The sequence below is a fragment of the Ambystoma mexicanum genome, chromosome 10 (genome assembly GCF_040938575.1).
Source record: "Ambystoma mexicanum isolate Mex_15411 chromosome 10, UKY_AmexF1_1, whole genome shotgun sequence".
Taxonomy (NCBI): Eukaryota; Metazoa; Chordata; class Amphibia; order Caudata; family Ambystomatidae; genus Ambystoma; species Ambystoma mexicanum.
Window position 1 is genome coordinate 584752416 of NC_090932.1, and position 72089 is coordinate 584824504.

Below are 72089 nucleotides of genomic sequence, written 5' to 3' on the forward strand. Positions count from 1 at the left end.
TTAGATATCACATCTCATGCTATAGGGAGGGTCTCAGTTTTGATATTAGAAGCATTGAGATATCACATCTCATGCTATCTGAAGGGTCTCAGGATTGGAATGGGAGGAGCTGGATATCACATCTCATGCTAAAGGAAGGGTCTCAGGTTTGGAAGGGGAAGGATTTGGATATCACATCTCATGTTATAGAATGGGTCTCAGGTTTGGTATTAGAAGCATTGTGATATCACATCTCATGCTATAGGAAGTGTCTCAGGATTGGAATGGGAAGGAGTTGTATATCACATCTCATGCTATAGGAAGGGTTTCAGGTTTGGTAGAAGCATTGAGATATCACATCTCATGCTATAGGAAGAGTCTCAGGTTTGGGAAGGGAAGGATTTGGATTTCACATCTCATGTTATAGGATGGTTCTCATGTTTGGTTTTTGAAGCATTGAGATATCACATCTCATGCTATCGGAAGGGTCTCAGGTTTGGTATTAGAAGCATTGAGATATCACATCTCATGCTATAGGATTGGTCTCTGGATTGGAATGTGAAGGATTTGGATATCACATCTCATGCTAAAGGAAGGGTCTCAGGTTTGGAATGGGAAGGAGTTGGATATGACATCTCTTGTTATAGGGAGGGTCTCAGGATTTGAATGGCAAGGAGTTGGATATCACATCTCATGCCATAGGAAGGGTCTCAGGTTTGGTATTAGAAGCCTTGAGATATCACATCTCATGGTATAATAAGGGTCTCAGGATTGGAATGGGAAGGAGTTGGATATCACATCTCAAGCTATTTCAGGATTGGAATGGGAAGGAGTTTGATATCACATCTCAAGCTATAGGAAGTGTCTCAGGTTTGGGAAGGGAAGGATTGGGATTTCACATCTCATGTTATAGGATGGTTCTCATGTTTGGTTTTAGAAGCATTGAGATATCACATCTCATGCTATCGGAAGGGTCTCAGGTTTGGAATGGGAAGGAGTTGGATATCACATCTCATGTTATAGGAAGCATCTCAGGTTTGGTATTAGAAGCATTGAGATATCACATCTCATGCTATAGGAAGGGTCTCAGGATTGGAATGTGAAGGATTTGGATATCAAATCTCATGCTAAAGGAAGGGTCTCAGGTTTGGTATAAGCATTGAGATATCACATCTCTGCTATCGGAAGGGTCTCAGGATTGGATTGGGAAGGAGTTGGACATCCCTTCTCATGCTATAGGAAGGGTCTCATGTTGGAATGGGAAGGAGTTGGATATCATATCTCATGTTATAGGAAGGGTCTCAAGATTGAAATGGGAAGTATTTGGATATCACATCTCTTGCTATATGAAGGGTCTCAGGTTTTTTATTAGAAACATTGAGATATCACATCTCATGCTATCGGAAGGGTTTCAGGATTGGAATGGGAAGGATTTGGATATCATATCTCATGTTATAGGACGGGTCCCAGGTTTGGTATTAGAAGCATTGAGATATCACATCTTATGGTATAGGAAGGGTCTCAGGTTTGGAATGGGAAGGAGTTGGATATCACATCTCATCCAATAGGAAGGGTCTCAGGTTTGGAATGGGAAGGAATTGGATATCACATCTCATGTTATAGGAAGGATCTCAGGATTACAATGGGAAGGAGTTGGATATCCCTTCTCATGCTATAGGAAGGGTCTCAGGTTGGAATGGGAAGGATTTGGATATCACATCTCTTGCTATAGGAAGGGTCTCAGGTTTTTTATTAGAAACATTGAGATATCACATCTCATGCTATAGGAAGGGTTTAAGCATTGGAATGGGAAGGAGTTGGATATCCCTTCTCATGCTATAGGAAGGGTCTCAGGTTGGAATGGGAAGGATTTGGATATCACATCTCTTGCTATAGGAAGGGTCTCAGGTTTTTTATTAGAAACATTGAGATATCACATCTCATGCTATAGGAAGGGTTTAAGGATTGGAATGGGAAGGATTTGGATATCACATCTCATGCTAAAGGAAGGGTCTCAGGTTTGGAACCGGAAGGATTTGGATATCACATCTCATGTTATTTGACCGGTCTCAGGTTTGGTATTAGAAGCATTGAGATATCAAGTCTCATGGTATAGGACGGGAGTTTGATATCACATCATGCCATGGTATGGGTCTCAGGTTTTGTAGAAGCATTGGGATATCACATCTCATGCTATCGGAAGGGTATCAGGATTGGATTTGGAAGGAGTTGTTGGATATCCCATCTCATGCTATAGGAAAGGTCTCAGGTTGGAATGGGAAAGAGTTGGATATCACATCTCATGTTATAGGAAGGGTCTCAAGATTGGAATGGGAAGGACTTGGATATCACATCTCATGCTGTAGGAAGGCTCTCAGGTTTGGAAAGGGAAGGAGTTGGATATCACATTTCATGTTAGAGGTAGGATCTCAGGTTTGGTATTAGAGGCATTGAGATATCACATCTCATGCTATCAGAAGGGTATCAGGATTGGAATGGGAAGGAGTTGGATATCACATCTCATGCTAAAGGGAGGGTCTCAGGTTTGGATGGGGAAGGATTTGGATATCACATCTCATGTTATAGGAAGGATCTCAGGTTTGGTATTAGAAGCATTGAGATATCACATCTCATGCTATCGGAAGGATCTCAGGTTTGGTATTAGAAGCATTGAGATATCACATCTCATGTTATAGGAAGGGTCTCAGGATTGGAATGGGAAGGACTTGGATATCACATCTCATGCTAAAGGAAGGGTCTCAGTTTTGGTAGAAGCATTGCGATATCACATCTCATGCTATAGGAAGGGTCTCAGGATTGGAATCGGAAGGAGTTGGATATCACATCTCATGCTATAGGAAGGGTCTCAGGTTTGGTATAAGCATTGAGATATCACATCTCTGCTATCGGAAGGGTCTCAGGATTGGATTGGGAAGGAGTTGGATATCACATCTCATGTTATAGGAAGGGTCTCCGGATTGGAATGTGAAGGATTTGGATATCACATCTCATGCTAAAGGAAGGGTCTCAGGTTTGGAATGGGAAGGAGTTGGATATGACATCTCTTGTTATAGGGAGGGTCTCGGGATTTGAATGGCAAGGTGTTGGATATCATATCTCATGCCATAGGAAGGGTCTCAGGTTTGGTATAAGCATTGAGATATCACATCTCTGCTATCGGAAGGGTCTCAGGATTGGATTGGGAAGGAGTTGGATATCCCTTCTCATGCTATAGGAAGGGTCTCAGGTTGGAATTGGAAGGAGTTGGATATCACATCTCATGCTATAGGGAGGGTTTCAGTTTTGATATTAGAAGCATTGAGATATCACATCTCATGCTATCGGAAGTGTCTCAGGATTGGAATGGGAAGGAGCTGAATATTACATCTCATGCTAAAGGAAGGGTCTCAGGTTTGGAACTGGAAGGAGTTGGATATCCGATCTCATGTTATAGGAAGGGTCTCAGGTTTGGTATAAGCATTGAGATATCACATCTCTGCTATCGGAAGTGTCTCAGGATTGGAATGGGAAGGAGTTGGATATCCCATCTCATGTTATAGGACGGGTCTCAGGATTGTTATTAGAATCATTGAGATATCATATTGCATGCTGTAGGAAGGGTCTAAGGATTGGAATGGGAAAGACTTGGATATCACATCTCATGCTATAGGAAGGGTCTCAGGTTTGGTATAAGCATTGAGATATCAAATCTCATGCTATAGGAAGGGTCTCAGGATTGGAATGGAAGGAGTTGGATATCACATCTCATGTTATAGGAAGGATCTCAGGTTTGGTATTAGAAGCATTGAGACATCACATCTCATGCTATAGGAAGGGTCGCAGGATTGGAATGGGAAGGAGTTGGATATCACATCTCATGCTATAGGAAGGGTCTCAGGTTTGGTATAAGCATTGAGATATCACATCTCATGCTATAGGAAGGGTCTCAGGATTGGAATGGGAAGGAGTTGTATATGACATCTCATGCCGTAGGAAGGGTCTCAGGTTTGGTATAAGCATTGAGATATCACATCTCTGCTATCAGAAGAGTCTCAGGATTGGAATGGGAAGGAGTTGGATATCCCATCTCATGTTATAGGAAGAGTCTCAGGTTTGGTATTAGAAGCATTGAGATATCACATCTCATGCTATAGGAAGTGTCTCAGGATTGGAATGGGAAGGACTTGGATATCACATCTCATGCTATAGGGAGGGTCTCAAGTTTGATATTAGAAGCATTGAGATATCACATCTCATGCTATAGGAAGAGTCTCAGGTTTGGGAAGGGAAGGATTTGGATTTCACATCTCATGTTATAGGACGGTTCTCATGTTTGGTTTTTGAAGCATTGAGATATCACATCTCATGCTATCGGAAGGGTCTCAGGTTTGGTATTATAAGCATTGAGATATCACATCTCATGCTATAGGATTGGTCTCTGGATTGGAATGTGAAGGATTTGGATATCACATCTCATGCTAAAGGAAGGGTCTCAGGTTTGGAATGGGAAGGAGTTGGATATGACATCTCTTGTTATAGGGAGGGTCTCAGGATTTGAATGGCAAGGAGTTGGATATCACATCTCATGCCATAGGAAGGGTCTCAGGTTTGGTATAAGCATTGAGATATCACATCTCTGCTATCGGAAGGGTCTCAGGATTGGATTGGGAAGGAGTTGGATATCACATCTCATGTTATAGGAAAGGTCTCCGGATTGGAATGTGAAGGATTTGGATATCACATCTCATGCTAAAGGAAGGGTCTCAGGTTTGGAATGGGAAGGAGTTGGATATGACATCTCTTGTTATAGGGAGGGTCTCAGGATTTGAATGGCAAGGAGTTGGATATCACATCTCATGCCATAGGAAGGGTCTAAGGTTTGGTATAAGCATTGAGATATCACATCTCTGCTATCGGAAGGGTCTCAGGATTGGATTGGGAAGGAGTTGGATATCCCTTCTCATGCTATAGGAAGGGTCTCAGTTTGGAATGGGAAGGAGTTGGATATCACATCTCATGCTAAAGGAAGGGTCTCAGGTTTGGTAGAAGCATTGAGATATCACATCTCATGCTATCGGAAGTGTCTCAGGATTGGAATGGGAAGGAGCTGGATATTACATCTCATGCTAAAGGAAGGGTCTCAGGTTTGGAACGGGAAGGAGTTGGATATCCGATCTCATGTTATAGGAAGGGTCTCAGGTTTGGTATAAGCATTGAGATATCACATCTCTGCTATCGGAAGTGTCTCAGGATTGGAATGGGAAGGAATTGGATATCCCATCTCATGTTATAGGACGGGTCTCAGGATTGTTATTAGAATCATTGAGATATCATATTGCATGCTGTATGAAGGGTCTAAGGATTGGAATGGGAAAGACTTGGATATCACATCTCATGCTATAGGAAGGGTCTCAGGTTTGGTATAAGCATTGAGATATCAAATCTCATGCTATAGGAAGGGTCTCAGGATTGGAATGGAAGGAGTTGGATATCACATCTCATGTTATAGGAAGGATCTCAGGTTTGGTATTAGAAGCATTGAGACATCACATCTCATGCTGTAGGAAGGGTCTCAGGATTGGAATGGGAAGGAGTTGGATATCACATCTCATGCTATAGGAAGGGTCTCAGGTTTGGTATAAGCATTGAGATATCACATCTCATGCTATAGGAAGGGTCTCAGGATTGGAATGGGAAGGAGTTGGATATCACATCTCATGTTATAGGAAGGGTCTCCGGATTGGAATGTGAAGGATTTGGATATCACATCTCATGCTAAAGGAAGGGTCTCAGGTTTGGAATGGGAAGGAGTTGGATATGACATCTCTTGTTATAGGGAGGGTCTCGGGATTTGAATGGCAAGGTGTTGGATATCATATCTCATGCCATAGGAAGGGTCTCAGGTTTGGTATAAGCATTGAGATATCACATCTCTGCTATCGGAAGGGTCTCAGGATTGGATTGGGAAGGAGTTGGATATCCCTTCTCATGCTATAGGAAGGGTCTCAGGTTGGAATTGGAAGGAGTTGGATATCACATCTCATGCTATAGGGAGGGTTTCAGTTTTGATATTAGAAGCATTGAGATATCACATCTCATGCTATCGGAAGTGTCTCAGGATTGGAATGGGAAGGAGCTGAATATTACATCTCATGCTAAAGGAAGGGTCTCAGGTTTGGAACTGGAAGGAGTTGGATATCCGATCTCATGTTATAGGAAGGGTCTCAGGTTTGGTATAAGCATTGAGATATCACATCTCTGCTATCGGAAGTGTCTCAGGATTGGAATGGGAAGGAGTTGGATATCCCATCTCATGTTATAGGACGGGTCTCAGGATTGTTATTAGAATCATTGAGATATCATATTGCATGCTGTAGGAAGGGTCTAAGGATTGGAATGGGAAAGACTTGGATATCACATCTCATGCTATAGGAAGGGTCTCAGGTTTGGTATAAGCATTGAGATATCAAATCTCATGCTATAGGAAGGGTCTCAGGATTGGAATGGAAGGAGTTGGATATCACATCTCATGTTATAGGAAGGATCTCAGGTTTGGTATTAGAAGCATTGAGACATCACATCTCATGCTATAGGAAGGGTCGCAGGATTGGAATGGGAAGGAGTTGGATATCACATCTCATGCTATAGGAAGGGTCTCAGGTTTGGTATAAGCATTGAGATATCACATCTCATGCTATAGGAAGGGTCTCAGGATTGGAATGGGAAGGAGTTGTATATGACATCTCATGCCGTAGGAAGGGTCTCAGGTTTGGTATAAGCATTGAGATATCACATCTCTGCTATCAGAAGAGTCTCAGGATTGGAATGGGAAGGAGTTGGATATCCCATCTCATGTTATAGGAAGAGTCTCAGGTTTGGTATTAGAAGCATTGAGATATCACATCTCATGCTATAGGAAGTGTCTCAGGATTGGAATGGGAAGGACTTGGATATCACATCTCATGCTATAGGGAGGGTCTCAAGTTTGATATTAGAAGCATTGAGATATCACATCTCATGCTATAGGAAGAGTCTCAGGTTTGGGAAGGGAAGGATTTGGATTTCACATCTCATGTTATAGGACGGTTCTCATGTTTGGTTTTTGAAGCATTGAGATATCACATCTCATGCTATCGGAAGGGTCTCAGGTTTGGTATTATAAGCATTGAGATATCACATCTCATGCTATAGGATTGGTCTCTGGATTGGAATGTGAAGGATTTGGATATCACATCTCATGCTAAAGGAAGGGTCTCAGGTTTGGAATGGGAAGGAGTTGGATATGACATCTCTTGTTATAGGGAGGGTCTCAGGATTTGAATGGCAAGGAGTTGGATATCACATCTCATGCCATAGGAAGGGTCTCAGGTTTGGTATAAGCATTGAGATATCACATCTCTGCTATCGGAAGGGTCTCAGGATTTGATTGGGAAGGAGTTGGATATCACATCTCATGTTATAGGAAAGGTCTCCGGATTGGAATGTGAAGGATTTGGATATCACATCTCATGCTAAAGGAAGGGTCTCAGGTTTGGAATGGGAAGGAGTTGGATATGACATCTCTTGTTATAGGGAGGGTCTCAGGATTTGAATGGCAAGGAGTTGGATATCACATCTCATGCCATAGGAAGGGTCTAAGGTTTGGTATAAGCATTGAGATATCACATCTCTGCTATCGGAAGGGTCTCAGGATTGGATTGGGAAGGAGTTGGATATCCCTTCTCATGCTATAGGAAGGGTCTCAGTTTGGAATGGGAAGGAGTTGGATATCACATCTCATGCTAAAGGAAGGGTCTCAGGTTTGGTAGAAGCATTGAGATATCACATCTCATGCTATCGGAAGTGTCTCAGGATTGGAATGGGAAGGAGCTGGATATTACATCTCATGCTAAAGGAAGGGTCTCAGGTTTGGAACGGGAAGGAGTTGGATATCCGATCTCATGTTATAGGAAGGGTCTCAGGTTTGGTATAAGCATTGAGATATCACATCTCTGCTATCGGAAGTGTCTCAGGATTGGAATGGGAAGGAATTGGATATCCCATCTCATGTTATAGGACGGGTCTCAGGATTGTTATTAGAATCATTGAGATATCATATTGCATGCTGTATGAAGGGTCTAAGGATTGGAATGGGAAAGACTTGGATATCACATCTCATGCTATAGGAAGGGTCTCAGGTTTGGTATAAGCATTGAGATATCAAATCTCATGCTATAGGAAGGGTCTCAGGATTGGAATGGAAGGAGTTGGATATCACATCTCATGTTATAGGAAGGATCTCAGGTTTGGTATTAGAAGCATTGAGACATCACATCTCATGCTGTAGGAAGGGTCTCAGGATTGGAATGGGAAGGAGTTGGATATCACATCTCATGCTATAGGAAGGGTCTCAGGTTTGGTATAAGCATTGAGATATCACATCTCATGCTATAGGAAGGGTCTCAGGATTGGAATGGGAAGGAGTTGTATATGACATCTCCTGCCGTAGGAAGGGTCTCAGGTTTGGTATAAGCATTGAGATATCACATCTCTGCTATCAGACGAGTCTCAGGATTGGAATGGGAAGGAGTTGGATATCCCATCTCATGTTATAGGAAGAGTCTCAGGTTTGTTATTAGAAGCATTGAGATATCACATCTCATGCTATAGGAAGTGTCTCAGGATTGGAATGGGAAGGACTTGGATATCACATCTCATGCTATAGGGAGGGTCTCAAGTTTGATATTAGAAGCATTGAGATATCACATCTCATGCTATAGGAAGAGTCTCAGGTTTGCGAAGGGAAGGATTTGAATTTCACATCTCATGTTATAGGATGGTTCTCATGTTTGGTTTTTGAAGCATTGAGATATCACATCTCATGCTATCGGAAGGGTCTCAGGTTTGGTATTAGAAACATTGAGATATCACATCTCATGCTATAGGATTGGTCTCCGGATTGGAATGTGAAGGATTTGGATATCACATCTCATGCTAAAGGAAGGGTCTCAGGTTTGGAATGGGAAGGAGTTGGATATGACATCTCTTGTTATAGGGAGGGTCTCAGGATTTGAATGGCAAGGAGTTGGATATCACATCTCATGCCATAGGAAGGGTCTCAGGTTTGGTATAAGCATTGAGATATCACATCTCTGCTATCGGAAGGGTCTCAGGATTGGAATGGGAAGGACTTAGATATCACATCTCATGCTATAGGGAGGGTCTCAGTTTTGATATTAGAAGCATTGAGATATCACATCTCATGCTATCGGAAGGGTCTCAGGATTGGAATGGGAGGAGCTGGATATCACATCTCATGCTAAAGGAAGGGTCTCAGGTTTGGAAGGGGAAGGATTTGGATATCACATCTCATGTTATAGGATGGGTCTCAGGTTTGGTATTAGAAGCATTGTGATATCACATCTCATGCTATAGGAAGTGTCTCAGGATTGGAATGGGAAGGAGTTGGATATCACATCTCATGCTATAGGAAGGGTTTCAGGTTTGGTAGAAGCATTGAGATATCACATCTCATGCTATAGGAAGAGTCTCAGGTTTGGGAAGGGAAGGATTTGGATTTCACATCTCATGGTATAGGATGGTTCTCATGTTTGGTTTTTGAAGCATTGAGATATCACATCTCATGCTATCGGAAGGGTCTCAGGTTTGGTATTAGAAGCATTGAGATATCACATCTCTGCTATCGGAAGGGTCTCAGGATTGGATTGGGAAGGAGTTGGATATCACATCTCATGTTATAGGAAGGGTCTCCGGATTGGAATGTGAAGGATTTGGATATCACATCTCATGCTAAAGGAAGGGTCTCAGGTTTGGAATGGGAAGGAGTTGGATATGACATCTCTTGTTATAGGGAGGGTCTCAGGATTTGAATGGCAAGGAGTTGGATATCACATCTCATGCCATAGGAAGGGTCTCAGGTTTGGTATAAGCATTGAGATATCACATCTCTGCTATCGGAAGGGTCTCAGGATTGGATTGGGAAGGAGTTGGATATCCCTTCTCATGCTATAGGAAGGGTCTCAGGTTGGAATGGGAAGGAGTTGGATATCACATCTCATGCTAAAGGAAGGGTCTCAGGTTTGGTAGAAGCATTGAGATATCACATCTCATGCTATAGGAAGGGTCTCAGGATTGGAATGGGAAGGACTTAGATATCACATATCATGCTATAGGGAGGGTTTCAGTTTTGATATTAGAAGCATTGAGATATCACATCTCATGCTATCGGAAGTGTCTCAGGATTGGAATGGGAAGGAGCTGGATATTACATCTCATGCTAAAGGAAGGGTCTCAGGTTTGGAACGGGAAGGAGTTGGATATCCGATCTCATGTTATAGGAAGGGTCTCAGGTTTGGTATAAGCATTGAGATATCACATCTCTGCTATCGGAAGTGTCTCAGGATTGGAATGGGAAGGAATTGGATATCCCATCTCATGTTATAGGACGGGTCTCAGGATTGTTATTAGAATCATTGAGATATCATATTGCATGCTGTAGGAAGGGTCTAAGGATTGGAATGGGAAAGACTTGGATATCACATCTCATGCTATAGGAAGGGTCTCAGGTTTGGTATAAGCATTGAGATATCAAATCTCATGCTATAGGAAGGGTCTCAGGATTGGAATGGAAGGAGTTGGATATCACATCTCATGTTATAGGAAGGATCTCAGGTTTGGTATTGGAAGCATTGATACATCAAATCTCATGCTATAGGAAGGGTCTCAGGATTGGAATGGGAAGGAGTTGGATATCACATCTCATGCTATAGGAAGGGTCTCAGGTTTGGTATAAGCATTGAGATATCACATCTCATACTATAGGAAGGGTCTCAGGATTGGAATGGGAAGGAGTTGTATATGACATCTCATGCCGTAGGAAGGGTCTCAGGTTTGGTATAAGCATTGAGATATCACATCTCTGCTATCAGAAGAGTCTCAGGATTGGAATGGGAAGGAGTTGGATATCCCATCTCATGTTATAGGAAGAGTCTCAGGTTTGGTATTAGAAGCATTGAGATATCACATCTCATGCTATAGGAAGTGTCTCAGGATTGGAATGGGAAGGACTTGGATATCACATCTCATGCTATAGGGAGGGTCTCAAGTTTGATATTAGAAGCATTGAGATATCACATCTCATGCTATAGGAAGAGTCTCAGGTTTGGGAAGGGAAGGATTTGGATTTCACATCTCATGTTATAGGATGGTTCTCATGTTTGATTTTTGAAGCATTGAGATATCACATCTCATGCTATCGGAAGGGTCTCAGGTTTGGTATTAGAAGCATTGAGATATCACATCTCATGCTATAGGATTGGTCTCCGGATTGGAATGTGAAGGATTTGGATATCACATCTCATGCTAAAGGAAGGGTCTCAGGTTTGGAATGGGAAGGAGTTGGATATGACATCTCTTGTTATAGGGAGGGTCTCAGGATTTGAATGGCAAGGAGTTGGATATCACATCTCATGCCATAGGAAGGGTCTCAGGTTTGGTATAAGCATTGAGATATCACATCTCTGCTATCGGAAGGGTCTCAGGATTGGAATGGGAAGGACTTAGATATCACATCTCATGCTATAGGGAGGGTCTCAGTTTTGATATTAGAAGCATTGAGATATCACATCTCATGCTATCGGAAGGGTCTCAGGATTGGAATGGGAGGAGCTGGATATCACATCTCATGCTAAAGGAAGGGTCTCAGGTTTGGAAGGGGAAGGATTTGGATATCACATCTCATGTTATAGGATGGGTTTCAGGTTTGGTATTAGAAGCATTGTGATATCACATCTCATGCTATAGGAAGTGTCTCAGGATTGGAATGGGAAGGAGTTGGATATCACATCTCATGCTATAGGAAGGGTTTCAGGTTTGGTCGAAGCATTGAGATATCACATCTCATGCTATAGGAAGAGTCTCAGGTTTGGGAAGGGAAGGATTTGGATTTCACATCTCATGTTATAGGATGGTTCTCATGTTTGGTTTTTGAAGCATTGAGATATCACATCTCATGCTATCGGAAGGGTCTCAGGTTTGGTATTAGAAGCATTGAGATATCACATCAAATGCTATAGGATTGGTCTCTGGATTGGAATGTGAAGGATTTGGATATCACATCTCATGCTAAAGGAAGGGTCTCAGGTTTGGAATGGGAAGGAGTTGGATATGACATCTCTTGTTATAGGGAGGGTCTCAGGATTTGAATGGCAAGGAGTTGGATATCACATCTCATGCCATAGGAAGGGTCTCAGGTTTGGTATAAGCATTGAGATACACATCTCTGCTATCGGAAGGGTCTCAGGATTGGATTGGGAAGGAGTTGGATATCACATCTCATGTTATAGGAAGGGTCTCCGGATTGGAATGTGAAGGATTTGGATATCACATCTCATGCTAAAGGAAGGGTCTCAGGTTTGGAATGGGAAGGAGTTGGATATGACATCTCTTGTTATAGGGAGGGTCTCAGGATTTGAATGGCAAGGAGTTGGATATCACATCTCATGCCATAGGAAGGGTCTCAGGTTTGGTATTAGAAGCCTTGAGATATCACATCTCATGGTATAATAAGGGTCTCAGGATTGGAATGGGAAGGAGTTGGATATCACATCTCAAGCTATTTCAGGATTGGAATGGAAAGGAGTTTGATATCACATCTCAAGCTATAGGAAGGGTCTCAGGTTTGGGATAAGCATTGAGATATCACATCTCATGCTATAGGAAGGGTCTCAGGATTGGAATGGGAAGGAGTTGTATATGACATCTCATGCCGTAGGAAGGGTCTCAGGTTTGGTATAAGCATTGAGATATCACATCTCTGCTATCAGAAGAGTCTCAGGATTGGAATGGGAAGGAGTTGGATATCCCATCTCATGTTATAGGAAGAGTCTCAGGTTTGGTATTAGAAGCATTGAGATATCACATCTCATGCTATAGGAAGTGTCTCAGGATTGGAATGGGAAGGACTTGGATATCACATCTCATGCTATAGGGAGGGTCTCAAGTTTGATATTAGAAGCATTGAGATATCACATCTCATGCTATAGGAAGAGTCTCAGGTTTGGGAAGGGAAGGATTTGGATTTCACATCTCATGTTATAGGATGGTTCTCATGTTTGGTTTTTGAAGCATTGAGATATTACATCTCATGCTATCGGAAGGGTCTCAGGTTTGGTATTAGAAGCATTGAGATATCACATCTCATGCTATAGGATTAGTCTCCGGATTGGAATGTGAAGGATTTGGATATCACATCTCATGCTAAAGGAAGGGTCTCAGGTTTGGAATGGGAAGGAGTTGGATATGACATCTCTTGTTATAGGGAGGGTCTCAGGATTTGAATGGCAAGGAGTTGGATATCACATCTCATGCCATAGGAAGGGTCTCAGGTTTGGTATAAGCATTGAGATATCACATCTCTGCTATCGGAAGGGTCTCAGGATTGGAATGGGAAGGACTTAAATATCACATCTCATGCTATAGGGAGGGTCTCAGTTTTGATATTAGAAGCATTGAGATATCACATCTCATGCTATCGGAAGGGTCTCAGGATTGGAATGGGAGGAGCTGGATATCACATCTCATGCTAAAGGAAGGGTCTCAGGTTTGGAAGGGGAAGGATTTGGATATCACATCTCATGTTATAGAATGGGTCTCAGGTTTGGTATTAGAAGCATTGTGATATCACATCTCATGCTATAGGAAGGGTTTCAGGTTTGGTAAAAGCATTGAGATATCACATCTCATGCTATAGGAAGAGTCTCAGGTTTGGGAAGGGAAGGATTTGGATTTCACATCTCATGTTATAGGATGGTTCTCATGTTTGGTTTTTGAAGCATTGAGATATCACATCTCATGCTATCGGAAGGGTCTCAGGTTTGGTATTAGAAGCATTGAGATATCACATCTCATGCTATAGGATTGGTCTCTGGATTGGAATGTGAAGGATTTGGATATCACATCTCATGCTAAAGGAAGCGTCTCAGGTTTGGAATGGGAAGGAGTTGGATATGACATCTCTTGTTATAGGGAGAGTCTCAGGATTTGAATGGCAAGGAGTTGGATATCACATCTTATGCCATAGGAAGGGTCTCAGGTTTGGTATTAGAAGCCTTGAGATATCACATCTCATGGTATAATAAGGGTCTCAGGATTGGAATGGGAAGGAGTTGGATATCACATCTCAAGCTATTTCAGGATTGGAATGGGAAGGAGTTTGATATCACATCTCAAGCTATAGGAAGGGTCTCAGGTTTGGGAAGGGAAGGATTGGGATTTCACATCTCATGTTATAGGGTGGTTCTCATGTTTGGTTTTAGAAGCATTGAGATATCACATCTCATGCTATCGGAAGGGTCTCAGGTTTGGAATGGGAAGGAGTTGGATATCACATCTCATGTTATAGGAAGCATCTCAGGTTTGGTATTAGAAGCATTGAGATATCACATCTCATGCTATAGGAAGGGTCTCAGGATTGGAATGTGAAGGATTTGGATATCAAATCTCATGCTAAAGGAAGGGTCTCAGGTTTGGTGTAAGCATTGAGATATCACATCTCTGCTATCGGAAGGGTCTCAGGATTGGAATGGGAAGGAGTTGGATATCATATCTCATGTTATAGGAAGGGTCTCAAGATTGAAATGGGAAGGATTGGATATCACATCTCTTGCTATATGAAGGGTCTCAGGTTTTTTATTAGAAACATTGAGATATCACATCTCATGCTATCGGAAGGGTTTCAGGATTGGAATGGGAAGGATTTGGATATCATATCTCATGTTATAGGACGGGTCCCAGGTTTGGTATTAGAAGCATTGAGATATCACATTTTATGGTATAGGAAGGGTCTCAGGTTTGGAATGGGAAGGAGTTGGATATCACATCTCATCCAATAGGAAGGGTCTCAGGTTTGGAATGGGAAGGAATTGGATATCACATCTCATGTTATAGGAAGGATCTCAGGATTGGAATGGGAAGGAGTTGGATATCCCTTCTCATGCTATAGGAAGGGTCTCAGGTTGGAATGGGAAGGATTTGGATATCACATCACTTGCTATAGGAAGGGTCTCAGGTTTTTTATTAGAAACATTGAGATATCACATCTCATGCTATAGGATGGGTTTAAGGATTGGAATGGGAAGGAGTTGGATATCCCTTCTCATGCTATAGGAAGGGTCTCAGGTTGGAATGGGAAGTTTTTGGATATCACATCTCATGCTAAAGGAAGGGTCTCAGGTTTGGAAGGGGAAGGATTTGGATATTACATCTCATGTTATTTGACCGGTCTCAGGTTTGAGATATCAAGTCTCATGGTATAGGACGGGAGTTTGATATCACATCATGCCATGGTATGGGTCTCAGGTTTTGTAGAAGCATTAGGATATCACATCTCATGCTATCGGAAGGGTATCAGGATTGGATTTGGAAGGAGTTGTTGGATATCCCATCTCATGCTATAGGAAAGGTCTCAGGTTGGAATGGGAAAGAGTTGGATATCACATCTCATGTTATAGGAAGGGTCTCAAGATTGGAATGGGAAGGACTTGGATATCACATCTCATGCTGTAGGAAGGCTTTCAGGTTTGGAAAGGGAAGGAGTTGGATATCACATTTCATGTTAGAGGTAGGATCTCAGGTTTGGTATTAGAGGCATTGAGATATCACATCTCATGCTATCAGAAGGGTATCAGGATTGGAATGGGAAGGAGTTGGATATCACATCTCATGCTAAAGGGAGGGTCTCAGGTTTGGATGGGGAAGGATTTGGATATCACATCTCATGTTATAGGAAGGATCTCAGGTTTGGTATTAGAAGCATTGAGATATCACATCTCATGCTATCGGAAGGATCTCAGGTTTGGTATTAGAAGCATTGAGATATCACATCTCATGCTATAGGAAGGGTCTCAGGATTGGAATGGGAAGGACTTGGATATCACATCTCATGCTAAAGGAAGGGTCTCAGTTTTGGTAGAAGCATTGCGATATCACATCTCATGCTATAGGAAGGGTCTCAGGATTGGAATCGGAAGGAGTTGGATATCACATCTCATGCTATAGGAAGGGTCTCAGGTTTGGTATAAGCATTGAGATATCACATCTCTGCTATCGGAAGGGTCTCAGGATTGGATTGGGAAGGAGTTGGATATCACATCTCATGTTATAGGAAGGGTCTCCGGATTGGAATGTGAAGGATTTGGATATCACATCTCATGCTAAAGGAAGGGTCTCAGGTTTGGAATGGGAAGGAGTTGGATATGACATCTCTTGTTATAGGGAGGGTCTCAGGATTTGAATGGCAAGGTGTTGGATATTACATCTCATGCCATAGGAAGGGTCTCAGGTTTGGTATAAGCATTGAGATATCACATCTCTGCTATCGGAAGGGTCTCAGAATTGGATTGGGAAGGAGTTGGATATCCCTTCTCATGCTATAGGAAGGGTCTCAGGTTGGAATGGGAAGGAGTTGGATATCACATCTCATGCTATAGGGAGGGTTTCAGTTTTGATATTAGAAGCATTGAGATATCACATCTCATGCTATCGGAAGTGTCTCAGGATTGGAATGGGAAGTAGTTGGATATCACATATGCTAAAGGAAAGGTCTCAGGTTTGGAAGGGGAAGGATTTGGATCTCACATCTCATGTTTTAGGACGGGTCTCAGGTTTGGTATTAGAAGCCTTGAGATATCACATCTCATGGTATAATAAGGGTCTCAGGATTGGAATGGGAAGGAGTTGGATATCACATCTCAAGCTATTTCAGGATTGGAATGGGAAGGAGTTTGATATCACATCTCAAGCTATAGGAAGGGTCTCAGGTTTGGGAAGGGAAGGATTGGGATTTCACATCTCATGTTATAGGATGGTTCTCATGTTTGGTTTTAGAAGCATTGAGATATCACATCTCATGCTATCGGAAGGGTCTCAGGTTTGGAATGGGAAGGAGTTGGATATCACATCTCATGTTATAGGAAGCATCTCAGGTTTGGTATTAGAAGCATTGAGATATCACATCTCATGCTATAGGAAGGGTCTCAGGATTGGAATGTGAAGGATTTGGATATCAAATCTCATGCTAAAGGAAGGGTCTCAGGTTTGGTATAAGCATTGAGATATCACATCTCTGCTATCGGAAGGGTCTCAGGATTGGATTGGGAAGGAGTTGGACATCCCTTCTCATGCTATAAGAAGGGTCTCATGTTGGAATGGGAAGGAGTTGGATATCATATCTCATGTTATAGGAAGGGTCTCAAGATTGAAATGGGAAGTATTTGGATATCACATCTCTTGCTATATGAAGGGTCTCAGGTTTTTTATTAGAAACATTGAGATATCACATCTCATGCTATCGGAAGGGTTTCAGGATTGGAATGGGAAGGACTTGGATATCACATCTCATGCTAAAGGAAGGGTCTCAGTTTTGGTAGAAGCATTGCGATATCACATCTCATGCTATAGGAAGGGTCTCAGGATTGGAATCGGAAGGAGTTGGATATCACATCTCATGCTATAGGAAGGGTCTCAGGTTTGGTATAAGCATTGAGATATCACATCTCTGCTATCGGAAGGGTCTCAGGATTGGATTGGGAAGGAGTTGGATATCACATCTCATGTTATAGGAAGGGTCTCCGGATTGGAATGTGAAGGATTTGGATATCACATCTCATGCTAAAGGAAGGGTCTCAGGTTTGGAATGGGATGGAGTTGGATATGACATCTCTTGTTATAGGGAGGGTCTCAGGATTTGAATGGCAAGGTGTTGGATATCACATCTCATGCCATAGGAAGGGTCTCAGGTTTGGTATAAGCATTGAGATATCACATCTCTGCTATCGGAAGGGTCTCAGGATTGGATTGGGAAGGAGTTGGATATCCCTTCTCATGCTATAGGAAGGGTCTCAGGTTGGAATGGGAAGGAGTTGGATATCACATCTCATGCTATAGGGAGGGTTTCAGTTTAGATATTAGAAGCATTGAGATATCACATCTCATGCTATCGGAAGTGTCTCAGGATTGGAATGGGAAGTAGTTGGATATCACATATGCTAAAGGAAAGGTCTCAGGTTTGGAAGGGGAAGGATTTGGATCTCACATCTCATGTTTTAGGACGGGTCTCAGGTTTGGTATTAGAAGCCTTGAGATATCACATCTCATGGTATAATAAGGGTCTCAGGATTGGAATGGGAAGGAGTTGGATATCACATCTCAAGCTATTTCAGGATTGGAATGGGAAGGAGTTTGATATCACATCTCAAGCTATAGGAAGGGTCTCAGGTTTGGGAAGGGAAGGATTGGGATTTCACATCTCATGTTATAGGATGGTTCTCATGTTTGGTTTTAGAAGCATTGAGATATCACATCTCATGCTATCGGAAGGGTCTCAGGTTTGGAATGGGAAGGAGTTGGATATCACATCTCATGTTATAGGAAGCATCTCAGGTTTGGTATTAGAAGCATTGAGATATCACATCTCATGCTATAGGAAGGGTCTCAGGATTGGAATGTGAAGGATTTGGATATCAAATCTCATGCTAAAGGAAGGGTCTCAGGTTTGGTATAAGCATTGAGATATCACATCTCTGCTATCGGAAGGGTCTCAGGATTGGATTGGGAAGGAGTTGGACATCCCTTCTCATGCTATAGGAAGGGTCTCATGTTGGAATGGGAAGGAGTTGGATATCATATCTCATGTTATAGGAAGGGTCTCAAGATTGAAATGGGAAGTATTTGGATATCACATCTCTTGCTATATGAAGGGTCTCAGGTTTTTTATTAGAAACATTGAGATATCACATCTCATGCTATCGGAAGGGTTTCAGGATTGGAATGGGAAGTATTTGGATATCATATCTCATGTTATAGGACGGGTCCCAGGTTTGGTATTAGAAGCATTGAGATATCACATCTTATGGTATAGGAGGGGTCTCAGGTTTGGAATGGGAAGGAGTTGGATATCACATCTCATCCAATAGGAAGGGTCTCAGGTTTGGAATGGGAAGGAATTGGATATCACATCTCATGTTATAGGAAGGATCTCAGGATTGGAATGGGAAGGAGTTGGATATCCCTTTTCATGCTATAGGAAGGGTCTCAGGTTGGAATGGGAAGGATTAGGATATCACATCTCTTGCTATAGGAAGGGTCTCAGGTTTTTTATTAGAAACATTGAGATATCACATCTCATGCTATAGGAAGGGTTTAAGGATTGGAATGGGAAGGAGTTGGATATCCCTTCTCATGCTATAGGAAGGGTCTCAGGTTGGAATGGGAAGGATTTGGATATCACATCTCTTGCTATAGGAAGGGTCTCAGGTTTTTTATTAGAAACATTGAGATATCACATCTCATGCTATAGGAAGGGTTTAAGGATTGGAATGGGAAGGATTTGGATATCACATCTCATGCTAAAGGAAGGGTCTCAGGTTTGGAAGGGGAAGGATTTGGATATCACATCTCATGTTATTTGACCGGTCTCAGGTTTGGTATTAGAAGCATTGAGATATCAAGTCTCATGGTATAGGACGGGAGTTTGATATCACATCATGCCATGGTATGGGTCTCAGGTTTTGTAGAAGCATTGGGATATCACATCTCATGCTATCGGAAGGGTATCAGGATTGGATTTGGAAGGAGTTGTTGGATATCCCATCTCATGCTATAGGAAAGGTCTCAGGTTGGAATGGGAAACAGTTGGATATCACATCTCATGTTATAGGAAGGGTCTCAAGATTGGAATGGGAAGGACTTGGATATCACATCTCATGCTGTAGGAAGGCTCTCAGGTTTGGAAAGGGAAGGAGTTGGATATCACATTTCATGTTAGAGGTAGGATCTCAGGTTTGGTATTAGAGGCATTGAGATATCACATCTCATGCTATCGGAAGGATCTCAGGTTTGGTATTAGAAGCATTGAGATATCACATCTCATGCTATAGGAAGGCTCTCAGGATTGGAATGGGAAGGACTTGGATATCACATCTCATGCTATCGGAAGGATCTCAGGTTTGGTATTAGAAGCATTGAGATATCACATCTCATGCTATAGGAAGTGTCTCAGGATTGGAATGGGAAGGAGTTGGATATCACATCTCATGTTATAGGAAGGATCTCAGGTTTGGTATAAGAATTGAGATATCACATCTCATGCTATAGGAAGGGTCTCAGGATTGGAATCGGAAGGAGTTGGATATCACATCTCATGCTATAGGAAGGGTCTCAGGTTTGGTATAAGCATTGAGATATCACATCTCTGCTATCGGAAGGGTCTCAGGATTGGATTGGGAAGGAGTTGGATATCACATCTCATTTTATAGGAAGAGTCTCCGGATTGGAATGTGAAGGATTTGGATATCACATCTCATGCTAAAGGAAGGGTCTCAGGTTTGGAATGGGAAGGAGTTGGATATGACATCTCTTGCTATAGGGAGGGTCTCAGGATTTGAATGGCAAGGTGTTGGATATCACATCTCATGCCATAGGAAGGGTCTCAGGTTTGGTATAAGCATTGAGATATCACATCTTTGCTATCGGAAGGGTCTCAGGTTTGGTATAAGCACTGAGATATCACATCTCTGCTATCGGAAGGGTCTCAGGATTGGATTGGGAAGGAGTTGGATATCACATCTCATGTTATAGGAAGGGTCTCCGGATTGGAATGTGAAGGATTTGGATATCACATCTCATGCTAAAGGAAGGGTCTCAGGTTTGGAATGGGAAGGAGTTGGATATGACATCTCTTGTTATAGGGAGGGTCTCAGGATTTGAATGGCAAGGTGTTGGATATCACATCTCATGCCATAGGAAGGGTCTCAGGTTTGGTATAAGCATTGAGATATCACATCTCTGCTATCGGAAGGGTCTCAGGATTGGATTGGGAAGGAGTTGGATATCCCTTCTCATGCTATAGGAAGGGTCTCAGGTTGGAATGGGAAGGAGTTGGATATCACATCTCATGCTATAGGGAGGGTTTCAGTTTTGATATTAGAAGCATTGAGATATCACATCTCATGCTATCGGAAGTGTCTCAGGATTGGAATGGGAAGGAGCTGGATATTACATCTCATGCTAAAGGAAGGGTCTCAGGTTTGGAACGGGAAGGAGTTGGATATCCGATCTCATGTTATAGGAAGGGTCTCAGGTTTGGTATAAGCATTGAGATATCACATCTCTGCTATCGGAAGTGTCTCAGGATTGGAATGGGAAGGAGTTGGATATCCCATCTCATGTTATAGGACGGGTCTCAGGATTGTTATTAGAATCATTGAGATATCATATTGCATGCTGTAGGAAGGGTCTAAGGATTGGAATGGGAAAGACTTGGATATCACATCTCATGCTATAGGAAGGGTCTGAGGTTTGGTATAAGCATTGAGATATCAAATCTCATGCTATAGGAAGGGTCTCAGGATTGGAATGGGAGGAGCTGGATATCACATCTCATGCTAAAGGAAGGGTCTCAGGATTGGAATGGGAAGGATTTGGATATCCCATCTCATGTTATAGGAAGAGTCTCAGGTTTGGTATTAGAAGCATTGAGATATCACATCTCATGCTATAGGAAGTGTCTCAGGATTGGAATGGGAAGGACTTGGATATCACATCTCATGCTATAGGGAGGGTCTCAAGTTTGATATTAGAAGCATTGAGATATCACATCTCATGCTATAGGAAGAGTCTCAGGTTTGGGAAGGGAAGGATTTGGATTTCACATCTCATGTTATAGGACGGTTCTCATGTTTGGTTTTTGAAGCATTGAGATATCACATCTCATGCTATCGGAAGGGTCTCAGGTTTGGTATTAGAAGCATTGAGATATCACATCTCATGCTATAGGATTGGTCTCTGGATTGGAATGTGAAGGATTTGGATATCACATCTCATGCTAAAGGAAGGGTCTCAGGTTTGGAATGGGAAGGAGTTGGATATGACATCTCTTGTTATAGGGAGGGTCTCAGGATTTGAATGGCAAGGAGTTGGATATCACATCTCATGCCATAGGAAGAGTCTCAGGTTTGGTATAAGCATTGAGATATCACATCTCTGCTATCAGAAGGGTCTCAGGATTGGATTGGGAAGGAGTTGGATATCCCTTCTCATGCTATAGGAAGGGTCTCAGGTTGGAATGGGAAGGAGTTGGATATCACATCTCATGCTAAAGGAAGGGTCTCAGGTTTGGTAGAAGCATTGAGATATCACATCTCATGCTATCGGAAGTGTCTCAGGATTGGAATGGGAAGGAGCTGGATATTACATCTCATGCTAAAGGAAGGGTCTCAGGTTTGGAACGGGAAGGAGTTGGATATCCGATCTCATGTTATAGGAAGGGTCTCAGGTTTGGTATAAGCATTGAGATATCACATCTCTGCTATCGGAAGTGTCTCAGGATTGGAATGGGAAGGAATTGGATATCCCATCTCATGTTATAGGACGGGTCTCAGGATTGTTATTAGAATCATTGAGATATCATATTGCATGCTGTATGAAGGGTCTAAGGATTGGAATGGGAAAGACTTGGATATCACATCTCATGCTATAGGAAGGGTCTCAGGTTTGGTATAAGCATTGAGATATCAAATCTCATGCTATAGGAAGGGTCTCAGGATTGGAATGGAAGGAGTTGGATATCACATCTCATGTTATAGGAAGGATCTCAGGTTTGGTATTAGAAGCATTGAGACATCACATCTCATGCTATAGGAAGGGTCTCAGGATTGGAATGGGAAGGAGTTGGATATCACATCTCATGCTATAGGAAGGGTCTCAGGTTTGGTATAAGCATTGAGATATCACATCTCATGCTTTAGGAAGGGTCTCAGGATTGGAATGGGAAGGAGTTGTATATGACATCTCATGCCGTAGGAAGGGTCTCAGGTTTGGTATAAGCATTGAGATATCACATCTCTGCTACCAAAAGAGTCTCAGGATTGGAATGGGAAGGAGTTGGATATCCCATCTCATGTTATAGGAAGAGTCTCAGGTTTGGTATTAGAAGCATTGAGATATCACATCTCATGCTATAGGAAGTGTCTCAGGATTGGAATGGGAAGGACTTGGATATCACATCTCATGCTATAGGGAGGGTCTCAAGTTTGATATTAGAAGCATTGAGATATCACATCTCATGCTATAGGAAGAGTCTCAGGTTTGGGAAGGGAAGGATTTGGATTTCACATCTCATGTTATAGGATGGTTCTCATGTTTGGTTTTTGAAGCATTGAGATATCACATCTCATGCTATCGGAAGGGTCTCAGGTTTGGTATTAGAAGCATTGAGATATCACATCTCATGCTATAGGATTGGTCTACGGATTGGAATGTAAAGGATTTGGATATCACATCTCATGCTAAAGGAAGGGTCTCAGGTTTGGAATGGGAAGGAGTTGGATATGACATCTCTTGTTATAGGGAGGGTCTCAGGATTTGAACGGCAAGGAGTTGGATATCACATCTCATGCCATAGGAAGGGTCTCAGGTTTGGTATAAGCATTGAGATATCACATCTCTGCTATCGGAAGGGTCTCAGGATTGGAATGGGAAGGACTTAGATATCACATCTCATGCTATAGGGAGGGTCTCAGTTTTGATATTAGAAGCATTGAGATATCACATCTCATGCTATCGGAAGGGTCTCAGGATTGGAATGGGAGGAGCTGGATATCACATCTCATGCTAAAGGAAGGGTCTCAGGTTTGGAAGGGGAAGGATTTGGATATCACATCTCATGTTATAGGATGGGTCTCAGGTTTGGTATTAGAAGCATTGTGATATCACATCTCATGCTATAGGAAGTGTCTCAGGATTGGAATGGGAAGGAGTTGGATATCACATCTCATGCTATAGGAAGGGTTTCAGGTTTGGTAGAAGCATTGAGATATCACATCTCATGCTATAGGAAGAGTCTCAGGTTTGGGAAGGGAAGGATTTGGATTTCACATCTCATGTTATAGGATGGTTCTCATGTTTGGTTTTTGAAGCATTGAGATATCACATCTCATGCTATCGGAAGGGTCTCAGGTTTGGTATTAGAAGCATTGAGATATCACATCTCATGCTATAGGATTGGTCTCCGGATTGGAATGTGAAGGATTTGGATATCACATCTCATGCTAAAGGAAGGGTCTCAGGTTTGGAATGGGAAGGAGTTGGATATGACATCTCTTGTTATAGGGAGGGTCTCAGGATTTGAATGGCAAGGAGTTGGATATCACATCTCATGCCATAGGAAGGATCTCAGGTTTGGTATAAGCATTGAGATATCACATCTCTGCTATCGGAAGGGTCTCAGGATTGGATTGGGAAGGAGTTGGATATCACATCTCATGTTATAGGAAGGGTCTCCGGATTGGAATGTGAAGGATTTGGATATCACATCTCATGCTAAAGGAAGGGTCTCAGGTTTGGTAGAAGCATTGAGATATCACATCTCATGCTATAGGAAGAGTCTCAGGATTGGAATGGGAAGGACTTAGATATCACATATCATGCTATAGGGAGGGTTTCAGTTTTGATATTAGAAGCATTGAGATATCACATCTCATGCTATCGGAAGTGTCTCAGGATTGGAATGGGAAGGAGCTGGATATTACATCTCATGCTAAAGGAAGGGTCTCAGGTTTGGAACGGGAAGGAGTTGGATATCCGATCTCATGTTATAGGAAGGGTCTCAGGTTTGGTATAAGCATTGAGATATCACATCTCTGCTATCGGAAGTGTCTCAGGATTGGAATGGGAAGGAATTGGATATCCCATCTCATGTTATAGGACGGGTCTCAGGATTGTTATTAGAATCATTGAGATATCATATTGCATGCTGTAGGAAGGGTCTAAGGATTGGACTGGGAAAGACTTGGATATCACATCTCATGCTATAGGAAGGGTCTCAGGTTTGGTATAAGCATTGAGATATCAAATCTCATGCTATAGGAAGGGTCTCAGGATTGGAATGGAAGGAGTTGGATATCACATCTCATGTTATAGGAAGGATCTCAGGTTTGGTATTAGAAGCATTGAGACATCAAATCTCATGCTATAGGAAGGGTCTCAGGATTGGAATGGGAAGGAGTTGGATATCACATCTCATGCTATAGGAAGGGTCTCAGGTTTGGTATAAGCATTGAGATATCACATCTCATGCTATAGGAAGGGTCTCAGGATTGGAATGGGAAGGAGTTGTATATGACATCTCATGCCGTAGGAAGGGTCTCAGGTTTGGTATAAGCATTGAGATATCACATCTCTGCTATCAGAAGAGTCTCAGGATTGGAATGGGAAGGAGTTGGATATCCCATCTCATGTTATAGGAAGAGTCTCAGGTTTGGTATTAGAAGCATTGAGATATCACATCTCATGCTATAGGAAGTGTCTCAGGATTGGAATGGGAAGGACTTGGATATCACATCTCATGCTATAGGGAGGGTCTCAAGTTTGATATTAGAAGCATTGAGATATCACATCTCATGCTATAGGAAGAGTCTCAGGTTTGGTATTAGAAGCATTGAGATATCACATCTCATGCTATAGGATTGGTCTCCGGATTGGAATGTGAAGGATTTGGATATCACATCTCATGCTAAAGGAAGGGTCTCAGGTTTGGAATGGGAAGGAGTTGGATATGACATCTCTTGTTATAGGGAGGGTCTCAGGATTTGAATGGCAAGGAGTTGGATATCACATCTCATGCCATAGGAAGGGTCTCAGGTTTGGTATAAGCATTGAGATATCACATCTCTGCTATCGGAAGGGTCTCAGGATTGGAATGGGAAGGACTTAGATATCACATCTCATGCTATAGGGAGGGTCTCAGTTTTGATATTAGAAGCATTGAGATATCACATCTCATGCTATCGGAAGGGTCTCAGGATTGGAATGGGAGGAGCTGGATATCACATCTCATGCTAAAGGAAGGGTCTCAGGTTTGGAAGGGGAAGGATTTGGATATCACATCTCATGTTATAGGATGGGTTTCAGGTTTGGTATTAGAAGCATTGTGATATCACATCTCATGCTATAGGAAGTGTCTCAGGATTGGAATGGGAAGGAGTTGGATATCACATCTCATGCTATAGGAAGGGTTTCAGGTTTGGTAGAAGCATTGAGATATCACATCTCATGCTATAGGAAGAGTCTCAGGTTTGGGAAGGGAAGGATTTGGATTTCACATCTCATGTTATAGGATGGTTCTCATGTTTGGTTTTTGAAGCATTGAGATATCACATCTCATGCTATCGGAAGGATCTCAGGTTTGGTATTAGAAGCATTGAGATATCACATCTCATGCTATAGGATTGGTCTCTGGATTGGAATGTGAAGGATTTGGATATCACATCTCATGCTAAAGGAAGGGTCTCAGGTTTGGAATGGGAAGGAGTTGGATATGACATCTCTTGTTATAGGGAGGGTCTCAGGATTTGAATGGCAAGGAGTTGGATATCACATCTCATGCCATAGGAAGGGTCTCAGGTTTGGTATAAGCATTGAGATATCACATCTCTGCTATCGGAAGGGTCACAGGATTGGATTGGGAAGGAGTTGGATATCACATCTCATGTTATAGGAAGGGTCTCCGGATTGGAATGTGAAGGATTTGGATATCACATCTCATGCTAAAGGAAGGGTCTCAGGTTTGGAATGGGAAGGAGTTGGATATGACATCTCTTGTTATAGGGAGGGTCTCAGGATTTGAATGGCAAGGAGTTGGATATCACATCTCATGCCATAGGAAGGGTCTCAGGTTTGGTATAAGCATTGAGATATCACATCTCTGCTATCGGAAGGGTCTCAGGATTGGATTGGGAAGGAGTTGGATATCCCTTCTCATGCTATAGGAAGGGTCTCAGGTTGGAATGGGAAGGAGTTGGATATCACATCTCATGCTAAAGGAAGGGTCTCAGGTTTGGTAGAAGCATTGAGATATCACATCTCATGCTATAGGAAGGGTCTCAGGATTGGAATGGGAAGGACTTAGATATCACATATCATGCTATAGGGAGGGTTTCAGTTTTGATATTAGAAGCATTGAGATATCACATCTCATGCTATCGGAAGTGTCTCAGGATTGGAATGGGAAGGAGCTGGATATTACATCTCATGCTAAAGGAAGGGTCTCAGGTTTGGAACGCGAAGGAGTTGGATATCCGATCTCATGTTATAGGAAGGGTCTCAGGTTTGGTATAAGCATTGAGATATCACATCTCTGCTATCGGAAGTGTCTCAGGATTGGAATGGGAAGGAATTGGATATCCCATCTCATGTTATAGGACGGGTCTCAGGATTGTTATTAGAATCATTGAGATATCATATTGCATGCTGTAGGAAGGGTCTAAGGATTGGAATGGGAAAGACTTGGATATCACATCTCATGCTATAGGAAGGGTCTCAGGTTTGGTATAAGCATTGAGACATCACATCTCATGCTATAGGAAGGGTCTCAGGATTGGAATGGGAAGGAGTTGGATATCACATCTCATGCTATAGGAAGGGTCTCAGGTTTGGTATAAGCATTGAGATATCACATCTCATGCTATAGGAAGGGTCTCAGGATTGGAATGGGAAGGAGTTGTATATGACATCTCATGCCGTAGGAAGGGTCTCAGGTTTGGTATAAGCATTGAGATATCACATCTCTGCTATCAGAAGAGTCTCAGGATTGGAATGGGAAGGAGTTGGATATCCCATCTCATGTTATAGGAAGAGTCTCAGGTTTGGTATTAGAAGCATTGAGATATCACATCTCATGCTATAGGAAGTGTCTCAGGATTGGAATGGGAAGGACTTGGATATCACATCTCATGCTATAGGGAGGGTCTCAAGTTTGATATTAGAAGCATTGAGATATCACATCTCATGCTATAGGAAGAGTCTCAGGTTTGGGAAGGGAAGGATTTGGATTTCACATCTCATGTTATAGGATGGTTCTCATGTTTGGTTTTTGAAGCATTGAGATATTACATCTCATGCTATCGGAAGGGTCTCAGGTTTGGTATTAGAAGCATTGAGATATCACATCTCATGCTATAGGATTGGTCTCTGGATTGGAATGTGAAGGATTTGGATATCACATCTCATGCTAAAGGAAGGGTTTCAGGTTTGGTAGAAGCATTGAGATATCACATCTCATGCTATAGGAAGAGTCTCAGGTTTGGGAAGGGAAGGATTTGGATTTCACATCTCATGTTATAGGATGGTTCTCATGTTTGGTTTTTGAAGCATTGAGATATCACATCTCATGCTATCGGAAGGATCTCAGGTTTGGTATTAGAAGCATTGAGATATCACATCTCATGCTATAGGATTGGTCTCTGGATTGGAATGTGAAGGATTTGGATATCACATCTCATGCTAAAGGAAGGGTCTCAGGTTTGGAATGGGAAGGAGTTGGATATGACATCTCTTGTTATAGGGAGGGTCTCAGGATTTGAATGGCAAGGAGTTGGATATCACATCTCATGCCATAGGAAGGGTCTCAGGTTTGGTATAAGCATTGAGATATCACATCTCTGCTATCGGAAGGGTCACAGGATTGGATTGGGAAGGAGTTGGATATCACATCTCATGTTATAGGAAGGGTCTCCGGATTGGAATGTGAAGGATTTGGATATCACATCTCATGCTAAAGGAAGGGTCTCAGGTTTGGAATGGGAAGGAGTTGGATATGACATCTCTTGTTATAGGGAGGGTCTCAGGATTTGAATGGCAAGGAGTTGGATATCACATCTCATGCCATAGGAAGGGTCTCAGGTTTGGTATAAGCATTGAGATATCACATCTCTGCTATCGGAAGGGTCTCAGGATTGGATTGGGAAGGAGTTGGATATCCCTTCTCATGCTATAGGAAGGGTCTCAGGTTGGAATGGGAAGGAGTTGGATATCACATCTCATGCTAAAGGAAGGGTCTCAGGTTTGGTAGAAGCATTGAGATATCACATCTCATGCTATAGGAAGGGTCTCAGGATTGGAATGGGAAGGACTTAGATATCACATATCATGCTATAGGGAGGGTTTCAGTTTTGATATTAGAAGCATTGAGATATCACATCTCATGCTATCGGAAGTGTCTCAGGATTGGAATGGGAAGGAGCTGGATATTACATCTCATGCTAAAGGAAGGGTCTCAGGTTTGGAACGCGAAGGAGTTGGATATCCGATCTCATGTTATAGGAAGGGTCTCAGGTTTGGTATAAGCATTGAGATATCACATCTCTGCTATCGGAAGTGTCTCAGGATTGGAATGGGAAGGAATTGGATATCCCATCTCATGTTATAGGAAGAGTCTCAGGTTTGGTATTAGAAGCATTGAGATATCACATCTCATGCTATAGGAAGTGTCTCAGGATTGGAATGGGAAGGACTTGGATATCACATCTCATGCTATAGGGAGGGTCTCAAGTTTGATATTAGAAGCATTGAGATATCACATCTCATGCTATAGGAAGAGTCTCAGGTTTGGTATTAGAAGCATTGAGATATCACATCTCATGCTATAGGAAGTGTCTCAGGATTGGAATGGGAAGGACTTGGATATCACATCTCATGCTATAGGGAGGGTCTCAAGTTTGATATTAGAAGCATTGAGATATCACATCTCATGCTATAGGAAGAGTCTCAGGTTTGGTATTAGAAGCATTGAGATATCACACCTCATGCTATAGGATTGGTCTCCGGATTGGAATGTGAAGGATTTGGATATCACATCTCATGCTAAAGGAAGGGTCTCAGGTTTGGAATGGGAAGGAGTTGGATATGACATCTCTTGTTATAGGGAGGGTCTCAGGATTTGAATGGCAAGGAGTTGGATATCACATCTCATGCCATAGGAAGGGTCTCAGGTTTGGTATAAGCATTGAGATATCACATCTCTGCTATCGGAAGGGTCTCAGGATTGGAATGGGAAGGACTTAGATATCACATCTCATGCTATAGGGAGGGTCTCAGTTTTGATATTAGAAGCATTGAGATATCACATCTCATGCTATCGGAAGGGTCTCAGGATTGGAATGGGAGGAGCTGGATATCACATCTCATGCTAAAGGAAGGGTCTCAGGTTTGGAAGGGGAAGGATTTGGATATCACATCTCATGTTATAGGATGGGTTTCAGGTTTGGTATTAGAAGCATTGTGATATCACATCTCATGCTATAGGAAGTGTCTCAGGATTGGAATGGGAAGGAGTTGGATATCACATCTCATGCTATAGGAAGGGTTTCAGGTTTGGTAGAAGCATTGAGATATCACATCTCATGCTATAGGAAGAGTCTCAGGTTTGGGAAGGGAAGGATTTGGATTTCACATCTCATGTTATAGGATGGTTCTCATGTTTGGTTTTTGAAGCATTGAGATATCACATCTCATGCTATCGGAAGGATCTCAGGTTTGGTATTAGAAGCATTGAGATATCACATCTCATGCTATAGGATTGGTCTCTGGATTGGAATGTGAAGGATTTGGATATCACATCTCATGCTAAAGGAAGGGTCTCAGGTTTGGAATGGGAAGGAGTTGGATATGACATCTCTTGTTATAGGGAGGGTCTCAGGATTTGAATGGCAAGGAGTTGGATATCACATCTCATGCCATAGGAAGGGTCTCAGGTTTGGTATAAGCATTGAGATATCACATCTCTGCTATCAGAAGAGTCTCAGGATTGGAATGGGAAGGAGTTGGATATCCCATCTCATGTTATAGGAAGAGTCTCAGGTTTGGTATTAGAAGCATTGAGATATCACATCTCATGCTATCGGAAGTGTCTCAGGATTGGAATGGGAAGGAGCTGGATATTACATCTCATGCTAAAGGAAGGGTCTCAGGTTTGGAACGCGAAGGAGTTGGATATCCGATCTCATGTTATAGGAAGGGTCTCAGGTTTGGTATAAGCATTGAGATATCACATCTCTGCTATCGGAAGTGTCTCAGGATTGGAATGGGAAGGAATTGGATATCCCATCTCATGTTATAGGACGGGTCTCAGGATTGTTATTAGAATCATTGAGATATCATATTGCATGCTGTAGGAAGGGTCTAAGGATTGGAATGGGAAAGACTTGGATATCACATCTCATGCTATAGGAAGGGTCTCAGGTTTGGTATAAGCATTGAGACATCACATCTCATGCTATAGGAAGGGTCTCAGGATTGGAATGGGAAGGAGTTGGATATCACATCTCATGCTATAGGAAGGGTCTCAGGTTTGGTATAAGCATTGAGATATCACATCTCATGCTATAGGAAGGGTCTCAGGATTGGAATGGGAAGGAGTTGTATATGACATCTCATGCCGTAGGAAGGGTCTCAGGTTTGGTATAAGCATTGAGATATCACATCTCTGCTATCAGAAGAGTCTCAGGATTGGAATGGGAAGGAGTTGGATATCCCATCTCATGTTATAGGAAGAGTCTCAGGTTTGGTATTAGAAGCATTGAGATATCACATCTCATGCTATAGGAAGTGTCTCAGGATTGGAATGGGAAGGACTTGGATATCACATCTCATGCTATAGGGAGGGTCTCAAGTTTGATATTAGAAGCATTGAGATATCACATCTCATGCTATAGGAAGAGTCTCAGGTTTGGGAAGGGAAGGATTTGGATTTCACATCTCATGTTATAGGATGGTTCTCATGTTTGGTTTTTGAAGCATTGAGATATTACATCTCATGCTATCGGAAGGGTCTCAGGTTTGGTATTAGAAGCATTGAGATATCACATCTCATGCTATAGGATTGGTCTCTGGATTGGAATGTGAAGGATTTGGATATCACATCTCATGCTAAAGGAAGGGTCTCAGGTTTGGAATGGGAAGGAGTTGGATATGACATCTCTTGTTATAGGGAGGGTCTCAGGTTTTGAATGGCAAGGAGTTGGATATCACATCTCATGCCATAGGAAGGGTCTCAGGTTTGGTATAAGCATTGAGATATCACATCTCTGCTATCGGAAGGGTCTCAGGATTGGAATGGGAAGGACTTAGATATCACATCTCATGCTATAGGGAGGGTCTCAGTTTTGATATTAGAAGCATTGAGATATCACATCTCATGCTATCGGAAGGGTCTCAGGATTGGAATGGGAGGAGCTGGATATCACATCTCATGCTAAAGGAAGGGTCTCAGGTTTGGAAGGGGAAGGATTTGGATATCACATCTCATGTTATAGAATGGGTCTCAGGTTTGGTATTAGAAGCATTGTGATATCACATCTCATGCTATAGGAAGTGTCTCAGGATTGGAATGGGAAGGAGTTGTATATCACATCTCATGCTATAGGAAGGGTTTCAGGTTTGGTAGAAGCATTGAGATATCACATCTCATGCTATAGGAAGAGTCTCAGGTTTGGGAAGGGAAGGATTTGGATTTCACATCTCATGTTATAGGATGGTTCTCATGTTTGGTTTTTGAAGCATTGAGATATCACATCTCATGCTATCGGAAGGGTCTCACGTTTGGTATTAGAAGCATTGAGATATCACATCTCATGCTATAGGAATGGTCTCTGGATTGGAATGTGAAGGATTTGGATATCACATCTCATGCTAAAGGAAGGGTCTCAGGTTTGGAATGGGAAGGAGTTGGATATGACATCTCTTGTTATAGGGAGGGTCTCAGGATTTGAATGGCAAGGAGTTGGATATCACATCTCATGCCATAGGAAGGGTCTCAGGTTTGGTATAAGCATTGAGATATCACATCTCTGCTATCGGAAGGGTCTCAGGATTGGATTGGGAAGGAGTTGGATATCACATCTCATGTTATAAGAAGGGTCTCCGGATTGGAATGTGAAGGATTTGGATATCACATCTCATGCTAAAGGAAGGGTCTCAGGTTTGGAATGGGAAGGAGTTGGATATGACATCTCTTGTTATAGGGAGGGTCTCAGGATTTGAATGGCAAGGAGTTGGATATCACATCTCATGCCATAGGAAGGGTCTCAGGTTTGGTATAAGCATAGAGATATCACATCTCTGCTATCGGAAGGGTCTCAGGATTGGATTGGGAAGGAGTTGGATATCCCTTCTCATGCTATAGGAAGGGTCTCAGGTTGGAATGGGAAGGAGTTGGATATCACATCTCATGCTAAAGGAAGGGTCTCAGGTTTGGTAGAAGCATTGAGATATCACATCTCATGCTATAGGAAGGGTCTCAGGATTGGAATGGGAAGGACTTAGATATCACATATCATGCTATAGGGAGGGTTTCAGTTTTGATATTAGAAGCATTGAGATATCACATCTCATGCTATCGGAAGTGTCTCAGGATTGGAATGGGAAGGAGCTGGATATTATATCTCATGCTAAAGGAAGGGTCTCAGGTTTGGAACGGGAAGGAGTTGGATATCCGATCTCATGTTATAGGAAGGGTCTCAGGTTTGGTATAAGCATTGAGATATCACATCTCTGCTATCGGAAGTGTCTCAGGATTGGAATGGGAAGGAATTGGATATCCCATCTCATGTTATAGGACGGGTCTCAGGATTGTTATTAGAATCATTGAGATATCATATTGCATGCTGTAGGAAGGGTCTCAGGATTGGAATGGAAGGAGTTGGATATCACATCTCATGTTATAGGAAGGATCTCAGGTTTGGTATAAGCATTGAGATATCAAATCTCATGCTATAGGAAGGGTCTCAGGATTGGAATGGAAGGAGTTGGATATTACATCTCATGTTATAGGAAGGATCTCAGGTTTGGTATTAGAAGCATTGATACATCGCATCTCATGCTATAGGAAGGGTCTCAGGATTGGAATGGGAAGGAGTTGGATATCACATCTCATGCTATAGGAAGGGTCTCAGGTTTGGTATAAGCATTGAGATATCACATCTCATGCTATAGGATTGGTCTCCGGATTGGAATGTGAAGGATTTGGATATCACATCTCATGCTAAAGGAAGGGTCTCAGGTTTGGAATGGGAAGGAGTTGGATATGACATCTCTTGTTATAGGGAGGGTCTCAGGATTTGAATGGCAAGGAGTTGGATATCACATCTCATGCCATAGGAAGGGTCTCAGGTTTGGTATAAGCATTGAGATATCACATCTCTGCTATCGGAAGGGTCTCAGGATTGGAATGGGAAGGACTTAGATATCACATCTCATGCTATAGGGAGGGTCTCAGTTTTGATATTAGAAGCATTGAGATATCACATCTCATGCTATCGGAAGGGTCTCAGGATTGGAATGGGAGGAGCTGGATATCACATCTCATGCTAAAGGAAGGGTCTCAGGTTTGGAAGGGGAAGGATTTGGATATCACATCTCATGTTATAGAATGGGTCTCAGGTTTGGTATTAGAAGCATTGTGATATCACATCTCATGCTATAGGAAGTGTCTCAGGATTGGAATGGGAAGGAGTTGTATATCACATCTCATGCTATAGGAAGGGTTTCAGGTTTGGTAGAAGCATTGAGATATCACATCTCATGCTATAGGAAGAGTCTCAGGTTTGGGAAGGGAAGGATTTGGATTTCACATCTCATGTTATAGGATGGTTCTCATGTTTGGTTTTTGAAGCATTGAGATATCACATCTCATGCTATCGGAAGGGTCTCAGGTTTGGTATTAGAAGCATTGAGATATCACATCTCATGCTATAGGATTGGTCTCAGGATTGGAATGTGAAGGATTTGGATATCACATCTCATGCTAAAGGAAGGGTCTCAGGTTTGGAATGGGAAGGAGTTGGATATGACATCTCTTGTTATAGGGAGGGTCTCAGGATTTGAATGGCAAGGAGTTGGATATCACATCTCATGCCATAGGAAGGGTCTCAGGTTTGGTATAAGCATAGAGATATCACATCTCTGCTATCGGAAGGGTCTCAGGATTGGATTGGGAAGGAGTTGGATATCCCTTCTCATGCTATAGGAAGGGTCTCAGGTTGGAATGGGAAGGAGTTGGATATCACATCTCATGCTAAAGGAAGGGTCTCAGGTTTGGTAGAAGCATTGAGATATCACATCTCATGCTATAGGAAGGGTCTCAGGATTGGAATGGGAAGGACTTAGATATCACATATCATGCTAAAGGGAGGGTTTCAGTTTTGATATTAGAAGCATTGAGATATCACATCTCATGCTATCGGAAGTGTCTCAGGATTGGAATGGGAAGGAGCTGGATATTACATCTCATGCTAAAGGAAGGGTCTCAGGTTTGGAACGGGAAGGAGTTGGATATCCGATCTCATGTTATAGGAAGGGTCTCAGGTTTGGTATAAGCATTGAGATATCACATCTCTGCTATCGGAAGTGTCTCAGGATTGGAATGGGAAGGAATTGGATATCCCATCTCATGTTATAGGACGGGTCTCAGGATTGTTATTAGAATCATTGAGATATCATATTGCATGCTGTAGGAAGGGTCTCAGGATTGGAATGGAAGGAGTTGGATATCACATCTCATGTTATAGGAAGGATCTCAGGTTTGGTATAAGCATTGAGATATCAAATCTCATGCTATAGGAAGGGTCTCAGGATTGGAATGGAAGGAGTTGGATATTACATCTCATGTTATAGGAAGGATCTCAGGTTTGGTATTAGAAGCATTGATACATCGCATCTCATGCTATAGGAAGGGTCTCAGGATTGGAATGGGAAGGAGTTGGATATCACATCTCAAGCTATAGGAAGGGTCTCAGGTTTGGTATAAGCATTGAGATATCACATCTCATGCTATAGGAAGGGTCTCAGGATTGGAATGGGAAGGAGTTGTATATGACATCTCATGCCGTAGGAAGGGTCTCAGGTTTGGTATAAGCATTGAGATATCACATCTCTGCTATCAGAAGAGTCTCAGGATTGGAATGGGAAGGAGTTGGATATCCCATCTCATGTTATAGGAAGAGTCTCAGGTTTGGTATTAGAAGCATTGAGATATCACATCTCATGCTATAGGAAGTGTCTCAGGATTGGAATGGGAAGGACTTGGATATCACATCTCATGCTATAGGGAGGGTCTCAAGTTTGATATTAGAAGCATTGAGATATCACATCTCATGCTATAGGAAGAGTCTCAGGTTTGGAAGGGAAGGATTTGGATTTCACATCTCATGTTATAGGATGGTTCTCATGTTTGGTTTTTGAAGCATTGAGATATCACATCTCATGCTATCGGAAGGGTCTCAGGTTTGGTGTTAGAAGCATTGAGATATCACATCTCATGCTATAGGATTGGTCTCCGGATTGGAATGTGAAGGATTTGGATATCACATCTCATGCTAAAGGAAGGGTCTCAGGTTTGGAATGGGAAGGAGTTGGATATGACATCTCTTGTTATAGGGAGGGTCTCAGGATTTGAATGGCAAGGAGTTGGATATCACATCTCATGCCATTCGAAGGGTCTCAGGTTTGGTATAAGCATTGAGATATCACATCTCTGCTATCGGAAGGGTCTCAGGATTGGATTGGGAAGGAGTTGGATATCACATCTCATGTTATAGGAAGGGTCTCCGGATTGGAATGTGAAGGATTTGGATATCACATCTCATGCTAAAGGAAGGGTCTCAGGTTTGGAATGGGAAGGAGTTGGATATGACATCTCTTGTTATAGGGAGGGTCTCAGGATTTGAATGGCAAGGAGTTGGATATCACATCTCATGCCATAGGAAGGGTCTCAGGTTTGGTATAAGCATTGAGATATCACATCTCTGCTATCGGAAGGGTCTCAGGATTGGAATGGGAAGGACTTAGATATCACATCTCATGCTATAGGGAGGGTCTCAGTTTTGATATTAGAAGCATTGAGATATCACATCTCATGCTATCGGAAGGGTCTCAGGATTGGAATGGGAGGAGCTGGATATCACATCTCATGCTAAAGGAAGGGTCTCAGGTTTGGAAGGGGAAGGATTTGGATATCACATCTCATGTTATAGAATGGGTCTCAGGTTTGGTATTAGAAGCATTGTGATATCACATCTCATGCTATAGGAAGTGTCTCAGGATTGGAATGGGAAGGAGTTGTATATCACATCTCATGCTATAGGAAGGGTTTCAGGTTTGGTAGAAGCATTGAGATATCACATCTCATGCTATAGGAAGAGTCTCAGGTTTGGGAAGGGAAGGATTTGGATTTCACATCTCATGTTATAGGATGGTTCTCATGTTTGGTTTTTGAAGCATTGAGATATCACATCTCATGCTATCGGAAGGGTCTCAGGTTTGGTATTAGAAGCATTGAGATATCACATCTCATGCTATAGGATTGGTCTCTGGATTGGAATGTGAAGGATTTGGATATCACATCTCATGCTAAAGGAAGGGTCTCAGGTTTGGAATGGGAAGGAGTTGGATATGACATCTCTTGTTATAGGGAGGGTCTCAGGATTTGAATGGCAAGGAGTTGGATATCACATCTCATGCCATAGGAAGGGTCTCAGGTTTGGTATAAGCATTGAGATATCACATCTCTGCTATCGGAAGGGTCTCAGGATTGGATTGGGAAGGAGTTGGATATCACATCTCATGTTATAAGAAGGGTCTCCGGATTGGAATGTGAAGGATTTGGATATCACATCTCATGCTAAAGGAAGGGTCTCAGGTTTGGAATGGGAAGGAGTTGGATATGACATCTCTTGTTATAGGGAGGGTCTCAGGATTTGAATGGCAAGGAGTTGGATATCACATCTCATGCCATAGGAAGGGTCTCAGGTTTGGTATAAGCATAGAGATATCACATCTCTGCTATCGGAAGGGTCTCAGGATTGGATTGGGAAGGAGTTGGATATCCCTTCTCATGCTATAGGAAGGGTCTCAGGTTGGAATGGGAAGGAGTTGGATATCACATCTCATGCTAAAGGAAGGGTCTCAGGTTTGGTAGAAGCATTGAGATATCACATCTCATGCTATAGGAAGGGTCTCAGGATTGGAATGGGAAGGACTTAGATATCACATATCATGCTAAAGGGAGGGTTTCAGTTTTGATATTAGAAGCATTGAGATATCACATCTCATGCTATCGGAAGTGTCTCAGGATTGGAATGGGAAGGAGCTGGATATTACATCTCATGCTAAAGGAAGGGTCTCAGGTTTGGAACGGGAAGGAGTTGGATATCCGATCTCATGTTATAGGAAGGGTCTCAGGTTTGGTATAAGCATTGAGATATCACATCTCTGCTATCGGAAGTGTCTCAGGATTGGAATGGGAAGGAATTGGATATCCCATCTCATGTTATAGGACGGGTCTCAGGATTGTTATTAGAATCATTGAGATATCATATTGCATGCTGTAGGAAGGGTCTCAGGATTGGAATGGAAGGAGTTGGATATCACATCTCATGTTATAGGAAGGATCTCAGGTTTGGTATAAGCATTGAGATATCAAATCTCATGCTATAGGAAGGGTCTCAGGATTGGAATGGAAGGAGTTGGATATTACATCTCATGTTATAGGAAGGATCTCAGGTTTGGTATTAGAAGCATTGATACATCGCATCTCATGCTATAGGAAGGGTCTCAGGATTGGAATGGGAAGGAGTTGGATATCACATCTCATGCTATAGGAAGGGTCTCAGGTTTGGTATAAGCATTGAGATATCACATCTCATGCTATAGGAAGGGTCTCAGGATTGGAATGGGAAGGAGTTGTATATGACATCTCATGCCGTAGGAAGGGTCTCAGGTTTGGTATAAGCATTGAGATATCACATCTCTGCTATCAGAAGAGTCTCAGGATTGGAATGGGAAGGAGTTGGATATCCCATCTCATGTTATAGGAAGAGTCTCAGGTTTGGTATTAGAAGCATTGAGATATCACATCTCATGCTATAGGAAGTGTCTCAGGATTGGAATGGGAAGGACTTGGATATCACATCTCATGCTATAGGGAGGGTCTCAAGTTTGATATTAGAAGCATTGAGATATCACATCTCATGCTATAGGAAGAGTCTCAGGTTTGGAAGGGAAGGATTTGGATTTCACATCTCATGTTATAGGATGGTTCTCATGTTTGGTTTTTGAAGCATTGAGATATCACATCTCATGCTATCGGAAGGGTCTCAGGTTTGGTATTAGAAGCATTGAGATATCACATCTCATGCTATAGGATTGGTCTCCGGATTGGAATGTGAAGGATTTGGATATCACATCTCATGCTAAAGGAAGGGTCTCAGGTTTGGAATGGGAAGGAGTTGGATATGACATCTCTTGTTATAGGGAGGGTCTCAGGATTTGAATGGCAAGGAGTTGGATATCACATCTCATGCCATTCGAAGGGTCTCAGGTTTGGTATAAGCATTGAGATATCACATCTCTGCTATCGGAAGGGTCTCAGGATTGGATTGGGAAGGAGTTGGATATCACATCTCATGTTATAGGAAGGGTCTCCGGATTGGAATGTGAAGGATTTGGATATCACATCTCATGCTAAAGGAAGGGTCTCAGGTTTGGAATGGGAAGGAGTTGGATATGACATCTCTTGTTATAGGGAGGGTCTCAGGATTTGAATGGCAAGGAGTTGGATATCACATCTCATGCCATAGGAAGGGTCTCAGGTTTGGTATAAGCATTGAGATATCACATCTCTGCTATCGGAAGGGTCTCAGGATTGGATTGGGAAGGAGTTGGATATCCCTTCTCATGCTATAGGAAGGGTCTCAGGTTGGAATGGGAAGGAGTTGGATATCACATCTCATGCTAAAGGAAGGGTCTCAGGTTTGGTAGAAGCATTGAGATATCACATCTCATGCTATAGGAAGGGTCTCAGGATTGGAATGGGAAGGACTTAGATATCACATATCATGCTATAGGGAGGGTTTCAGTTTTGATATTAGAAGCATTGAGATATCACATCTCATGCTATCGGAAGTGTCTCAGGATTGGAATGGGAAGGAGCTGGATATTACATCTCATGCTAAAGGAAGGGTCTCAGGTTTGGAACGGGAAGGAGTTGGATATCCGATCTCATGTTATATGAAGGGTCTCAGGTTTGGTATAAGCATTGAGATATCACATCTCTGCTATCGGAAGTGTCTCAGGATTGGAATGGGAAGGAATTGGATATCCCATCTCATGTTATAGGACGGGTCTCAGGATTGTTATTAGAATCATTGAGATATCATATTGCATGCTGTAGGAAGGGTCTAAGGATTGGAATGGGAAAGACTTGGATATCACAACTCATGCTATAGGAAGGGTCTCAGGTTTGGTATAAGCATTGAGATATCAAATCTCATGCTATAGGAAGGGTCTCAGGATTGGAATGGAAGGAGTTGGATATCACATCTCATGTTATAGGAAGGATCTCAGGTTTGGTATTAGAAGCATTGAGACATAACATCTCATGCTATAGGAAGGGTCTCAGGATTGGAATGGGAAGGAGTTGGATATCACATCTCATGCTATAGGAAGGGTCTCATGTTTGGTATAAGCATTGAGATATCACATCTCATGCTATAGGAAGGGTCTCAGGATTGGAATGGGAAGGAGTTGTATATGACATCTCATGCCGTAGGAAGGGTCTCAGGTTTGGTATAAGCATTGAGATATCACATCTCTGCTATCAGAAGAGTCTCAGGATTGGAATGGGAAGGAGTTGGATATCCCATCTCATGTTATAGGAAGAGTCTCAGGTTTGGTATTAGAAGCATTGAGATATCACATCTCATGCTATAGGAAGTGTCTCAGGATTGGAATGGGAAGGACTTGGATATCACATCTCATGCTATAGGGAGGGTCTCAAGTTTGATATTAGAAGCATTGAGATATCACATCTCATGCTATAGGAAGAGTCTCAGGTTTGGGAAGGGAAGGATTTGGATTTCACATCTCATGTTATAGGATGGTTCTCATGTTTGGTTTTTGAAGCATTGAGATATCACATCTCATGCTATCGGAAGGGTCTCAGGTTTGGTATTAGAAGCATTGAGATATCACATCTCATGCTATAGGATTGGTCTCCGGATTGGAATGTGAAGGATTTGGATATCACATCTCATGCTAAAGGAAGGGTCTCAGGTTTGGAATGGGAAGGAGTTGGATATGTCATTTCTTGTTATAGGGAGGGTCTCAGGATTTGAATGGCAAGGAGTTGGATATCACATCTCATGCCATAGGAAGGGTCTCAGGTTTGGTATAAGCATTGAGATATCACATCTCTGCTATCGGAAGGGTCTCAGGATTGGAATGGGAAGGACTTAGATATCACATCTCATGCTATAGGGAAGGTCTCAGTTTTGATATTAGAAGCATTGAGATACCACATCTCATGCTATCGGAAGGGTCTCAGGATTGGAATGGGAGGAGCTGGATATCACATCTCATGCTAAAGGAAGGGTCTCAGGTTTGGAAGGGGAAGGATTTGGATATCACATCTCATGTTATAGGATGGGTCTCAGGTTTGGTATTAGAAGCATTGTGATATCACATCTCATGCTATAGGAAGTGTCTCAGGATTGGAATGGGAAGGAGTTGGATATCACATCTCATGCTATAGGAAGGGTTTCAGGTTTGGTAGAAGCATTGAGATATCACATCTCATGCTATAGGAAGAGTCTCAGGTTTGGGAAGGGAAGGATTTGGATTTCACATCTCATGTTATAGGATGGTTCTCATGTTTGGTTTTTGAAGCATTGAGATATCACATCTCATGCTATCGGAAGGTTCTCAGGTTTGGTATTAGAAGCATTGAGATATCACATCTCATGCTATAGGATTGGTTTCCGGATTGGAATGTGAAGGATTTGGATATCACATCTCATGCTAAAGGAAGGGTCTCAGGTTTGGAATGGGAAGGAGTTGGATATGACATCTCTTGTTATAGGGAGGGTCTCAGGATTTGAATGGCAAGGAGTTGGATATCACATCTCATGCCATAGGAAGGGTCTCAGGTTTGGTATAAGCATTGAGATATCACATCTCTGCTATCGGAAGGGTCTCAGGATTGGATTGGGAAGGAGTTGGATATCACATCTCATGTTATAGGAAGGGTCTCCGGATTGGAATGTGAAGGATTTGGATATCACATCTCATGCTAAAGGAAGGGTCTCAGGTTTGGAATGGGAAGGAGTTGGATATGACATCTCTTGTTATAGGGAGGGTCTCAGGATTTGAATGGCAAGGAGTTGGATATCACATCTCATGCTATAGGAAGGGTCTCAGGTTTGGTATAAGCATTGAGATATCACATCTCTGCTATCGGAGGGGTCTCAGGTTTGGATTGGGAAGGAGTTGGATATCCCTTCTCATGCTATAGGAAGGGTCTCAGGTTGGAATGGGAAGGAGTTGGATATCACATCTCATGCTAAAGGAAGGGTCTCAGGTTTGGTAGAAGCATTGAGATATCACATCTCATGCTATAGGAAGGGTCTCAGGATTGGAATGGGAAGGACTTAGATATCACATATCATGCTATAGGGAGGGTTTCAGTTTTGATATTAGAAGCATTGAGATATCACATCTCATGCTATCGGAAGTGTCTCAGGATTGGAATGGGAAGGAGCTGGATATCACATCTCATGCTAAAGGAAGGGTCTCAGGTTTGGAACGGGAAGGAGTTGGATATCCGATCTCATGTTGTAGGAAGGGTCTCAGGTTTGGTATAAGCATTGAGATATCACATCTCTGCTATCGGAAGTGTCTCAGGATTGGAATGGGAAGGAATTGGATATCCCATCTCATGTTATAGGACGGGTCTCAGGATTGTTATTAGAATCATTGAGATATCATATTGCATGCTGTAGGAAGGGTCTAAGGATTGGAATGGGAAAGACTTGGATATCACATCTCATGCTATAGGAAGGGTCTCAGGTTTGGTATAAGCATTGAGATATCAAATCTCATGCTATAGGAAGGGTCTCAGGATTGGAATGGAAGGAGTTGGATATCACATCTCATGTTATAGGAAGGATCTCAGGTTTGGTATTAGAAGCATTGAGACATCACATCTCATGCTATAGGAAGGGTCTCAGGATTGGAATGGGAAGGAGTTGGATATCACATCTCATGCTATAGGAAGGGTCTCAGGTTTGGTATAAGCATTGAGATATCACATCTCATGCTATAGGAAGGGTCTCAGGATTGGAATGGGAAGGAGTTGTATATGACATCTCATGCCGTAGGAAGGGTCTCAGGTTTGGTATAAGCATTGAGATATCACATCTCTGCTATCAGAAGAGTCTCAGGATTGGAATGGGAAGGAGTTGGATATCCCATCTCATGTTATAGGAAGAGTCTCAGGTTTGGTATTAGAAGCATTGAGATATCACATCTCATGCTATAGGAAGTGTCTCAGGATTGGAATGGGAAGGACTTGGATATCACATCTCATGCTATAGGGAGGGTCTCAAGTTTGATATTAGAAGCATTGAGATATCACATCTCATGCTATAGGAAGAGTCTCAGGTTTGGAAGGGAAGGATTTGGATTTCACATCTCATGTTATAGGATGGTTCTCATGTTTGGTTTTTGAAGCATTGAGATATCACATCTCATGCTATCGGAAGGGTCTCAGGTTTGGTATTAGAAGCATTGAGATATCACATCTCATGCTATAGGATTGGTCTCCGGATTGGAATGTGAAGGATTTGGATATCACATCTCATGCTAAAGGAAGGGTCTCAGGTTTGGAATGGGAAGGAGTTGGATATGACATCTCTTGTTATAGGGAGGGTCTCAGGATTTGAATGGCAAGGAGTTGGATATCACATCTCATGCCATTCGAAGGGTCTCAGGTTTGGTATAAGCATTGAGATATCACATCTCTGCTATCGGAAGGGTCTCAGGATTGGATTGGGAAGGAGTTGGATATCACATCTCATGTTATAGGAAGGGTCTCCGGATTGGAATGTGAAGGATTTGGATATCACATCTCATGCTAAAGGAAGGGTCTCAGGTTTGGAATGGGAAGGAGTTGGATATGACATCTCTTGTTATAGGGAGGGTCTCAGGATTTGAATGGCAAGGAGTTGGATATCACATCTCATGCCATAGGAAGGGTCTCAGGTTTGGTATAAGCATTGAGATATCACATCTCTGCTATCGGAAGGGTCTCAGGATTGGATTGGGAAGGAGTTGGATATCCCTTCTCATGCTATAGGAAGGGTCTCAGGTTGGAATGGGAAGGAGTTGGATATCACATCTCATGCTAAAGGAAGGGTCTCAGGTTTGGTAGAAGCATTGAGATATCACATCTCATGCTATAGGAAGGGTCTCAGGATTGGAATGGGAAGGACTTAGATATCACATATCATGCTATAGGGAGGGTTTCAGTTTTGATATTAGAAGCATTGAGATATCACATTTCATGCTATCGGAAGTGTCTCAGGATTGGAATGGGAAGGAGCTGGATATTACATCTCATGCTAAAGGAAGGGTCTCAGGTTTGGAACGGGAAGGAGTTGGATATCCGATCTCATGTTATAGGAAGGGTCTCAGGTTTGGTATAAGCATTGAGATATCACATCTCTGCTATCGGAAGTGTCTCAGGATTGGAATGGGAAGGAATTGGATATCCCATCTCATGTTATAGGACGGGTCTCAGGATTGTTATTAGAATCATTGAGATATCATATTGCATGCTGTAGGAAGGGTCTAAGGATTGGAATGGGAAAGACTTGGATATCACAACTCATGCTATAGGAAGGGTCTCAGGTTTGGTATAAGCATTGAGATATCAAATCTCATGCTATAGGAAGGGTCTCAGGATTGGAATGGAAGGAGTTGGATATCACATCTCATGTTATAGGAAGGATCTCAGGTTTGGTATTAGAAGCATTGAGACATAACATCTCATGCTATAGGAAGGGTCTCAGGATTGGAATGGGAAGGAGTTGGATATCACATCTCATGCTATAGGAAGGGTCTCATGTTTGGTATAAGCATTGAGATATCACATCTCATGCTATAGGAAGGGTCTCAGGATTGGAATGGGAAGGAGTTGTATATGACATCTCATGCCGTAGGAAGGGTCTCAGGTTTGGTATAAGCATTGAGATATCACATCTCTGCTATCAGAAGAGTCTCAGGATTGGAATGGGAAGGAGTTGGATATCCCATCTCATGTTATAGGAAGAGTCTCAGGTTTGGTATTAGAAGCATTGAGATATCACATCTCATGCTATAGGAAGTGTCTCAGGATTGGAATGGGAAGGACTTGGATATCACATCTCATGCTATAGGGAGGGTCTCAAGTTTGATATTAGAAGCATTGAGATATCACATCTCATGCTATAGGAAGAGTCTCAGGTTTGGGAAGGGAAGGATTTGGATTTCACATCTCATGTTATAGGATGGTTCTCATGTTTGGTTTTTGAAGCATTGAGATATCACATCTCATGCTATCGGAAGGGTCTCAGGTTTGGTATTAGAAGCATTGAGATATCACATCTCATGCTATAGGATTGGTCTCCGGATTGGAATGTGAAGGATTTGGATATCACATCTCATGCTAAAGGAAGGGTCTCAGGTTTGGAATGGGAAGGAGTTGGATATGTCATTTCTTGTTATAGGGAGGGTCTCAGGATTTGAATGGCAAGGAGTTGGATATCACATCTCATGCCATAGGAAGGGTCTCAGGTTTGGTATAAGCATTGAGATATCACATCTCTGCTATCGGAAGGGTCTCAGGATTGGAATGGGAAGGACTTAGATATCACATCTCATGCTATAGGGAAGGTCTCAGTTTTGATATTAGAAGCATTGAGATACCACATCTCATGCTATCGGAAGGGTCTCAGGATTGGAATGGGAGGAGCTGGATATCACATCTCATGCTAAAGGAAGGGTCTCAGGTTTGGAAGGGGAAGGATTTGGATATCACATCTCATGTTATAGGATGGGTCTCAGGTTTGGTATTAGAAGCATTGTGATATCACATCTCATGCTATAGGAAGTGTCTCAGGATTGGAATGGGAAGGAGTTGGATATCACATCTCATGCTATAGGAAGGGTTTCAGGTTTGGTAGAAGCATTGAGATATCACATCTCATGCTATAGGAAGAGTCTCAGGTTTGGGAAGGGAAGGATTTGGATTTCACATCTCATGTTATAGGATGGTTCTCATGTTTGGTTTTTGAAGCATTGAGATATCACATCTCATGCTATCGGAAGGTTCTCAGGTTTGGTATTAGAAGCATTGAGATATCACATCTCATGCTATAGGATTGGTTTCCGGATTGGAATGTGAAGGATTTGGATATCACATCTCATGCTAAAGGAAGGGTCTCAGGTTTGGAATGGGAAGGAGTTGGATATGACATCTCTTGTTATAGGGAGGGTCTCAGGATTTGAATGGCAAGGAGTTGGATATCACATCTCATGCCATAGGAAGGGTCTCAGGTTTGGTATAAGCATTGAGATATCACATCTCTGCTATCGGAAGGGTCTCAGGATTGGATTGGGAAGGAGTTGGATATCACATCTCATGTTATAGGAAGGGTCTCCGGATTGGAATGTGAAGGATTTGGATATCACATCTCATGCTAAAGGAAGGGTCTCAGGTTTGGAATGGGAAGGAGTTGGATATGACATCTCTTGTTATAGGGAGGGTCTCAGGATTTGAATGGCAAGGAGTTGGATATCACATCTCATGCTATAGGAAGGGTCTCAGGTTTGGTATAAGCATTGAGATATCACATCTCTGCTATCGGAGGGGTCTCAGGTTTGGATTGGGAAGGAGTTGGATATCCCTTCTCATGCTATAGGAAGGGTCTCAGGTTGGAATGGGAAGGAGTTGGATATCACATCTCATGCTAAAGGAAGGGTCTCAGGTTTGGTAGAAGCATTGAGATATCACATCTCATGCTATAGGAAGGGTCTCAGGATTGGAATGGGAAGGACTTAGATATCACATATCATGCTATAGGGAGGGTTTCAGTTTTGATATTAGAAGCATTGAGATATCACATCTCATGCTATCGGAAGTGTCTCAGGATTGGAATGGGAAGGAGCTGGATATCACATCTCATGCTAAAGGAAGGGTCTCAGGTTTGGAACGGGAAGGAGTTGGATATCCGATCTCATGTTGTAGGAAGGGTCTCAGGTTTGGTATAAGCATTGAGATATCACATCTCTGCTATCGGAAGTGTCTCAGGATTGGAATGGGAAGGAATTGGATATCCCATCTCATGTTATAGGACGGGTCTCAGGATTGTTATTAGAATCATTGAGATATCATATTGCATGCTGTAGGAAGGGTCTAAGGATTGGAATGGGAAAGACTTGGATATCACATCTCATGCTATAGGAAGGGTCTCAGGTTTGGTATAAGCATTGAGATATCAAATCTCATGCTATAGGAAGGGTCTCAGGATTGGAATGGAAGGAGTTGGATATCACATCTCATGTTATAGGAAGGATCTCAGGTTTGGTATTAGAAGCATTGAGACATCACATCTCATGCTATAGGAAGGGTCTCAGGATTGGAATGGGAAGGAGTTGGATATCACATCTCATGCTATAGGAAGGGTCTCAGGTTTGGTATAAGCATTGAGATATCACATCTCATGCTATAGGAAGGGTCTCAGGATTGGAATGGGAAGGAGTTGTATATGACATCTCATGCCGTAGGAAGGGTCTCAGGTTTGGTATAAGCATTGAGATATCACATCTCTGCTATCAGAAGAGTCTCAGGATTTGAATGGGAAGGAGTTGGATATCCCATCTCATGTTATAGGAAGAGTCTCAGGTTTGGTATTAGAAGCATTGAGATATCACATCTCATGCTATAGGAAGTGTCTCAGGATTGGAATGGGAAGGACTTGGATATCACATCTCATGCTATAGGGAGGGTCTCAAGTTTGATATTAGAAGCATTGAGATATCACATCTCATGCTATAGGAAGAGTCTCAGGTTTGGGAAGGGAAGGATTTGGATTTCACATCTCATGTTATAGGATGGTTCTCATGTTTGGTTTTTGAAGCATTGAGATATCACATCTCATGCTATCGGAAGGGTCTCAGGTTTGGTATTAGAAGCATTGAGATATCACATCTCATGCTATAGGATTGGTCTCTGGATTGGAATGTGAAGGATTTGGATATCACATCTCATGCTAAAGGAAGGGTCTCAGGTTTGGAATGGGAAGGAGTTGGATATGACATCTCTTGTTATAGGGAGGGTCTCAGGATTTGAATGGCAAGGAGTTGGATATCACATCTCATGCCATAGGAAGGGTCTCAGGTTTGGTATAAGCATTGAGATATCACATCTCTGCTATCGGAAGGGTCTCAGGATTGGATTGGGAAGGAGTTGGATATCACATCTCATGTTATAGGAAGGGTCTCCGGATTGGAATGTGAAGGATTTGGATATCACATCTCATGCTAAAGGAAGGGTCTCAGGTTTGGAATGGGAAGGAGTTGGATATGACATCTCTTGTTATAGGGAGGGTCTCAGGATTTGAATGGCAAGGAGTTGGATATCACATCTCATGCCATAGGAAGGGTCGCAGGTTTGGTATAAGCATAGAGATATCACATCTCTGCTATCGGAAGGGTCTCAGGATTGGATTGGGAAGGAGTTGGATATCCGTTCTCATGCTACTGGAAGGGTCTCAGGTTGGAATGGGAAGGAGTTGGATATCGCATCTCATGCTAAAGGAAGGGTCTCAGGTTTGGTAGAAGCATTGAGATATCACATCTCATGCTATAGGAAGGGTTTCAGGATTGGAATGGGAAGGACTTAGATATCACATATCATGCTATAGGGAGGGTTTCAGTTTTGATATTAGAAGCATTGAGATATCACATCTCATGCTATCGGAAGTGTCTCAGGATTGGAATGGGAAGGAGCTGGATATTACATCTCATGCTAAAGGAAGGGTCTCAGGTTTGGAACGGGAAGGAGTTGGATATCCGATCTCATGTTATAGGAAGGGTCTCAGGTTTGGTATAAGCATTGAGATATCACATCTCTGCTATCGGAAGTGTCTCAGGATTGGAATGGGAAGGAATTGGATATCCCATCTCATGTTATAGGACGGGTCTCAGGATTGTTATTAGAATCATTGAGATATCATATTGCATGCTGTATGAAGGGTCTAAGGATTGGAATGGGAAGGAGTTGGATATCACATCTCATGCTATAGGAAGGGTCTCAGGTTTGGTATAAGCATTGAGATATCACATCTCATGCTATAGGAAGGGTCTCAGGATTGGAATGGGAAGGAGTTGTATATGACATCTCATGCCGTAGGAAGGGTCTCAGGTTTGGTATAAGCATTGAGATATCACATCTCTGCTATCAGAAGAGTCTCAGGATTTGAATGGCAAGGAGTTGGATATCACATCTCATGCCATAGGAAGGGTCTCAGGTTTGGTATAAGCATTGAGATATCACATCTCTGCTATCGGAAGGGTCTCAGGATTGGATTGGGAAGGAGTTGGATATCACATCTCATGTTATAGGAAGGGTCTCCGGATTGGAATGTGAAGGATTTGGATATCACATCTCATGCTAAAGGAAGGGTCTCAGGTTTGGAATGGGAAGGAGTTGGATATGACATCTCTTGTTATAGGGAGGGTCTCAGGATTTGAATGGCAAGGAGTTGGATATCACATCTCATGCCATAGGAAGGGTCTCAGGTTTGGTATAAGCATTGAGATATCACATCTCTGCTATCGGAAGGGTCTCAGGATTGGATTGGGAAGGAGTTGGATATCCCTTCTCATGCTATAGGAAGGGTCTCAGGTTGGAATGGGAAGGAGTTGGATATCACATCTCATGCTAAAGGAAGGGTCTCAGGTTTGGTAGAAGCATTGAGATATCACATCTCATGCTATAGGAAGGGTCTCAGGATTGGAATGGGAAGGACTTAGATATCACATATCATGCTATAGGGAGGGTTTCAGTTTTGATATTAGAAGCATTGAGATATCACATCTCATGCTATCGGAAGTGTCTCAGGATTGGAATGGGAAGGAGCTGGATATTACATCTCATGCTAAAGGAAGGGTCTCAGGTTTGGAACGGGAAGGAGTTGGATATCCGATCTCATGTTATAGGAAGGGTCTCAGGTTTGGTATAAGCATTGAGATATCACATCTCTGCTATCGGAAGTGTCTCAGGATTGGAATGGGAAGGAATTGGATATCCCATCTCATGTTATAGGACGGGTCTCAGGATTGTTATTAGAATCATTGAGATATCATATTGCATGCTGTAGGAAGGGTCTAAGGATTGGAATGGGAAAGACTTGGATATCACAACTCATGCTATAGGAAGGGTCTCAGGTTTGGTATAAGCATTGAGATATCAAATCTCATGCTATAGGAAGGGTCTCAGGATTGGAATGGAAGGAGTTCGATATCACATCTCATGTTATAGGAAGGATCTCAGGTTTGGTATTAGAAGCATTGAGACATAACATCTCATGCTATAGGAAGGGTCTCAGGATTGGAATGGGAAGGAGTTGGATATCACATCTCATGCTATAGGAAGGGTCTCATGTTTGGTATAAGCATTGAGATATCACATCTCATGCTATAGGAAGGGTCTCAGGATTGGAATGGGAAGGAGTTGTATATGACATCTCATGCCGTAGGAAGGGTCTCAGGTTTGGTATAAGCATTGAGATATCACATCTCTGCTATCAGAAGAGTCTCAGGATTGGAATGGGAAGGAGTTGGATATCCCATCTCATGTTATAGGAAGAGTCTCAGGTTTGGTATTAGAAGCATTGAGATAACACATCTCATGCTATAGGAAGTGTCTCAGGATTGGAATGGGAATGACTTGGATATCACATCTCATGCTATAGGGAGGGTCTCAAGTTTGATATTAGAAGCATTGAGATATCACATCTCATGCTATAGGAAGAGTCTCAGGTTTGGGAAGGGAAGGATTTGGATTTCACATCTCATGTTATAGGATGGTTCTCATGTTTGGTTTTTGAAGCATTGAGATATCACATCTCATGCTATCGGAAGGGTCTCAGGTTTGGTATTAGAAGCATTGAGATATCACATCTCATGCTATAGGATTGGTCTCCGGATTGGAATGTGAAGGATTTGGATATCACATCTCATGCTAAAGGAAGGGTCTCAGGTTTGGAATGGGAAGGAGTTGGATATGACATCTCTTGTTATAGGGAGGGTCTCAGGATTTGAATGGCAAGGAGTTGGATATCACACCTCATGCCATAGGAAGGGTCTCAGGTTTGGTATAAGCATTGAGATATCACATCTCTGCTATCGGAAGGGTCTCAGGATTGGAATGGGAAGGACTTAGATATCACATCTCATGCTATAGGGAGGGTCTCAGTTTTGATATTAGAAGCATTGAGATACCACATCTCATGCTATCGGAAGGGTCTCAGGATTGGAATGGGAGGAGCTGGATATCACATCTCATGCTAAAGGAAGGGTCTCAGGTTTGGAAGGGGAAGGATTTGGATATCACATCTCATGTTATAGGATGGGTCTCAGGTTTGGTATTAGAAGCATTGTGATATCACATCTCATGCTATAGGAAGTGTCTCAGGATTGGAATGGGAAGGAGTTGGATATCACATCTCATGCTATAGGAAGGGTTTCAGGTTTGGTAGAAGCATTGAGATATCACATCTCATGCTATAGGAAGAGTCTCAGGTTTGGGAAGGGAAGGATTTGGATTTCACATCTCATGTTATAGGATGGTTCTCATGTTTGGTTTTTGAAGCATTGAGATATCACATCTCATGCTATAGGATTGGTCTCCGGATTGGAATGTGAAGGATTTGGATATCACATCTCATGCTAAAGGAAGGGTCTCAGGTTTGGAATGGGAAGGAGTTGGATATGACATCTCTTGTTATAGGGAGGGTCTCAGGATTTGAATGGCAAGGAGTTGGATATCACATCTCATGCCATAGGAAGGGTCTCAGGTTTGGTATAAGCATTGAGATATCACATCTCTGCTATCGGAAGGGTCTCAGGATTGGATTGGGAAGGAGTTGGATATCACATCTCATGTTATAGGAAGGGTCTCCGGATTGGAATGTGAAGGATTTGGATATCAGATCTCATGCTAAAGGAAGGGTCTCAGGTTTGGAATGGGAAGGAGTTGGATATGACATCTCTTGTTATAGGGAGGGTCTCAGGATTTGAATGGCAAGGAGTTGGATATCACATCTCATGCTATAGGAAGGGTCTCAGGTTTGGTATAAACATTGAGATATCACATCTCTGCTATCGGAGGGGTCTCAGGATTGGATTGGGAAGGAGTTGGATATCCCTTCTCATGCTATAGGAAGGGTCTCAGGTTGGAATGGGAAGGAGTTGGATATCACATCTCATGCTAAAGGAAGGGTCTCAGGTTTGGTAGAAGCATTGAGATATCACATCTCATGCTATAGGAAGGGTCTCAGGATTGGAATGGGAAGGACTTAGATATCACATATCATGCTATAGGGAGGGTTTCAGTTTTGATATTAGAAGCATTGAGATATCACATCTCATGCTATCGGAAGTGTCTCAGGATTGGAATGGGAAGGAGCTGGATATCACATCTCATGCTAAAGGAAGGGTCTCAGGTTTGGAACGGGAAGGAGTTGGATATCCGATCTCATGTTGTAGGAAGGGTCTCAGGTTTGGTATAAGCATTGAGATATCACATCTCTGCTATCGGAAGTGTCTCAGGATTGGAATGGGAAGGAATTGGATATCCCATCTCATGTTATAGGACGGGTCTCAGGATTGTTATTAGAATCATTGAGATATCATATTGCATGCTGTAGGAAGGGTCTAAGGATTGGAATGGGAAAGACTTGGATATCACATCTCATGCTATAGGAAGGGTCTCAGGTTTGGTATAAGCATTGAGATATCAAATCTCATGCTATAGGAAGGGTCTCAGGATTGGAATGGAAGGAGTTGGATATCACATCTCATGTTATAGGAAGGATCTCAGGTTTGGTATTAGAAGCATTGAGATATCACATCTCATGCTATAGGAAGTGTCTCAGGATTGGAATGGGAAGGACTTGGATATCACATCTCATGCTATAGGGAGGGTCTCAAGTTTGATATTAGAAGCATTGAGATATCACATCTCATGCTATAAGAAGAGTCTCAGGTTTGGGAAGGGAAGGATTTGGATTTCACATCTCATGTTATAGGATGGTTCTCATGTTTGGTTTTTGAAGCATTGAGATATCACATCTCATGCTATCGGAAGGGTCTCAGGTTTGGTATTAGAAGCATTGAGATATCACATCTCATGCTATAGGATTGGTCTCTGGATTGGAATGTGAAGGATTTGGTTATCACATCTCATGCTAAAGGAAGGGTCTCAGGTTTGGAATGGGAAGGAGTTGGATATGACATCTCTTGTTATAGGGAGGGTCTCAGGATTTGAATGGCAAGGAGTTGGATATCATATCTCATGCCATAGGAAGGGTCTCAGGTTTGGTATAAGCATTGAGATATCACATCTCTGCTATCGGAAGGGTCTCAGGATTGGATTGGGAAGGAGTTGGATATCACATCTCATGTTATAGGAAGGGTCTCCGGATTGGAATGTGAAGGATTTGGATATCACATCTCATGCTAAAGGAAGGGTCTCAGGTTTGGAATGGGAAGGAGTTGGATATGACATCTCTTGTTATAGGGAGGGTCTCAGGATTTGAATGGCAAGGAGTTGGATATCACATCTCATGCCATAGGAAGGGTCTCAGGTTTGGTATAAGCATTGAGATATCACATCTCTGCTATCGGAAGGGTCTCAGGATTGGATTGGGAAGGAGTTGGATATCCCTTCTCATGCTATAGGAAGGGTCTCAGGTTGGAATGGGAAGGAGTTGGATATCACATCTCATGCTAAAGGAAGGGTCTCAGGTTTGGTAGAAGCATTGAGATATCACATCTCATGCTATAGGAAGGGTCTCAGGATTGGAATGGGAAGGACTTAGATATCACATATCATGCTATAGGGAGGGTTTCAGTTGTGATATTAGAAGCATTGAGATATCACATCTCATGCTATCGGAAGTGTCTCAGGATTGGAATGGGAAGGAGCTGGATATTACATCTCATGCTAAAGGAAGGGTCTCAGGTTTGGAACGGGAAGGAGTTGGATATCCGATCTCATGTTATAGGAAGGGTCTCAGGTTTGGTATAAGCATTGAGATATCACATCTCTGCTATCGGAAGTGTCTCAGGATTGGAATGGGAAGGAATTGGATATCCCATCTCATGTTATAGGACGGGTCTCAGGATTGTTATTAGAATCATTGAGATATCATATTGCATGCTGTAGGAAGGGTCTAAGGATTGGAATGGGAAGGAGTTGGATATCACATCTCATGCTATAGGAAGGGTCTCAGGTTTGGTATAAGCATTGAGATATCACATCTCATGCTATAGGAAGGGTCTCAGGATTGGAATGGGAAGGAGTTGTATATGACATCTCATGCCGTAGGAAGGGTCTCAGGTTTGGTATAAGCATTGAGATATCACATCTCTGCTATCAGAAGAGTCTCAGGATTGGAATGGGAAGGAGTTGGATATCCCATCTCATGTTATAGGAAGAGTCTCAGGTTTGGTATTAGAAGCATTGAGATATCACATCTCATGCTATAGGAAGTGTCTCAGGATTGGAATGGGAAGGACTTGGATATCACATCTCATGCTATAGGGAGGGTCTCAAGTTTGATATTAGAAGCATTGAGATATCACATCTCATGCTATAGGAAGAGTCTCAGGTTTGGTGTTAGAAGCATTGAGATATCACATCTCATGCTATAGGAAGTGTCTCAGGATTGGAATGGGAATGACTTGGATATCACATCTCATGCTATAGGGAGGGTCTCAAGTTTGATATTAGAAGCATTGAGATATCACATCTCATGCTATAGGAAGAGTCTCAGGTTTGGGAAGGGAAGGATTTGGATTTCACATCTCATGTTATAGGATGGTTCTCATGTTTGGTTTTTGAAGCATTGAGATATCACATCTCATGCTATCGGAAGGGTCTCAGGTTTGGTATTAGAAGCATTGAGATATCACATCTCATGCTATAGGATTGGTCTCCGGATTGGAATGTGAAGGATTTGGATATCACATCTCATGCTAAAGGAAGGGTCTCAGGTTTGGAATGGGAAGGAGTTGGATATGACATCTCTTGTTATAGGGAGGGTCTCAGGATTTGAATGGCAAGGAGTTGGATATCACACCTCATGCCATAGGAAGGGTCTCAGGTTTGGTATAAGCATTGAGATATCACATCTCTGCTATCGGAAGGGTCTCAGGATTGGAATGGGAAGGACTTAGATATCACATCTCATGCTATAGGGAGGGTCTCAGTTTTGATATTAGAAGCATTGAGATACCACATCTCATGCTATCGGAAGGGTCTCAGGATTGGAATGGGAGGAGCTGGATATCACATCTCATGCTAAAGGAAGGGTCTCAGGTTTGGAAGGGGAAGGATTTGGATATCACATCTCATGTTATAGGATGGGTCTCAGGTTTGGTATTAGAAGCATTGTGATATCACATCTCATGCTATAGGAAGTGTCTCAGGATTGGAATGGGAAGGAGTTGGATATCACATCTCATGCTATAGGAAGGGTTTCAGGTTTGGTAGAAGCATTGAGATATCACATCTCATGCTATAGGAAGAGTCTCAGGTTTGGGAAGGGAAGGATTTGGATTTCACATCTCATGTTATAGGATGGTTCTCATGTTTGGTTTTTGAAGCATTGAGATATCACATCTCATGCTATAGGATTGGTCTCCGGATTGGAATGTGAAGGATTTGGATATCACATCTCATGCTAAAGGAAGGGTCTCAGGTTTGGAATGGGAAGGAGTTGGATATGACATCTCTTGTTATAGGGAGGGTCTCAGGATTTGAATGGCAAGGAGTTGGATATCACATCTCATGCCATAGGAAGGGTCTCAGGTTTGGTATAAGCATTGAGATATCACATCTCTGCTATCGGAAGGGTCTCAGGATTGGATTGGGAAGGAGTTGGATATCACATCTCATGTTATAGGAAGGGTCTCCGGATTGGAATGTGAAGGATTTGGATATCACATCTCATGCTAAAGGAAGGGTCTCAGGTTTGGAATGGGAAGGAGTTGGATATGACATCTCTTGTTATAGGGAGGGTCTCAGGATTTGAATGGCAAGGAGTTGGATATCACATCTCATGCTATAGGAAGGGTCTCAGGTTTGGTATAAACATTGAGATATCACATCTCTGCTATCGGAGGGGTCTCAGGATTGGATTGGGAAGGAGTTGGATATCCCTTCTCATGCTATAGGAAGGGTCTCAGGTTGGAATGGGAAGGAGTTGGATATCACATCTCATGCTAAAGGAAGGGTCTCAGGTTTGGTAGAAGCATTGAGATATCACATCTCATGCTATAGGAAGGGTCTCAGGATTGGAATGGGAAGGACTTAGATATCACATATCATGCTATAGGGAGGGTTTCAGTTTTGATATTAGAAGCATTGAGATATCACATCTCATGCTATCGGAAGTGTCTCAGGATTGGAATGGGAAGGAGCTGGATATCACATCTCATGCTAAAGGAAGGGTCTCAGGTTTGGAACGGGAAGGAGTTGGATATCCGATCTCATGTTGTAGGAAGGGTCTCAGGTTTGGTATAAGCATTGAGATATCACATCTCTGCTATCGGAAGTGTCTCAGGATTGGAATGGGAAGGAATTGGATATCCCATCTCATGTTATAGGACGGGTCTCAGGATTGTTATTAGAATCATTGAGATATCATATTGCATGCTGTAGGAAGGGTCTAAGGATTGGAATGGGAAAGACTTGGATATCACATCTCATGCTATAGGAAGGGTCTCAGGTTTGGTATAAGCATTGAGATATCAAATCTCATGCTATAGGAAGGGTCTCAGGATTGGAATGGAAGGAGTTGGATATCACATCTCATGTTATAGGAAGGATCTCAGGTTTGGTATTAGAAGCATTGAGATATCACATCTCATGCTATAGGAAGTGTCTCAGGATTGGAATGGGAAGGACTTGGATATCACATCTCATGCTATAGGGAGGGTCTCAAGTTTGATATTAGAAGCATTGAGATATCACATCTCATGCTATAAGAAGAGTCTCAGGTTTGGGAAGGGAAGGATTTGGATTTCACATCTCATGTTATAGGATGGTTCTCATGTTTGGTTTTTGAAGCATTGAGATATCACATCTCATGCTATCGGAAGGGTCTCAGGTTTGGTATTAGAAGCATTGAGATATCACATCTCATGCTATAGGATTGGTCTCTGGATTGGAATGTGAAGGATTTGGTTATCACATCTCATGCTAAAGGAAGGGTCTCAGGTTTGGAATGGGAAGGAGTTGGATATGACATCTCTTGTTATAGGGAGGGTCTCAGGATTTGAATGGCAAGGAGTTGGATATCATATCTCATGCCATAGGAAGGGTCTCAGGTTTGGTATAAGCATTGAGATATCACATCTCTGCTATCGGAAGGGTCTCAGGATTGGATTGGGAAGGAGTTGGATATCACATCTCATGTTATAGGAAGGGTCTCCGGATTGGAATGTGAAGGATTTGGATATCACATCTCATGCTAAAGGAAGGGTCTCAGGTTTGGAATGGGAAGGAGTTGGATATGACATCTCTTGTTATAGGGAGGGTCTCAGGATTTGAATGGCAAGGAGTTGGATATCACATCTCATGCCATAGGAAGGGTCTCAGGTTTGGTATAAGCATTGAGATATCACATCTCTGCTATCGGAAGGGTCTCAGGATTGGATTGGGAAGGAGTTGGATATCCCTTCTCATGCTATAGGAAGGGTCTCAGGTTGGAATGGGAAGGAGTTGGATATCACATCTCATGCTAAAGGAAGGGTCTCAGGTTTGGTAGAAGCATTGAGATATCACATCTCATGCTATAGGAAGGGTCTCAGGATTGGAATGGGAAGGACTTAGATATCACATATCATGCTATAGGGAGGGTTTCAGTTGTGATATTAGAAGCATTGAGATATCACATCTCATGCTATCGGAAGTGTCTCAGGATTGGAATGGGAAGGAGCTGGATATTACATCTCATGCTAAAGGAAGGGTCTCAGGTTTGGAACGGGAAGGAGTTGGATATCCGATCTCATGTTATAGGAAGGGTCTCAGGTTTGGTATAAGCATTGAGATATCACATCTCTGCTATCGGAAGTGTCTCAGGATTGGAATGGGAAGGAATTGGATATCCCATCTCATGTTATAGGACGGGTCTCAGGATTGTTATTAGAATCATTGAGATATCATATTGCATGCTGTAGGAAGGGTCTAAGGATTGGAATGGGAAGGAGTTGGATATCACATCTCATGCTATAGGAAGGGTCTCAGGTTTGGTATAAGCATTGAGATATCACATCTCATGCTATAGGAAGGGTCTCAGGATTGGAATGGGAAGGAGTTGTATATGACATCTCATGCCGTAGGAAGGGTCTCAGGTTTGGTATAAGCATTGAGATATCACATCTCTGCTATCAGAAGAGTCTCAGGATTGGAATGGGAAGGAGTTGGATATCCCATCTCATGTTATAGGAAGAGTCTCAGGTTTGGTATTAGAAGCATTGAGATATCACATCTCATGCTATAGGAAGTGTCTCAGGATTGGAATGGGAAGGACTTGGATATCACATCTCATGCTATAGGGAGGGTCTCAAGTTTGATATTAGAAGCATTGAGATATCACATCTCATGCTATAGGAAGAGTCTCAGGTTTGGTGTTAGAAGCATTGAGATATCACATCTCATGCTATAGGATTGGTCTCCGGATTGGAATGTGAAGGATTTGGATATCACATCTCATGCTAAAGGAAGGGTCTCAGGTTTGGAATGGGAAGGAGTTGGATATGACATCTCTTGTTATAGGGAGGGTCTCAGGATTTGAATGGCAAGGAGTTGGATATCACATCTCATGCCATAGGAAGGGTCTCAGGTTTGGTATAAGCATTGAGATATCACATCTCTGCTATCGGAAGGGTCTCAGGATTGGAATGGGAAGGACTTAGATATCACATCTCATGCTATAGGGAGGGTCTCAGTTTTGATATTAGAAGCATTGAGATATCACATCTCATGCTATCGGAAGGGTCTCAGGATTGGAATGGGAGGAGCTGGATATCACATCTCATGCTAAAGGAAGGGTCTCAGGTTTGGAAGGGGAAGGATTTGGATATCACATCTCATGTTATAGGATGGGTTTCAGGTTTGGTATTAGAAGCATTGTGATATCACATCTCATGCTATAGGAAGTGTCTCAGGATTGGAATGGGAAGGAGTTGGATATCACATCTCATGCTATAGGAAGGGTTTCAGGTTTGGTAGAAGCATTGAGATATCACATCTCATGCTATAGGAAGAGTCTCAGGTTTGGGAAGGGGAGGATTTGGATTTCACATCTCATGTTATAGGATGGTTCTCATGTTTGGTTTTTGAAGCATTGAGATATCACATCTCATGCTATCGGAAGGGTCTCAGGTTTGGTAGTAGAAGCATTGAGATATCACATCTCATGCTATAGGATTGGTCTCCGGATTGGAATGTGAAGGATTTGGATATCACATCTCATGCTAAAGGAAGGGTCTCAGGTCTGGAATGGGAAGGAGTTGGATATGACATCTCTTGTTATAGGGAGGGTCTCAGGATTTGAATGGCAAGGAGTTGGATATCACATCTCATGCCATAGGAAGGGTCTCAGGTTTGGTATAAGCATTGAGATATCACATCTCTGCTATCGGAAGGGTCTCAGGATTGGATTGGGAAGAAGTTGGATATCACATCTCATGTTATAGGAAGGGTCTCCGGATTGGAATGTGAAGAATTTGGATATCACATCTCATGCTAAAGGAAGGGTCTCAGGTTTGGAATGGGAAGGAGTTGGATATGACATCTCTTGTTATAGGGAGGGTCTCAGGATTTGAATGGCAAGGAGTTGGATATCACATCTCATCCCATAGGAAGGGCCTCAGGTTGGAATGGGAAGGAGTTGGATATCACATCTCATGCTAAAGGAAGGGTCTCAGGTTTGGTAGAAGCATTGAGATATCACATCTCATGCTATAGGAAGGGTCTCAGGATTGGAATGGGAAGGAGTTGGATATCACATCTCATGCTATAGGAAGGGTCTCAGGTTTGGTATAAGCATTGAGATATCACATCTCATGCTATAGGAAGGGTCTCAGGATTGGAATGGGAAGGAGTTGTATATGACATCTCATGCCGTAGGAAGGGTCTCAGGTTTGGTATAAGCATTGAGATATCACATCTCTGCTATCAGAAGAGTCTCAGGATTGGAATGGGAAGGAGTTGGATATCCCATCTCATGTTATAGGAAGAGTCTCAGGTTTGGTATTAGAAGCATTGAGATATCACATCTCATGCTATAGGAAGTGTCTCAGGATTGGAATGGGAAGGACTTGGATATCACATCTCATGCTATAGGGAGGGTCTCAAGTTTGATATTAGAAGCATTGAGATATCACATCTCATGCTATAGGAAGAGTCTCAGGTTTGGGAAGGGAAGGATTTGGATTTCACATCTCATGTTATAGGATGGTTCTCATGTTTGGTTTTTGAAGCATTGAGATATCACATCTCATGCTATCGGAAGGGTCTCAGGTTTGGTATTAGAAGCATTGAGATATCACATCTCATGCTATAGGATTGGTCTCCGGATTGGAATGTGAAGGATTTGGATATCACATCTCATGCTAAAGGAAGGGTCTCAGGTTTGGAATGGGAAGGAGTTGGATATGACATCTCTTGTTATAGGGAGGGTCTCAGGATTTGAATGGCAAGGAGTTGGATATCACATCTCATGCCATAGGAAGGGTCTCAGGTTTGGTATAAGCATTGAGATATCACATCTCTGCTATCGGAAGGGTCTCAGGATTGGATTGGGAAGGAGTTGGATATCACATCTCATGTTATAGGAAGGGTCTCCGGATTGGAATGTGAAGGATTTGGATATCACATCTCATGCTAAAGGAAGGGTCTCAGGTTTGGAATGGGAAGGAGTTGGATATGACATCTCTTGTTATAGGGAGGGTCTCAGGATTTGAATGGCAAGGAGTTGGATATCACATCTCATGCCATAGGAAGGGTCTCAGGTTTGGTATAAGCATTGAGATATCACATCTCTGCTATCGGAAGGGTCTCAGGATTGGATTGGGAAGGAGTTGGATATCCCTTCTCATGATATAGGAAGGGTCTCAGGTTGGAATGGGAAGGAGTTGGATATCACATCTCATGCTAAAGGAAGGGTCTCAGGTTTGGTAGAAGCATTGAGATATCACATCTCATGCTATAGGAAGGGTCTCAGGATTGGAATGGGAAGGACTTAGAAATCACATATCATGCTATAGGGAGGGTTTCAGTTGTGATATTAGAAGCATTGAGATATCACATCTCATGCTATCGGAAGTGTCTCAGGATTGGAATGGGAAGGAGCTGGATATTACATCTCATGCTAAAGGAAGGGTCTCAGGTTTGGAACGGGAAGGAGTTGGATATCCGATCTCATGTTATAGGAAGGGTCTCAGGTTTGGTATAAGCATTGAGATATCACATCTCTGCTATCGGAAGTGTCTCAGGATTGGAATGGGAAGGAATTGGATATCCCATCTCATGTTATAGGACGGGTCTCAGGATTGTTATTAGAATCATTGAGATATCATATTGCATGCTGTAGGAAGGGTCTAAGGATTGGAATGGGAAAGACTTGGATATCACAACTCATGCTATAGGAAGGGTCTCAGGTTTGGTATAAGCATTGAGATATCAAATCTCATGCTATAGGAAGGGTCTCAGGATTGGAATGGAAGGAGTTGGATATCACATCTCATGTTATAGGAAGGATCTCAGGTTTGGTATTAGAAGCATTGAGACATAACATCTCATGCTATAGGAAGGGTCTCAGGATTGGAATGGGAAGGAGTTGGATATCACATCTCATGCTATAGGAAGGGTCTCATGTTTGGTATAAGCATTGAGATATCACATCTCATGCTATAGGAAGGGTCTCAGGATTGTAATGGGAAGGAGTTGTATATGACATCTCATGCCGTAGGAAGGGTCTCAGGTTTGGTATAAGCATTGAGATATCACATCTCTGCTATCAGAAGAGTCTCAGGATTGGAATGGGAAGGAGTTGGATATCCCATCTCATGTTATAGGAAGAGTCTCAGGTTTGGTATTAGAAGCATTGAGATATCACATCTCATGCTATAGGAAGTGTCTCAGGATTGGAATGGGAAGGACTTGGATATCACATCTCATGCTATAGGGAGGGTCTCAAGTTTGATATTAGAAGCATTGAGATATCACATCTCATGCTATAGGAAGAGTCTCAGGTTTGGGAAGGGAAGGATTTGGATTTCACATCTCATGTTATAGGATGGTTCTCATGTTTGGTTTTTGAAGCATTGAGATATCACATCTCATGCTATCGGAAGGGTCTCAGGTTTGGTATTAGAAGCATTGAGATATCACATCTCATGCTATAGGATTGGTCTCCGGATTGAAATGTGAAGGATTTGGATATCACATCTCATGCTAAAGGAAGGGTCTCAGGTTTGGAATGGGAAGGAGTTGGATATGACATCTCTTGTTATAGGGAGGGTCTCAGGATTTGAATGGCAAGGAGTTGGATATCACATCTCATGCCATAGGAAGGGTCTCAGGTTTGGTATAAGCATTGAGATATCACATCTCTGCTATCGGAAGGGTCTCAGGATTGGAATGGGAAGGACTTAGATATCACATCTCATGCTATAGGGAGGGTCTCAGTTTTGATATTAGAAGCATTGAGATACCACATCTCATGCTATCGGAAGGGTCTCAGGATTGGAATGGGAGGAGCTGGATATCACATCTCATGCTAAAGGAAGGGTCTCAGGTTTGGAAGGGGAAGGATTTGGATATCACATCTCATGTTATAGGATGGGTCTCAGGTTTGGTATTAGAAGCATTGTGATATCACATCTCATGCTATAGGAAGTGTCTCAGGATTGGAATGGGAAGGAGTTGGATATCACATCTCATGCTATAGGAAGGGTTTCAGGTTTGGTAGAAGCATTGAGATATCACATCTCATGCTATAGGAAGAGTCTCAGGTTTGGGAAGGGAAGGATTTGGATTTCACATCTCATGTTATAGGATGGTTCTCATGTTTGGTTTTTGAAGCATTGAGATATCACATCTCATGCTATCGGAAGGGTCTCAGGTTTGGTATTAGAAGCATTGAGATATCACATCTCATGCTATAGGATTGGTCTCCGGATTGGAATGTGAAGGATTTGGATATCACATCTCATGCTAAAGGAAGGGTCTCAGGTTTGGAATGGGAAGGAGTTGGATATGACATCTCTTGTTATAGGGAGGGTCTCAGGATTTGAATGGCAAAGAGTTGGATATCACATCTCATGCCATAGGAAGGGTCTCAGGTTTGGTATAAGCATTGAGATATCACATCTCTGCTATCGGAAGGGTCTCAGGATTGGATTGGGAAGGAGTTGGATATCACATCTCATGTTATAGGAAGGGTCTCCGGATTGGAATGTGAAGGATTTGGATATCACATCTCATGCTAAAGGAAGGGTCTCAGGTTTGGAATGGGAAGGAGTTGGATATGACATCTCTTGTTATAGGGAGGGTCTCAGGATTTGAATGGCAAGGAGTTGGATATCACATCTCATGCTATAGGAAGGGTCTCAGGTTTGGTATAAGCATTGAGATATCACATCTCTGCTATCGGAGGGGTCTCAGGATTGGATTGGGAAGGAGTTGGATATCCCTTCTCATGCTATAGGAAGGGTCTCAGGTTTGGTAGAAGCATTGAGATATCACATCTCACGCTATAGGAAGGGTCTCAGGATTGGAATGGGAAGGACTTAGATATCACATATCATGCTATAGGGAGGGTTTCAGTTTTGATATTAGAAGCATTGAGATATCACATCTCATGCTATCGGAAGTGTCTCAGGATTGGAATGGGAAGGAGCTGGATATCACATCTCATGCTAAAGGAAGGGTCTCAGGTTTGGAACGGGAAGGAGTTGGATATCCGATCTCATGTTGTAGGAAGGGTCTCAGATTTGGTATAAGCATTGAGATATCACATCTCTGCTATCGGAAGTGTATCAGGATTGGAATGGGAAGGAATTGGATATCCCATCTCATGTTATAGGACGGGTCTCAGGATTGTTATTAGAATCATTGAGATATCATATTGCATGCTGTAGGAAGGGTCTAAGGATTGGAATGGGAAAGACTTGGATATCACATCTCATGCTATAGGAAGGGTCTCAGGTTTGGTATAAGCATTGAGATATCAAATCTCATGCTATAGGAAGGGTCTCAGGATTGGAATGGAAGGAGTTGGATATCACATCTCATGTTATAGGAAGGATCTCAGGTTTGGTATTAGAAGCATTGAGACATCACATCTCATGCTATAGGAAGGGTCTCAGGATTGGAATGGGAAGGAGTTGGATATCACATCTCATGCTATAGGAAGGGTCTCAGGTTTGGTATAAGCATTGAGATATCACATCTCATGCTATAGGAAGGGTCTCAGGATTGGAATGGGAAGGAGTTGTATATGACATCTCATGCCGTAGGAAGGGTCTCAGGTTTGGTATAAGCATTGAGATATCACATCTCTGCTATCAGAAGAGTCTCAGGATTTGAATGGGAAGGAGTTGGATATCCCATCTCATGTTATAGGAAGAGTCTCAGGTTTGGTATTAGAAGCATTGAGATATCACATCTCATGCTATAGGAAGTGTCTCAGGATTGGAATGGGAAGGACTTGGATATCACATCTCATGCTATAGGGAGGGTCTCAAGTTTGATATTAGAAGCATTGAGATATCACATCTCATGCTATAGGAAGAGTCTCAGGTTTGGGAAGGGAAGGATTTGGATTTCACATCTCATGTTATAGGATGGTTCTCATGTTTGGTTTTTGAAGCATTGAGATATCACATCTCATGCTATCGGAAGGGTCTCAGGTTTGGTATTAGAAGCATTGATATATCACATCTCATGCTATAGGATTGGTCTCTGGATTGGAATGTGAAGGATTTGGATATCACATCTCATGCTAAAGGAAGGGTCTCAGGTTTGGAATGGGAAGGAGTTGGATATGACATCTCTTGTTATAGGGAGGGTCTCAGGATTTGAATGGCAAGGAGTTGGATATCACATCTCATGCCATAGGAAGGGTCTCAGGTTTGGTATAAGCATTGAGATATCACATCTCTGCTATCGGAAGGGTCTCAGGATTGGATTGGGAAGGAGTTGGATATCACATCTCATGTTATAGGAAGGGTCTCCGGATTGGAATGTGAAGGATTTGGATATCACATCTCATGCTAAAGGAAGGGTCTCAGGTTTGGAATGGGAAGGAGTTGGATATGACATCTCTTGTTGTAGGGAGGGTCTCAGGATTTGAATGGCAAGGAGTTGGATATCACATCTCATGCCATAGGAAGGGTCGCAGGTTTGGTATAAGCATAGAGATATCACATCTCTGCTATCGGAAGGGTGACAGGATTGGATTGGGAAGGAGTTGGATATCCCTTCTCATGCTACTGGAAGGGTCTCAGGTTGGAATGGGAAGGAGTTGGATATCACATCTCATGCTAAAGGAAGGGTCTCAGGTTTGGTAGAAGCATTGAGATATCACATCTGATGCTATAGGAAGGGTTTCAGGATTGGAATGGGAAGGACTTAGATATCACATATCATGCTATAGGGAGGGTTTCAGTTTTGATATTAGAAGCATTGAGATATCACATCTCATGCTATCGGAAGTGTCTCAGGATTGGAATGGGAAGGAGCTGGATATTACATCTCATGCTAAAGGAAGGGTCTCAGGTTTGGAACGGGAAGGAGTTGGATATCCGATCTCATGTTATAGGAAGGGTCTCAGGTTTGGTATAAGCATTGAGATATCACATCTCTGCTATCGGAAGTGTCTCAGGATTGGAATGGGAAGGAATTGGATATCCCATCTCATGTTATAGGACGGGTCTCAGGATTGTTATTAGAATCATTGAGATATCATATTGCATGCTGTAGGAAGGGTCTAAGGATTGGAATGGGAAGGAGTTGGATATCACATCTCATGCTATAGGAAGGGTCTCAGGTTTGGTATAAGCATTGAGATATCACATCTCATGCTATAGGAAGGGTCTCAGGATTGGAATGGGAAGGAGTTGTATATGACATCTCATGCCGTAGGAAGGGTCTCAGGTTTGGTATAAGCATTGAGATATCACATCTCTGCTATCAGAAGAGTCTCAGGATTGGAATGGGAAGGAGTTGGATATCCCATCTCATGTTATAGGAAGAGTCTCAGGTTTGGTATTAGAAGCATTGAGATATCACATCTCATGCTATAGGAAGTGTCTCAGGATTGGAATGGGAAGGACTTGGATATCACATCTCATGCTATAGGGAGGGTCTCAAGTTTGATATTAGAAGCATTGAGATATCACATCTCATGCTATAGGAAGAGTCTCAGGTTTGGTGTTAGAAGCATTGAGATATCACATCTCATGCTATAGGATTGGTCTCCGGATTGGAATGTGAAGGATTTGGATATCACATCTCATGCTAAAGGAAGGGTCTCAGGTTTGGAATGGGAAGGAGTTGGATATGGCATCTCTTGTTATAGGGAGGGTCTCAGGATTGGAATGGAAAGGAGTTGGATATCACATCTCATGCCATAGGAAGGGTCTCAGGTTTGGTATAAGCATTGAGATATCACATCTCTGCTATCGGAAGGGTCTCAGGTTTGGAAGGGGAAGGATTTGGATATCACATCTCATGTTATAGGATGGGTTTCAGGTTTGGTATTAGAAGCATTGTGATATCACATCTCATGCTATAGGAAGTGTCTCAGGATTGGAATGGGAAGGAGTTGGATATCACATCTCATGCTATAGGAAGGGTTTCAGGTTTGGTAGAAGCATTGAGATATCACATCTCATGCTATAGGAAGAGTCTCAGGTTTGGGAAGGGAAGGATTTGGATTTCACATCTCATGTTATAGGATGGTTCTCATGTTTGGTTTTTGAAGCATTGAGATATCACATCTCATGCTATCGGAAGGGTCTCAGGTTTGGTATTAGAAGCATTGAGATATCACATCTCATGCTATAGGATTGGTCTCTGGATTGGAATGTGAAGGATTTGGATATCACATCTCATGCTAAAGGAAGGGTCTCAGGTTTGGAATGGGAAGGAGTTGGATATGACATCTCTTGTTATAGGGAGGGTCTCAGGATTTGAATGGCAAGGAGTTGGATATCACATCTCATGCCATAGGAAGGGTCTCAGGTTTGGTATAAGCATTGAGATATCACATCTCTGCTATCGGAAGGGTCTCAGGATTGGATTGGGAAGGAGTTGGATATCCCTTCTCATGCTATAGGAAGGGTCTCAGGTTGGAATGGGAAGGAGTTGGATATCACATCTCATGCTAAAGGAAGGGTCTCAGGTTTGGTAGAAGCATTGAGATATCACATCTCATGCTATAGGAAGGGTCTCAGGATTGGAATGGGAAGGACTTAGATATCACATATCATGCTATAGGGAGGGTTTCAGTTTTGATATTAGAAGCATTGAGATATCACATCTCATGCTATCGGAAGTGTCTCAGGATTGGAATGGGAAGGAGCTGGATATTACATCTCATGCTAAAGGAAGGGTCTCAGGTTTGGAACGGGAAGGAGTTGGATATCCGATCTCATGTTATAGGAAGGGTCTCAGGTTTGGTATAAGCATTGAGATATCACATCTCTGCTATCGGAAGTGTCTCAGGATTGGAATGGGAAGGAATTGGATATCCCATCTCATGTTATAGGACGGGTCTCAGGATTGTTATTAGAATCATTGAGATATCATATTGCATGCTGTAGGAAGGGTCTAAGGATTGGAATGGGAAAGACTTGGATATCACATCTCATGCTATAGGAAGGGTCTCAGGTTTGGTATAAGCATTGAGACATCACATCTCATGCTATAGGAAGGGTCTCAGGATTGGAATGGGAAGGAGTTGGATATCACATCTCATGCTATAGGAAGGGTCTCAGGTTTCGTATTAGAAGCATTGAGACATAACATCTCATGCTATAGGAAGGGTCTCAGGATTGGAATGGGAAGGAGTTGGATATCACATCTCATGCTATAGGAAGGGTCTCATGTTTGGTATAAGCATTGAGATATCACATCTCATGCTATAGGAAGGGTCTCAGGATTGGAATGGGAAGGAGTTGTATATGACATCTCATGCCGTAGGAAGGGTCTCAGGTTTGGTATAAGCATTGAGATATCACATCTCTGCTATCAGAAGAGTCTCAGGATTGGAATGGGAAGGAGTTGGATATCCCATCTCATGTTATAGGAAGAGTCTCAGGTTTGGTATTAGAAGCATTGAGATATCACATCTCATGCTATAGGAAGTGTCTCAGGATTGGAATGGGAAGGACTTGGATATCACATCTCATGCTATAGGGAGGGTCTCAAGTTTGATATTAGAAGCATTGAGATATCACATCTCATGCTATAGGAAGAGTCTCAGGTTTGGGAAGGGAAGGATTTGGATTTCACATCTCATGTTATAGGATGGTTCTCATGTTTGGTTTTTGAAGCATTGAGATATCACATCTCATGCTATCGGAAGGGTCTCAGGTTTGGTATTAGAAGCATTGAGATATCACATCTCATGCTATAGGATTGGTCTCCGGATTGGAATGTGAAGGATTTGGATATCACATCTCATGCTAAAGGAAGGGTCTCAGGTTTGGAATGGGAAGGAGTTGGATATGACATCTCTTGTTATAGGGAGGGTCTCAGGATTTGAATGGCAAGGAGTTGGATATCACATCTCATGCCATAGGAAGGGTCTCAGGTTTGGTATAAGCATTGAGATATCACATCTCTGCTATCGGAAGGGTCTCAGGATTGGAATGGGAAGGACTTAGATATCACATCTCATGCTATAGGGAGGGTCTCAGTTTTGATATTAGAAGCATTGAGATACCACATCTCATGCTATCGGAAGGGTCTCAGGATTGGAATGGGAGGAGCTGGATATCACATCTCATGCTAAAGGAAGGGTCTCAGGTTTGGAAGGGGAAGGATTTGGATATCACATCTCATGTTATAGGATGGGTCTCAGGTTTGGTATTAGAAGCATTGTGATATCACATCTCATGCTATAGGAAGTGTCTCAGGATTGGAATGGGAAGGAGTTGGATATCACATCTCATGCTATAGGAAGGGTTTCAGGTTTGGTAGAAGCATTGAGATATCACATCTCATGCTATAGGAAGAGTCTCAGGTTTGGGAAGGGAAGGATTTGGATTTCACATCTCATGTTATAGGATGGTTCTCATGTTTGGTTTTTGAAGCATTGAGATATCACATCTCATGCTATCGGAAGGGTCTCAGGTTTGGTATTAGAAGCATTGAGATATCACATCTCATGCTATAGGATTGGTCTCCGGATTGGAATGTGAAGGATTTGGATATCACATCTCATGCTAAAGGAAGGGTCTCAGGTTTGGAATGGGAAGGAGTTGGATATGACATCTCTTGTTATAGGGAGGGTCTCAGGATTTGAATGGCAAGGAGTTGGATATCACATCTCATGCCATAGGAAGGGTCTCAGGTTTGGTATAAGCATTGAGATATCACATCTCTGCTATCGGAAGGGTCTCAGGATTGGATTGGGAAGGAGTTGGATATCACATCTCATGTTATAGGAAGGGTCTCCGGATTGGAATGTGAAGGATTTGGATATCACATCTCATGCTAAAGGAAGGGTCTCAGGTTTGGAATGGGAAGGAGTTGGATATGACATCTCTTGTTATAGGGAGGGTCTCAGGATTTGAATGGCAAGGAGTTGGATATCACATCTCATGCCATAGGAAGGGTCTCAGGTTTGGTATAAGCATTGAGATATCACATCTCTGCTATCGGAGGGGTCTCAGGATTGGATTGGGAAGGAGTTGGATATCCCTTCTCATGCTATAGGAAGGGTCTCAGGTTGGAATGGGAAGGAGTTGGATATCACATCTCATGCTAAAGGAAGGGTCTCAGGTTTGGTAGAAGCATTGAGATATCACATCTCATGCTATAGGAAGGGTCTCAGGATTGGAATGGGAAGGACTTAGATATCACATATCATGCTATAGGGAGGGTTTCAGTTTTGATATTAGAAGCATTGAGATATCACATCTCATGCTATCGGAAGTGTCTCAGGATTCGAATGGGAAGGAGCTGGATATCACATCTCATGCTAAAGGAAGGGTCTCAGGTTTGGAACGGGAAGGAGTTGGATATCCGATCTCATGTTGTAGGAAGGGTCTCAGGTTTGGTATAAGCATTGAGATATCACATCTCTGCTATCGGAAGTGTCTCAGGATTGGAATGGGAACGAATTGGATATCCCATCTCATGTTATAGGACGGGTCTCAGGATTGTTATTAGAATCATTGAGATATCATATTGCATGCTGTAGGAAGGGTCTAAGGATTGGAATGGGAAAGACTTGGATATCACATCTCATGCTATAGGAAGGGTCTCAGGTTTGGTATAAGCATTGAGATATCAAATCTCATGCTATAGGAAGGGTCTCAGGATTGGAATGGAAGGAGTTGGATATCACATCTCATGTTATAGGAAGGATCTCAGGTTTGGTATTAGAAGCATTGAGACATCACATCTCATGCTATAGGAAGGGTCTCAGGATTGGAATGGGAAGGAGTTGGATGTCACATCTCATGCTATAGGAAGGGTCTCAGGTTTGGTATAAGCATTGAGAAATCACATCTCATGCTATAGGAAGGGTCTCAGGATTGGAATGGGAAGGAGTTGTATATGACATCTCATGCCGTAGGAAGGGTCTCAGGTTTGGTATAAGCATTGAGATATCACATCTCTGCTATCAGAAGAGTCTCAGGATTGGAATGGGAAGGAGTTGGATATCCCATCTCATGTTATAGGAAGAGTCCCAGGTTTGGTATTAGAAGCATTGAGATATCACATCTCATGCTATCGGAAGTGTCTCAGGATTGGAATGGGAAGGACTTGGATATCACATCTCATGCTATAGGGAGGGTCTCAAGTTTGATATTAGAAGCATTGAGATATCACATCTCATGCTATAGGAAGAGTCTCAGGTTTGGGAAGGGAAGGATTTGGATTTCACATCTCATGTTATAGGATGGTTCTCATGTTTGGTTTTTGAAGCATTGAGATATCACATCTCATGCTATCGGAAGGGTCTCAGGTTTGGTATTAGAAGCATTGAGATATCACATCTCATGCTATAGGATTGGTCTCTGGATTGGAATGTGAAGGATTTGGATATCACATCTCATGCCATAGGAAGGGTCTCAGGTTTGGTATAAGCATTGAGATATCACATCTCTGCTATCGGAGGGGTCTCAGGATTGGATTGGGAAGGAGTTGGATATCCCTTCTCATGCTATAGGAAGGGTCTCAGGTTGGAATGGGAAGGAGTTGGATATCACATCTCATGCTAAAGGAAGGGTCTCAGGTTTGGTAGAAGCATTGAGATATCACATCTCATGCTATAGGAAGGGTCTCAAGATTGGAATGGGAAGGACTTAGATATCACATATCATGCTATAGGGAGGGTTTCAGTTTTGATATTAGAAGCATTGAAATATCACATCTCATGCTATCGGAAGTGTCTCAGGATTGGAATGGGAAGGAGCTGGATATTACATCTCATGCTAAAGGAAGGGTCGCAGGTTTGGAACGGGAAGGAGTTGGATATCCGATCTCATGTTGTAGGAAGGGTCTCAGGTTTGGTATAAGCATTGAGATATCACATCTCTGCTATCGGAAGTGTCTCAGGATTGGAATGGGAAGGAATTGGATATCCCATCTCATGTTATAGGATGGGTCTCAGGATTGTTATTAGAATCATTGAGATATCATATTGCATGCTGTAGGAAGGGTCTAAGGATTGGAATGGGAAAGACTTGGATATCACATCTCATGCTATAGGAAGGGTCTCAGGTTTGGTATAAGCATTGAGATATCAAATCTCATGCTATAGGAAGGGTCTCAGGATTGGAATGGAAGGAGTTGGATATCACATCTCATGTTATAGGAAGGATCTCAGGTTTGGTATTAGAAGCATTGAGACATCACATCTCATGCT